Genomic DNA, 72,089 nt, shown 5'->3' with positions numbered 1-72,089 from the left:
CCGCCACTTCTTCGGAGCCTTGTAGAATTAGGGATTTTGTGGAAATGAAGATCTAAGACACAGACTAAGACACTAGGGTTGTGGAGGGCTGTGTCTTAGGTGGGGACCACCACCTTAGACACCACCTAAGACACAAGCATTGGAGATGCTCTATGTACGTCTTGCTATTGTTTATTAATGAAGACATAGAAAGTCTTCAATTTTCAAGTTAATACAATGGCAATGTTTAATGAAGAGTAATGGGACATTGCAAATATGTTATTTTGAGAACAAGTAAACTACGACATTATAATGAAGAACAAGGTAGAAAATAGTAATAACATTTAGTATAGTTAGATAACTTGTTCCAGTAAAAAATGCCATCACCATTAACACAATACAACTATTAACTTGGCATAAGTCAGTTTCCAAAAGGATCAAAGGAAGTCACCAAATCTACTATCCAGAATTTGCGTTTCAAAATATAATGCTAGTTTTAGTGTAGCTTCGCATACTATAAACAAATTTCAAAGATCTTGGGTAGGCCCTCCATCATGCCTGCTCTCCTGTGTTGTCGGTACATCATTCTGAGTATTCTTAGAAGATGATTCACTTATACCAACTGTTCTCGGCTTCTTGAACTTGCGCAATTGGGCTATTTTTTTGCTGGAACTAGAACCCCGCATCCAAGGTTCAATTTTCTTGTCAAACATAAGTGGAAACATGTAAAAGAATGTATGTGGTACCTCGATTGTAGGAACTTATGTGATAGAAGGAGTTTCTAGCCTCTCGTTCACGTACACACCAATCCCCTTAAGGGCAGTGCCTCTTCCCTTGAATTAGCTCGACTTCGCTTTGTTCTTAGCATTTGATTTCTTAGAAGATCTCCTTCCTTCGATCACAGGTCCCTTGTCCTTCTTTTGTGTTGCACTTTCTTTTGAAGGTCTTCCTCTCCTCTTCTGACCAATACGTACAACAAGGAAATGATTAAAATTGAGTCACCTAATAGGGTAAACAACCAATTACTTACTTTCTTAGGCTGTGGAAGTTTAGCAGGCTCATTGGTGCATCGCCGTTTGTTATGTTCTTGTTGCTTGCACTTGCTGCAACTCATGATCAATCCATGCTTTGTCATTCTGCCATCCTTTCCATGTGGAGCTCTCACTCTTTTTAGTCTGTCGAGCATTTTGGTTTTCGGAGGTGGTTTCACCACATCACCTTCAACTTGCGGCCACGTCTTGTTGCCATGAATTGGTTTGATACCATGCTCATAATCAGAAAGGTAAGTATTAACAGTAAAGCAATCTGACACATAATCCATAGGGTCACGGCCCATATACTTGATAGCATACACTGCATGCTTGCAAGGGATTCCTGTTAAATCCCACTCTCTACAAGAGCACTTGTTCTTTCCATTGCTTCCAGTTTTCACATGAACCACAAATATGTCACCCTCATAATGGACTTGAAATGTGTCATACATGGCTAGGAGTGCAATGCAATAAGCACTTTCCCTGACATTTTTCTCCAACAATTTGGTAATGTTGGGAGTGAACTTACCATTGACACCAGACATGGTTTTGAATTTTGTTAACCATCAAAGAAGACCTGATTTCTTGTAACATGTACCCTACCATTAACTATGTACCCATTAAAGCATTCACTGATATTGTTATCTACACTATCACTTTTTGGGTAAGTGGAGATGAAGGCCTTACAAAATTTGGTAGTATCCCTTGCCATGAAATCCTTATAGGCTGATGTACATTCCTGTTTCATTTCTTGAACAAAAATCTTGAAGTCAGGGTTGCATAAATAGCTCGAAAGAAAAGTTTCTTAAGGGTTTGGCCCTTATGAACCTCCTTCTAGTTCATGTAAATATGGCGCGCACAGCTCCTGTGCTCAGCTTGTGGAGCCAAACTTGTCACAACATTTTGCAGGCCCTACAAAACAATAAGTGGCAATTAATTAACAAGTATGAATGTGAACTTTGAGATGTTAAAATAAAAATGGAGACTAAATACCTTCTGTTGGTCACTGATAAAGGTCCAACCATTGCCATCTTGGATTTCTAAATCATCAAACAAAATCTGAAGGAACCAGTTCCAGCATGATTCATTTTCTACCTCTACAACAGCCCAAGCTACTGGGAAAATACCATTATTCCCATCTTTCCCTGTTGCACAGAGAAGATGCCCTCCCAAGTATATTTTTAGAAAATAACCATCAATGCCAATCATGGGCCTACAGCTTGCCTTGAAACCCTTTCTTAAAGCACTCAAGCCAATGTAAAGTGCTTTGAAAGTAGTATCAGCTTGTAATACAAGCTCAAACTTTCCATCAGGATCAACTCTCTTCAACTCTACAACATAACTTTTTTATCATTCCATAGTGTTCATCAATCAAACCTCTAACCATCTCTTGAGCCATTCTCCTAGCTTTGTACAGTCTATCCTTAGGTACCCTCACTTTAAACCTTTCTAAAATGTCAGCACTCAAATCCTTAACACCTAAATTGTATCTAACCCTGTACACGTTCATGTATCTTTTAGCAATCCACTGTGAACTTAACAGTTTGTTACTCATTGCCTTAGCATAAGTATGATCCCCAGTATAAGATTTTATCATAAAAGTTCCATTACTCTTAATAGTACTGGAAAACACCTTCCAAGGGCAAGGTGGTGTACATTTTGCCAACAATTTATGTTTAGACACTGCCCTAAATCATACATATCTACCATTTTCAATTGCCCAAGATGTCAAAGCCGCCCTACATTGATAACCATCCTGAAAATACATGCCTATCACAATCTGCATTTTGCTATGGTCACAAGTAGGATCATAAACAATTATCTTTTTTCTCAACTTATGTTCAAAATCAAAATCTGTCTCTTCAGACACATATTCTTTATCATCATTTTCGTAGTCAGAGTGGTATGTGTGTTCCACATCGGCTTCGAAGCCATCCCATTCATTCATCAATTTAAATACATTATCCATATTTTTTAGTTTTTTATGCATTTCAATGTTCTCTTCATCATAAATATAGTTTAAGTCCCCTAGACTAACATCTAACAAATCACTATCACTAGGTACGTAATCTTCCTCACTACTGTCACCAAAACAATCCATGCTTATAACATCATCAATCTCAGAAAAGGTAGCATTTTCTGGAGGACCCAATCACCCTCATCATATGAATTATTAGCAGGATCTACCACTGTCTCATGTGGTTAACATCACCCTTCGCATGTAAACCCTCAGCATTACCCTCTCCTTCACCCTCAAACAAACCCTCATCATCACCCTCAAACATAAACTCATCATCGCCCTGAGAACCACTCTCACCATCCCCTTTAGTGAAATAATCACCACTGTCATGAGTCTGTACGTCAGGCTCTCTCTCCTCACAAACTTTGGCCCCCTCATCAATATTTGTACCAATTTTACGCCCCTCCCCCACACAAACAGTCACTATTAGGTGCCTACCCATACATTTGAACATCTCCACAACATTATTATCATTTATTATTAGCTTATGTGTATGAGTCGTTGAGATTCTGTAATACAACTCATCCCATGATACATACCCTAAGTCTTTCACATAGTCAATGTTGGATTTGTATACTGTAAAGCAAGAACGTTTTATGCTTGTATACAATGTTTCCTGTTACCACTTTTAATCTCCTATCTGATTGTGTTCATGATTGCACATGTATGTCCCTTATCTCTTTATAAGTAGATTATATGGTGTGTTGTAGATCACAGAAGATCATATAATTGGAAGAACCTTAAGAGATATAAAAATGATCACAGTCGAGATGACTTCAGGACGAGTCATTGGTTTAGGCTGCGATATAGATGGAAGTAGTTTGTCTTGACTGCTTGTCTGTATTGGTACGTCATAACGTATTGATAAGACCACAGTGAGATGTATTCTTCTATCTGACTTAAGTGAAGAATCAAAGATCTCGGTGACTTAATATAATATTAATACTAATAAGATTTCAAATATATATGTTGGTTCGTATATCACTTTGACTTACTATGGGTGAGAGTTATATAGTAACTTGAGTACTCTGTATCTTGGGTGATAGCGGTCAATATATGATATTTGGTTATCTGTATTAGTACCCGTATCCGGTATAGGATAATGACATCCCCTTAAGGAACTCAATAAGGTTTATTGCGTCAAACCCTGCAGGTTGATTAAGTTCAGGCGCAATAATAAGGTTTGAGTGGTACTACTTAAGGATTACAAAGAGATTAATTAATTTAAGCTGTCAGAGCTGTAATTAATTAATAGATGTCGGATATTTTAAATACGAAGATTTAATAAGTCTAAATACAAGCCCCGACTCATCACCGGCAATAAAGGGGTAAGTCAGTATTGGTTCTCTAGTGGAATGAACTAATATTTATAAATTAATTATGGTTTGGGCTGACCATGGAGAATTAATTTATTTGAGGCCCATCTTTATTCCTTGTATCTGGTCCCTGGATTGGCCCAAAGTCTCCTAGCCCTTAAAGAGGAGATGACGCCTATCACTGAGAATCTGGCGCCCCATACGTATTTTATTTTATTTAAATACAGCTGTCTGCTCTCAGGAAAAATACACACTAATTAATTAGGGTTTTTCAGAGAGTAGAGAGGCGCCAGAAACGTGTAGGCAGTTTCTCCCTTGGGACTTTCATAGAACGTTGTCCATCCAACGGTGAAAGCTGAGCGGGATACAGTTCAGAAGGTCAGAACTGGAGTCGTTCGATTCAATCATCGACAGCCTCTGCATACGCTTTTCAAGTAAGTATTTATGTCTCCAACGTGCAGCAATTAAATTCATAGGAGCATGTTAGGATTAATCGTTGTATGATAAATTAATAATAATCCAAGAAACGATCTTCGGGCAATTAGAGTATTAATTCAGTTTAATATTCCTTCAATTGGTATCAGAGCCCAGGATTAATTTCTTGGCTCTATCATTAATTTATGTACGATTAATAATATGCGTTATTTTATCTACTGTTTTTCTTCGTGATCTGTTGATTCGTGGGGTACGTCGTTTTGACGTTGTAATCATTTTTCACCACGAGAAAAATCTGTGGTTAGATTAGGATTTCAAATTGTATTTGTTTTTCCGTTGTAATCTGTAAAAATTGAAAATCGAGACGAAGACGACGATGAATCAACATCGAATGAACAGAGGTTGGAGAGAGCCGGGAGGAGGCGGGCGCCGACGGCACGAAGGGCTGCGCACTGCGCGAGCCCCGTGCGCCACGGTGCGCGCACACACCGCCGGGTTGCTGCTGCTGCGCGCCGGGCTGCTGCTGCTGCGCGTCGGGTTGCTGCTGCTGCGCGCCAGGCTGCTGTTGCTGCGCGTTGGGCTGCTGCTGTTGCATGCCGGGGCTGCGCGCCTAGCTGCTGCTGTTCCGCGCCAGGCTGCTGCTGCGGCGCGCCGGGCTGCTGCTGTTGTGCGCCGGGGCTGCGCGCCAGGCTGCTGCTGCTGCTGCGCGCTAGGCTGCTGCTGCCGCGCTGACCCGGCTGCTATCGAGGCAAGGTGGCGGCGACACCTAGGGCTTCAAACCCTAGGTGGCGCGATTCTCAAACCCTAGGGGGCCCAAACCCTAATTCCCTTTACGGGCCTGATGGAGCTGTTCGGGCTGAGTTTTACATTTGTTAACAAAATGTAATAGTTTAGTATTGGGATTCCACGAATGGGTCACGAAGAAATTTATTGTTTTTATTTTGTTCTTTGCATGTCGTGGTGTTAATCCTTTATGCTCTTTACCTGTTGTTCTTGTCTTTGCTTGTTAATATGTGTTTATTAACTGCGCTTAGACAAGCATGCTAGGTTTATCGTTTTCTTGAGCATGTTTTAGAATTCTGCGAGCATATTTTACATGTTGCGTTCTAGAAGAGCATGTTTAGGATTATGTGTTGAGAATGATCAAACCTTTTGAAAGAAAAAGACTAAGCTGTATTAATAATTTTATCGATAATTAAAAATTATTTAAATTACCACAAACGGTCTCAAGACAAAGTGATTGAGAATGTGAGTAAACGTCCACACGATCGTGGCTTACTTCATGTTCGATTTCACAAGTTTGTTGAGTTGAGATTTCTATTAAAAATATTTAAATTCATTTAAGTAGTGAGAGTTATGCGGTAAACGTCCACACGATCATGGCTTACTCGTATAATTTTTCGCGACTACTTTAGAGGATGGAATTAAATAAAGATAACTAAGAAATTAAATTGAATATGACATGGCCCTAGCGTGTATGTCAAATTCGAGAATTTAATTTCAAAGTTAGATTGTGGTTATTGTTTAATAATTTTTATTCTTAAAATTATATAGACCTCCACATGCGGTCTCAAGACAAAGTGATTGAGAATGTGAGTAAACGTCCACACGATCGTGGCTTACTTCATGTTCGATTTCACAAGTTTGTTGAGTTGAGATTTCTATTAAAAATATTTAAATCCATTCAAGTAGTGGGAGTTATGCGGTAAACGTCCACACGATCGTGGCTTACTCGTATGATTTTCATAAGTACTTTAGAGGATGGATTTTAATAAGATAACCAAGAGGTTAAATTGAAAGCGGTATGGTCCTCGTGAGTATGCTAATTTCGAGAATTTAACTATCGAGGTTAAATTGTGGTCGCTGCTTAGATATCATTTCAAGTACAATGTACAACTCCCCATCGGAGTCCCTTCTTGAATATGATATGGTCTAGTTAAGGTCCAACTATTAATTTCCTTTGTCAAAAGGTTAAGTTGACATGGATGGAAATTAAACGACTAGGTAAATAGTCTGGTTGAGGGGTTCATGTGTAAACGTCCACACGATCGTGGCTTACTCGTGAGATTCCTTGGGCAGTTGGAGGTTTCATTAATATTGTTTTATCAAAAGGTTACAATATTATTGTTACGAATTATGTGCTTCATGTTCTTACATGTTTATTTGTTTACATTCAGATATGTCTATGTCTCCAATATTCTCTATTCTTGCCAACAATCCTCTTACCGGTCCAAATTATGCCGAATGGAAATGCCATATTATGTATATTCTTGACGCTGAGGAGCACAATTTTGTGCTTACTACTCCACGACCCGCGAACCTTACTGACGAGTCAACTGATGTGGAACGAGAGGTGCATAAAAGGTGGCACAAGTGCAAATAATATGGCCAAGTGCTATATTATGATGACTATGTCACAAACTTTGCAACTCCAGCATCAGGTCATGGTTGACGCAACCGAAATCATGTTGAACCTCTCTGAGGTTTATGGGGAATCCGAGAGATCTGCTCGCTTTAACATAATGAGAGAAATCTTGGCATGTAAGATGAGCGAGGGCTGTTCTGTACATGAGCATGTCATGCACATGATAAATCTGTTTGATAGGCTCGAGTTGCTCAGAGGGGGTATTGAAGGGGATGTCAAGGTTGATATCATCCTAAATACTATCCCCAAGACCTTTGAGAACTTCCGTCTCAATGCCATTATGAGCAAGGCCAACTATACTCTTAACGAGTTGTTGAATGCTCTAGTTATGGCAGAGGGAGTCATGGGCAACAGGAAAGAAGTCCTTGTAGCTGCCAAGGGATCTGCTTCTTCGTCGAAAAACGGGAAGAAGAAGCAGAAAGGTCCAAAGGGCAAAGGCAACAAGGAAGCAAGTGGGAGTGGTAAAGTGAGCGGCCCTACCGGTGGCGTGAAGAAGCCAAAAGGAAAGGGAAAGTGCTTCAAGTGCGGAAAGATTGGGCACTGAAAGGTGAATTGTCCGGTGCTCAAGGCAAAGGGACAAGGTACGTCACAAGTTCTAGTAACTGAGACATGTTTAGCTTCATTTTCTACTCATTCATGGGTAGTGGATACGGGGGCAACTGGTCATGTTTGTTACACCTTGCAGGGCTTCAAGCCGACAAGGGAGCTGGGAAGTGATGAGATCACCATCTCCATGGGAAATGCGTCGAAGGTCGCAGCTGTTGCTATTGGAGAGTTATCTTTATGTTTTGGTGATGACATTTTAGTATTGAGAGATGTTTTATATGTGCCGGAGTTTCGGCGGAACATTATTTCTGTTTCAAAATTGTTTATGGATGGATTTTCTGTTACTTTTGATAGAGGTGTCTCTATCATGAAAAATAACAAGATTATTTGTTCTGGAATTTTGAACAATTCTCTCTATACTATTACATGTCCGATTAATAACTCTGTCCATGTTGCATCTACATCACAAATTTGTCCAAATCCAAATAAAAGGAAATACTTTTCTCATGAATAATATACGCATGCGTGGCACCTAAGGTTAGGCCACATCAACCTAAATAGGATCCAAAGGCTCGTGTCGAATGGAATCTTGAAAGACTTTCAAACTGTTCCATTTAGAACCTGTGAATCCTGTATAGAAGGAAAGGTGACGGCAAGGCCTTTTAAGGCAAAGGGGAATAGGGCCTCGCATGTGTTAGAATTTATTCATTCTGACTTGTGTGGACCGATGTCCACAAAAGCTCGTGGAGGGTATGAGTATTTCGTCACTTTCATTGACGATTACTCAAGATATGGGTATATTTACTTACTTCAACACAAGTCTGAATGCTTTGAGAAATTCAAAGAATTCAAGGCGGTAGTGGAGAAGAGATTGGGTAAATCTATCAAGTCATTGCGGTCTGATCGCGGTGGCGAATACCTTGGAAATGAGTTTAAGCAATACTTGTCAGATTCCGGGATTACATCCCAGTTGACTGCACCAGGTACTCTCCAACAGAATGGTGTAGCGGAGAGAAGAAATAGAATTCTTTTGGAAATGGTACGATCAATGATGAGTTATGCATCGTTGCCTATTTCTTTATGGGGATATGCCTTAGAGACAGCAGTTTACTTGCTGAATCTAGTGCCCTCCAAATCTGTGCCTATGACTCCTACCGAATTATGGACAGGGCGAAAGCCCAGCTTGCATCATATAAAGGTATGTGGTTGTCCCGCATTTGTGCTTGATAAAGAAGCAAAGAAATTGGAGCCTAGATGCGAGGTAATGATGTTTGTAGGTTATCCAAGGGAAACGAAAGGTAGTTATTTTTATAATCCTAAGGATCAGAAAGTGGTTGTTAGCACCAACACACGTTTCTTGGAGCAGGATTATATAGATAAACACAAGTCAAAGTCCGAGATTGTCCTTTAAGAAATCGAAGGCAATGGACAGGCGATTCCATCACCCCAGCCAAGTGTGCAAGTGAATGCACCACAGGACACTGCACAAACCATTATCACAGCTGTACCACCACCGCTTCGTCGTAATGGGAGGGTTATTGTCGAACCCGATCGATTTATGTTCTTGGGAGAATCTTCGGATCTTCTTCCTGTTGATGAACAAAAGGATATCGACCCTGATAACTTTAGACAAGCGATGGAAGATCGAGATGCAAATTCTTGGTACGACGCCATGGTTTCTGAAATAGAATCCTTGACTGCTATGGATGTATACAAGAAAACTGAACTACCAGATGGCCTTTTAGCTATAGGTAGTAGGTGGGTATACAAGAGAAAAAGAGATTCGGATGGCGAAGTCGCAGCTTTTAAAGCTAGACTGGTGGCGAAAGGCTATACCCAGGAACAGGGTATAGATCATGATGTAACTTTTTCGCCGGTTGCCATGCTTAAGTCTATCCGAATACTCCTTGCCATAGCAGCCCACATGAACCTTGAGGTTTGGCAAATGGATGTCAAAACCGCTTTCTTAAACGGTTTCCATAAAGAATGAAGGGACATCTATATGCAGCAACCTGAAGGGTTTGTGAAGAAGGGCGAAGAGCATCTTGTATGGAAGCTGAAGAAGTCAGTTTATGGACTTAAGCAAGCTTCGAGGTCATGGAAAAAATGTTTTGACGAGGTCATTAAATCCTATAGATTTACTTGTTGTGAAAATGAAAGTTGCGTGTACCGTTTAGATGCCAATGGTGACGTGGTTTTCCTTGCACTTTATGTAGATGATATCCTCCTCATTGGCAACAATGTGGAGCTATTATCGGACATAAAGAAGTGGTTATCCAAACAGTTTCAAATGAAGGACTTAGGAGATGCAGCGTACATCCTGGGGATCAAGGTTGTTCGTGATCGCCAGAAAAAGATGTTGAGCTTATCTCAAGCGTCCTACATTGATACTGTGATTGCTCGTTTTAGCATGCAAACTGTCAAGAAAAGGTTGCTACCTTTCAGACATGGCATTCCTCCGTCTAAGGACATGTGTCCTAAGACGCCTAGTGAGGTTGAGGAAATGAGGAAGGTACCATATTCTTCCGCTGTAGGTAGCCTCATGTATGCAATGCTTTGCACGAGACCTGATATTTGCTATGTCGTTGGCATGGTTGCAAGATATCAGTCGAACCCTGGACCAGGACACTGGACTGCGGTAAAGCATATTCTCAAGTACCTAAAAAAGGACTCGAGATTATAGGCTAGTTTACCAGTCAGACAGTCTAACTCCTTTGGGTTACACCGATTCGGATTTCCAGGCTGATCGGGATGAGAAGAGATCTACCTCTGGCTATGTGTTTACCTTAGGAGGTGGAGCCGTATCATGGCGGAGTGCAAAGCAAAAATGTATTGTAGACTCCACCATGGAAGCCGAGTATGTAGCTGCTTCCGAAGCTGCTAAAGAGGTTGTATGGTTTCGGAACTACCTCTTGAATCTAGGAGTGGTACCTAATTTGTCTAAGAGTATCATAATTTATTGTGATAACTCGGGTGCAGTGGCAAATTCTAAGGAACCCAGGAGCCACAAGGCGACCAAACACATAGAGAGAAAGTACCACATCATACGAGAAATCGTAAGCAGAGGAGATGTGCTGGTTGAGAAGATCAATACTTTGGAGAACTTAGCTGACCCTTTCACGAAAAGTCTGCCGCAAAAGGCCTACGAGAAGAATGCTCGAGGGATGGGATTGTGGTTGATGCCACCCACTTAAGGAAACTTTCAGTATAAGTGGGAGAAAAAGTGATAATGTTGTAATAGCTAGTATTTAGACACATTGTATACTAAAAGTTTGCTTTAGTATAAGTGGGAGATTGTTGGATTTGTATACTGTAAAGCAAGAACGTTTTATGCTTGTATATAATGTTTCCTATTACCACTTTTAATCACCTATCTGATTGTGTTCATGATTGCACATGTATGTCCCTTATCTCTTTATAAGTAGATTATATGGTGTGTTGTAGATCACAGAAGATCATATAATTGGAATAACCTTAAGAGATATAAAAATGATCACAGCCGAGATGACTTCAGGACGAGTCATTGGTTTAGGCTGCGGTATAGATGGAAGTAGTTTGTCTTGACTGCTTGTCTGTACTGGTACGTCATAACGTATTGATAGGACCACACTGAGATGTATTCTTCTATCTGACTTAAGTGAAGAATCAAAGATCTCGATGACTTAATACAATCTTAATACTAATAAGATTTCAAATATATATGTTGGTTCATATATCACTCTGACTTACTCTGGGTGAGAGTTATATAGTAACTTGAGTACTCTGTATCTTGGGTGATAGCGGTCAATATATGATATTTGGTTATCTGTATTAGTACCCGTATCCGGTATAGGATAATGACATCCCCTTAAGGAACTCAATAAGGTTTATTGCGTCAAACCCTGCAGGTTGATTAAGTTCAGGCGCAATAATAAGGTTTGAGTGGTACTACTTAAGGATTACAAAGAGATTAATTAATTTAAGCTGTCAGAGCTGTAATTAATTAATGGATGTCGGATATTTTAAATACGAAGATTTAATAAGTCTAAATACAAGCCCCGACTCATCACCGGCAATAAAGGGGTAAGTCAGTATTGGTTCTCTAGTGGAATGAACTAATATTTATAAATTAATTATGGTCTGGGCTGACCATGGAGAATTAATTTATTTGAGGCCCATCTTTATTCCTTGTATCTGGTCCCTGGATTGGCCCGAAGTTTCCTAGCCCTAGAAAGAGGAGAGGACGCCTATCACTGAGAATCTGGCGCCCCATACGTATTTTATTTTATTTAAATACAGTTGTCTGCTCTCAGGAAAAATACACACTAATTAATTAGGGTTTTTGATAGAGTAGAGATGTGCCAGAAACGTGTAGGCAGTTTCTCCCTTGGGACTTTCATAGAACGTTATCCATCCAACGGTGAAAGTTAAGCGGGATACAGTTCAGATGGTCAGAACTGGAGTCGTTTGATTCAATCATCGACAGTCTCTGCATACGCTTTTCAAGTAAGTATTTCTGTCTCCAACGTGCAGCAATTAAATTCATCGGAGCATGTTAGGATTAATCGTTGTATGATAAATTAATAATAATCCAAGAAACGATCTTCGGGCAATTAGAGTATTAATTCAGTTTTATATTCCTTCAATCAACAAGATCAAAGTACCCAAACCTATCACGATCTAACCCTACCTTTGTGTGAAACCCCCCACCCATATAATGTTGTTTAGCTTCATAGTTTATGAACCTACCACCATGGCAAATATGCAAACCAAACTCATCGTCACTGCATACATAGAATGCAACAAAAAAAAAACATAATTACACACAACTCGATAATTAATGAAAGCAGTCATCAGTCATACATGCTCTATAATTCAACATATTAAACCCTAAAACCATTATATTGCCAACATAGATACAAAAATGACAGATAGGAACTATTTTTCACCAAAAAAGGCAAGCAATTAATAATTTTTAAACCCTAAAACTACAAAATGCTTTCAAAACTGAATTTGTCAGTTATTAAACAAGGAATTCAATAAACCCTCAAGATTCGACAGATACCTCAAAAACATTAAAGAATGTTAGATGAAAACAATAATAAATGGGTTACTTAGTTACCTTTTTGGTATTTTTTACTGCTTGGTACCACAATCCACTGCAAACCCAAGTTCTTGATTACACATACAAGGAAGAAACAATAAACAACAACAAATGCACCGGAACATATTAGATACTCCAGTACCCGACAAATTTTGAGAAGAAAGATTCTAAGAAAAAAAATTTAGAGAAGACACTTCACTTTCAATAATCAGAAGTCAACAGAGAATGAAAAGGCGATTGTGTAGAGTGAGAAAACAAAAAGCTTTGCAAAGGAGAGGAAATTGGCGCGTCTTTTCAGTTGTAAACCTTTCTGAACACAAAAATGCGACATTTCGAAGAGATTCGATCCACTCAGTTGACACGCGGGCACCAACATGGTTCCAGCGCATCATTAAATAGCCATGTGTGCGGAATACCAAAAATACCCTAGCTGGAAAATAGCTGGAGTACCTAAATCAGATGCAATGATACACATTGAATTGCGGTATCTAGACCAGAATTCGGTCATACTTTGGTAATTTACATGCCATTAACCCTTCATTTTATCCTAAAAACCCTGAACTTTTTATTTTTTCCATAAAATATCCCGCTATACAAAATGCGATGACGGAAAGATGATAAAAAATCTTGAACTTATAGGGTTTTCCAACAATGGTGGTTCCCAATATGATTTTCCAACAATGACGGTCCCCAAAATATTTTTTTCGGCGAGATAATTCATCTTTTTGTCACCGAATTTTGTATAGTGGGATATTTTATGGAAAAAATTGAAAGTTCAAGAGTTTTTAGGAGAAAATGAAAGTTCGGGACATTTTGTGGAAAACGCTGAAAGTTCGGGATATAAAACACTATTAACCCTAATTTTTTTTAGAGGGAAATCTTATTATAGCCCTCTTTCATAAAAACATAAGTTTTATAGCCCTAGTTTATAATAGATAAGTTATATAGCCATTTTAAGTTTAAAAGACTATAACACCCTTTGACTTTTTTGTACTCGATGACACCATCGAGTACTCGATGGCGCCATCGTGTACACCATCGAGTACTTCGATTACTCGATTGTGTTGTAAAAAATCTTCATATTTTTCATTACTCGATGGTGTACACGATGGTGCCATCGAGTACACCATCGAGTACTCGAAGTTTCAAAAAAGTCAAAGGGTGTTATAGTCTTTTAAGCCTAAAATGGCTATATAACTTATCTATTATAAACAAGGGTTATAAAACTTATGTTTTTAACAAAAATGGCTATATGTGATAATTCCCACTTTTTTTTATCTACATGGTAAAATGATAAGTGTGATTAATTTTTAAGTTTTTTTTATCTTATTAAATAAATTTTATTTTTGCTATTTTAATTTGGACATTTTTAAAGTCTAATCAAAGTTCATTGTGATATAGTACCTCCGTCCATCGTAAAACTTCATACTTTTTCTTTTTAGAATGACCATAAAAAAACTTTATATTCTATTTTGGTACTATACCCCACCACTTTTACTATCTTCGTCCGCCAAAAGTATATCACAATTGCCATTTTGAGCGTCTGTAAAGAGTATGTCATTTTTCTTTTTGGGCTATAGTCCCACCATCCACTCTTATATTCTATCGCTACTATTAATCTTATTTATAAAATAACCAAATGTGGCCCATACATTTTCGGTAGCCCATTAACTTAATTGCTTTCAACTAATTTTAATTTCACTTAAGTAATCAATTTTCCCCTATTTAATCTTAAGCTCTTGATTTTTGCTCGAACCTTACTCATCTCTTTTTTTGCACCATCATGGATAAACACTGCAAACCTTAGTCATCTCTCGATTTTTCTTGTGTCGTGCTGTATAAGAGTGAAACCATCTCTCTTTCTCACCCTAGATCTTATGATGCCAGTTCTTGCCCTAATTTGGCTGTTTAGAAATGGCTGAATCTCCCACTTCATTCCACTCTTGGTTTTTTAAACATATGGAATCTATACAAATTGCAACTCACACCGAATCCATCCCTTATTCTTCATGGATATCGAACCCACTGGCCACTAGTTACTCTGATTCGAACCTATTGCCCATTGGTTACTTCGATGTTCCTTCTATCTGCTCCATTGAGGCCGTCACTCTCGAAAACTTTGCCTACAATGCAACTCCGATGACTTTAGTTGAGAGCACTTATGGCAAGGTTCATATACCTTTTGTAACTTCAACTTCCTCGCATGAGGTTGTCCTTCTCGAAAACACAGTCAGCGCAACTCCGATGAGCTCCGTTGAGGGTTGATGGCGATGCTACTGAAACTGATGGAACTTTGTCTTGTTCGGTTGTGGGCAACCACTTGAAATTGGATAAACCGATCTGCTTGGTTTATGCCGAGCGAAGGCAAGTTTACCTTCAAACCCTAAGGATTTTGTTCCATACTATTTTGACCATTATCAGATCAGGTGCATATGTTCTCTAGTTTGTCTATCCCCTTTTATGTTGATGTGTTGAATGTATGAGCTTGTTGTGTTGGTTGCCTTCCTGCTAGTATTCATTTTGGGTGATGGTACAAAATTAGATTTGTCCATTTCTGCTTTTCTGTTGACATGATTTGTGTTGCAAAAATGATCAATGTATATAGGTATGAGTGGTAGCGGTGTAAATTTGGGTAGAGGGTATCGGGTACACCCTCACCCGTCCCGATACCGTCACAATTTAGAATGAGGGTCTGGTGCGGGTATAGAGTTCCAAAAAATTGCGGGTATCGGGTACCCACGTCGGGTAATGCGGGTACCCGAATACCCTCAATTAAATTTAATTAATTTTTCATTATATTAATTATTTATTAAATATTTGAATTTCTAATTCTTCACTTCAGCTTTTATGGTTTACACTTTAACTTTACACTTACTATTTGAATGGGATGGCTAAATCTCACTTCTTCCATTGGCCGTTTTCATTTTATGTTGGATGGGATAAGTAATTCACGTAAAACCATCAGCCTGAAAGTTTTAAGTATTTGTCCAAAATTGCTTTTTTTCTCAATAGAGGGACAACATACCCGCAGGTACCCGCAAGCTGTGGGACAAAATACCCTCCAATGGGACAAAATACCCTCAAAATTACAAGCCTTAAAAATTTTGCGAAAAATGTAGGTACTCGAATACCCGCAACGGATACTCGCTGCGGGTATTCGGGTACCCACACATGGTACGCAGGACGGGTGAGAATATGCATTTTAGGTGATTATGAGGGTCGGGTACTCACAATTTACGGATAGAGTACCCGACCCGACCCGAATTTACGCCCCTAATGAGTGATATGTTGGTCTCATTTCTACTATTATGATTTTGGGCGATGGTCCGAAATTGATTCGTGTTGGAACTTAATGAAATATCCTAGCCCTAGTTTTAATGATACCAAAATCCTTAAGTTTTCTTTGTAATAGACTAGAACCTTTCAAACTCAAGTGTTGGAGTTCATCTTCTAGTTGTTTAGTGTTCTGAAGACTAAAGACTGAAGACCGGAGGAATGAAGAATGAAGAACGAAGGACTGAAGACTGAAGACTGAAGACTGAAGAACTCGACTGATGTTCGTGATTAAAGGCAGAGTCAAATACTGATATTTGACTAGAACGAGTTTCTCAACTAAAGAATCAGTTATGACTGATTCATCTAATGCTGGCTACGTGGAATCAGCGGACTGATATTAAAGTCAAGTATCAGTTGACATTCTTCCTCGTACTGAAACTTCAACGTTAAAAGGAAGCCACACAATCAAAGTACAACCGCATTAAATGCAGAGATACATAGGATCGTCATTTCTCTGCAGAACATTCTTTTTTGGTGATTACCTTTTCAGAGGTGCCTTACCTCCTGTACTTGAGTAGCCGTTGACACCAAACAAGGAACCTCGAAGATTGAAGCCTAAGCAAAATTCGAATTACTCTCCAACGGATGAATTCTTGAAGACCATCTCCGCCAACGATCTATTCAAGATCTCTCCTATAAATAGAGCTCGAGGATCACTTCAATCTTCACCGATTCAAATACACAAGCTGAAACGCTGGCAAAATTGCAACTCAGCCAATCAAAGCCTTCCAAAGTTTGAATCGAAGAAGAGAATCGTAAAGCCAAAATTAGTCCATTGCTGATTACATATATTCTCTTTGAACCTTAGGCAAATATTGTTTATCCAAAGTCTAAGTTACTGATTACAGAGAGCCTGTTCTCTGTGATCTAGTTGGTAGTTTTCGAACCTCATTTCAAATGAACGAAAAGAGTGTTTGAGTTGTGTGGAGTTCAGACCAGTGTTTTGTCTCCAAATAGATCTTAGTACCCAGTGCGTGCTAAGTGATTGAGAAATCCAATCTAGTGTGTTGATAACACTCATGTTTCCATGGTTTTTAATGTTCATATGATGATAATTTTATAGGAAATTGAGTGTTGGATGATTGTTTTGTGCTTAATTTGCTTTATCTTGTGAAACATGATTCTTACTCAAACTTTGAAGGAAATTTCAGGTTTATTGAGTTCGAATTTGGAAACTTTGTCTGAAACAGAAGTTGTAGATCATCTCGATACGAGTTCTTGAGCGCAAACGGATCATAAATCGGAGTTCGGACGAGAAAGTTATGACCAAAACAAGAAAATCGCGCGCAGCAGCGAAACAACGGCGATCTCGTGGCGACCGGGCGGCGACCGCCGCCTGAAGAAGGAAATTTGTGAAGGATCCGGCGATCGGGCGGCGACCGCCGGGCAGCCTGCTGAGTTTTCAGCACCAGCGGCGTCCGCGCGGTGAGCGCCGTCCGATCACCGCCACACCGCCGCGCCTCCGTATTTTTACGTTTTTCAAGTCCTTTTCGAGCTCAAACTCTGTATTTTACCCTGGTACTATAAATAGGTCTTCTTTTGACCTATTTTGGGTTCCTTTTTCAGTTCCAAACTTTTATTTTTCAATTTCATAGCTTTAGAATTTTATTGCTTTCTAGTTTTCAAGGCTTGGATCAAGATTGAAGATTTAAGCGGCTACATTCGTTCTTATTCAGTTTTTATATAATTCAGTTTTTTTTAATTGCTTTCTTCTTAATTATGTTTATGCTTTCTTTTATTATGTCTGGCTAGTTTCTTTAGCTGATTATAGGGTTTGTAACTAGTTGATTGAATTTATGTGATTTATTTGTTAATGCCTATTTACCTTCAAGTTTATGATTCATAATTCCTGGTGCTTAATTTCTTGTTGATTATCTGGCCAATAATTTGCATGTGTAGCTATTCGGTTTGAGACCTAGCGGAGATAACTGTTTAGCGGATTCAGGAATGTATGATATGATCTTGACCTTGAGACCTAGCGGAGATAGGTGAATTATAGGGAGCTATTCTTATGAGCTATTGGGAGTTAGTAGATTTTCTTGAGACCTAGCGGAGATAGAGAATTTACTAATCTACGATCGTTGCTGCTCTAGCGAGAGTGATTGATTAATTAAGTGATCTCTCATCATAACTGAATTAAAATTGGTTAATAGGATTAATAGATTTATTATGTGGATTTAGTTAATGAAGGTACTACTCTAGGATCAGCTGTCTTTATTATTTGATTTTTCTACGTGATTTTATTTGTTGCTTTTTAAGTTTAGTTTTAATTAAACCTTCTTCATAATCGTTTGCCTGTCTACTCTTATAGTCTGTTTAGGGGATAGCTAAAGTTATTTTGTTGTGTCAGTCCCTGTGGATACGATACTCGGTTACTGATTATTTGCTACAATTGCACTGTGTTAGTTGCGGTATTTGTTGCTAAGAAATTAGTGATCATGTGTTGGTACTGAAAAGTGTATTTTCAGTTCAAGGTTTGTTGTGCACCCGTAAGCATAAGCCCAGAGTGTGATCAACTAACCGTGGACGTAGGAATTGGATTCTGAACCACGTAAAAATCCTTTTATCGTTTATCGCTTTCAGTTTTACTTTCTTATCTGTGCACAAATATTCTTAACTGAAACTGACTAATCGCAAAGTGAATCTTTAACCTGACAACGTGTTTTTAAAAAGCTTTTTCAAAAGACAAAGTTTTCTGCTGCGTGTGTTATTAGTCTAACTGATAATTCTTCGGATAGTCAGTAAGATTCATAACACTTCTCTGTTGAATCCAAGACTGAAGCTCTACGAGTGTATCAGTTAAAGTCTTGACTTTAACTGTTATCTTTACTGAAGTATTTTTCAGTATCAGTCTTCAACCTTTCGTTAACTGGTTCATGAGTTATACTTTTCAGTATCAGTTAACTATTAAAGGTTGTATTGTGTTTGATTTAAAAAAATTGCCTTTAGGTGTATTCCTCCCCCCCATACATCTATTCTAGACCTTCCGGGACCCAACAATTGGTATCAGAGCAGGTTGTTCGCAAGAACGATTTGCTTTGATCCGGTTCTACTGGACTAGATCATTTGTCAAAAAGAAGATCTTAAAATCTTTTTCGTTTTAAAAGTGTTTCTTGCGTTCTTTTTCTGTATATCTTTCTTTTCTTGAACTATGGAAACTAACCACAACAGAGCTTCATCACTCCCAATGTACAGTATTGAAAAATACGATATTTGGAGATTCCGGCTAGAGAGCTATCTCAATGCTCAACACTGCCGAATGTGGGAAGTCATCACCAGAGGGGCAATCATCATTACAGAAACAGTCAAGAGGACTCCCCTTGACCCCACAAAGAATCTCTTCGATGAAGTTCAGATCAAAGACAAGGCCGACTTCACCACTGAAGAGAGAAAACAAGATGAGTTGGACAATTTCGCCAAGAGCATCATCTCCGGAACAGTCCTAGACAAATATATCACCAAGATCATCAAATTCACAACCGCTAAAGAGATGTGGGACATTCTCGAAGGAATGTGCGTCGGATCAGATGAGATAAAAGAAAATAAGTTATCCATAGCTTGTCAAAAGTTCAACTCCTTCCTGATGCTCAAGAACAAATCTGGTGAAGAGATGGAGCACAGATTCAATCAAATCTTGAATGAGGTTCAATCCATCTCAAAGGACAAGTATACCCAACGAAAAATTAACCTAAAAATTCTACGAGCCCTCCCGCGAGGCAAATGGCAAATTTATGCGGTCGCTCATCAGAACAAACCTGGATTCAACATGCTAACAACCAACAAGCTCTTCTCTGATCTAGTAGCAAATGAATTTGATATTCAAAAAAATCGAGAAACCAAGAAAGCCGGAGGATCAGTTGAAGATGCTCCATCGACATCAAAAGGAGCTGCACTGAAAGCTTCAGCAAAGGAGAGCAAGAAGCAGTCGAAGGAACCAACTGAACTAAACCCAGAGGACTTCTTCAGTCAATATGCTCTATTAACTGAAAGGTTCAACAAGATGGAATCCAAATTCCGCAAGTACAGAAAGTTTCACAAGAAACACTTCAAGGGAAGAGAAAGAGAACACAAGCCCATATACTCCACAGAAAGAAACGAAGAAAAGAAATCCTTCGCAACAGATCTCAAGGATGTGGAATGCTTTGGATGCAGAAAGAAAGGGCACTACAAATCAGAATGCCCTGAATTAACACAAGAAGAGCGTAAAGAGCTAAGAGCTAATAGCTAAGAAGGATCGATGGCATGCAAAGCAGAAAGCAATGGTAGCTGAAGATGCTGGATCTTCTGAATATGCATCTGGATCATCCGCCTTCAACTCCACCAGCTCAGATGACAAGAGCCAAGCCTTCATGGCCAAGGATGCTGAATGCATGGCTGACAACTCAGGCAACAGCTATGACAACGGAATGGATGGGCCTGAGGTAAACTCTTACTCTAGAACTTTTTACACTGATAACTCCTTGATGTGTACAGAAGATATCTCAGATTTTGGAGACAGCTCAGCAAATGAAATTGATGAGTATGATCAGCTCATGATTGATCATCGACAGTTAAGAGCGATGTTCGAGAACATCATGCAACAGAATCAAAAAATGAAAGAAGAGATCAGTCGAGACCAGTTCAAGAAAGAAATAGTCATCCACTATCTAGATGAAAACTGTCTCGATGAACTGATCTTGGAGAATCACCAACTGAAAGTCCAACTTAAGAAATCAACAGAAGAATGTGAGATGGCCTCTCATGAAATTAAGAGTCTCAATTACAAATTGGAGCAAACAGTCAAGGACTGTATGAAGGACTATCCTCTAATGGACAACTTTCCATCAAGATCACTTGTGGAAAGTATAGAAGGCAAGGTGATTAGAGCTGATAAAGAAAAGAAGGTCATAATCCAGGATGCAGCTGAAGCATCTGATGACAATTCTACAAAAGAACCAAGGGATTATGACAAAGAAGAAATCATAAAGAGAAATATGATGGTGAATCAGAATGTTCGTCCTCCACGGAACATCAAACGAGCAAAGGAGGCACCAAATCAGTTTTCCTTCCTGAAAAGACTGGAGAGCAGATTCCAGTTAAAGTATGTCGAAGGAACATCAAGACTGAAGCAACAGCAAGCCCATGGAGCAAAGAAATGGAGTCCTCCTTATCAGTTAAGGGGGAAGACCAACAAGAGCTATCAGCAACTGAAACCAGTTCAGTTCAGGAAAGAGCGGCAGCCATGGAGACAAGACAATGACAAGTCCAGGCGAGCTCAATTTCACTCACAACATCATGTGACTGGACAACATCAGTTCTATGCTCCTGAGTATCAGTCAAGACACCATCAGTCAAAAATGACTTATGTATCTCAAGGAAGATACACAATGAAGCAAAGGAGACCTTGTTGGATTTGTATACTGAAAGCAAGAACTTTTATGCTTGTATACAATGATTCCTGAGTTCACTACCTAATCTCCTATCTGAATTGTTCATAATTGCATATGTATGTCCAAATATCTCTATATAAGTAGATTATATGGTGTGTTGTAGATCACAGAAGACCATATAATATTGAAATAATCTTATGAGATATAAAATTTATCACAGCCGAGACGACTCTAGGACGAGTTGTTGGTTTAGGTTGCAGTATAGATGGAAGTAGTTTGTCTTGGCTACTTGTCTATACTGGTCCGTGTAAACGTATTGATAGGATCACAGTGAGATGTATTCTTCTGTCTGACCTAAATGGTGAATCAAGATCTCGGTGACTTAATGAGACCTAAATCCTAATAAGATTTCAGGTGTTTATATAAATTTGTGTATCACTTTGACTTACTATGGGTGAGAGTTACATATTAACTTGAGTACTCTGTATCTTGGGTGATAGCAATTTATATATGACATTTGATAGTTTGTATTAGGTGACCGTATCTGGTATAGGATGATAACATCCCCTTAAGGAGCTCAAAAGGTTTATTGCACTAAACCCTGCAGGTTGATTAAGTTCAAGTGCAATAATAAGGTTGAGTGGTACTACTTAAGGATTAATAAGAAATTAATTAATATAAGCTGTCAGAAGCTTTAATTAATTAATGGATGTTAGATATCTTAAATACGGGGGTTCGATAAGTCTAAATACAAGCGTCGACTCATCATCGGCAATAAAGGGGTAAGTCAATATTGATTCTCTAGTGGAATGAATTAATATTTATGAATTAATTATGATCTGGGCTGATCATAAGAATTAGTAATTCATTTGAGGCCCATCTTTATTCCTTGTATCTGATCTCTGGACTGGCCCAAAGTCTCCTGAGCCCAGTAGGAGTCGCCTACTATAGTTATTAAGGCCCTAGGTCTGTGTTTTGTCTTTAAATACAGATATCTGCTCTCAGAATAAGACACACAAAAATTAGGGTTTTAGAGAGCAGAGCAATAAGGAGGCGCCAACTATACGGGTCAAATTCTCCGGGAGTTCTCATAGTTCGTTGTCCATCCAACGTTGGGAACTGAGCGGGATATAGTTCAAAAGATCTGAGTTGGAGTCAGTTTTTCGTAGGAAACCAAGTTCTGGCAGTCTCCGAAAAACAGCCATAACTTCCTCTACAGAACTCCGATTGAGGTGAAACAGGCAGCCACAGAAAACTCTTTTGAAGACGAAGAAGTCGTATTTCTGCCAAAAATACAATTGGAGGTCCTTTAAGGGTCAAACAGAGCATTGAAGTTGGATGACCTGTTCAGTGACGAATTGGGTCAGAACTGGAGTCTTTGATTCAATTCTCAATAACCTCTGCGTTCAATTCACAAGTAATTGATTTTAACTCCAAGGTGCAGCACTTAAATTAATAGGAGCATGCTAGGTTTAATCGATGTATGGTGAATTTAGATAATCCAAGAGACGATCATCGGGCAAATCGAGTATTAATTAAATTTAATATTCCTTCAGACCTCCAGTTCACAACAGACAAAACTACTACAAGAACGAGGCTCCAAAGAAAAAAGCTCAACCAACGAAGGCGCATGTGCCAACTAAAGTATCAACAGCTTCAATCAGACGACCAGTCAACCACAGAGGACCAGCGTGACGACCAGTTCTGAAGCAGATTTGAGTTCCAAAAGGAACAATGACTAATGTTGAAGGAGCCAAACATTGATTGAGTACCTAAAATAACTATTCCTTGCAGGACAAAACCAGGAAACACAAGAAGAAAGAAGAAGTTAAAGCTTCAATCAAAACATGGTACCTGGACAACGGCTGCTCGAAGCACATGACGGGCTATAAAGAATATCTCACACAATACGTTGAGAAAGCTGGATCAAAAGTTACATTCGGTGATAACTCACTAGGCGAAATAAAAGGCTATGGTGTACTCAACATGGGTAACGCCCGTATCAGTAATGTTAGGAATGTTTCTGGTCTTAAACATAACTTGTTGTCTGTGAGTCAATTTTGTGACAGTGAATTCGCAGTGAAGATCATGAAGGATGAGCTCACTGTAAGAAACAACCAGAAGAATGTGCTGCTGAGATGAATCAGGTAAGGAAATCTCTACTTTGTATCATGGGAAGATAGCCCACCTGAAACGTGCCTCATCAGCAAGAGCAGCTCAGAGCTCAACTGGCTATGGCATAGAAGGCTCAACCACCTCAACTTCAAAACGATCAACAAACTTACTAAACATCAACTGGTAGAAGGTTTGCTTTCTATTGTGTTTCAGAAACAGCAAGAATGTGAAGCATGTCCAAGAGGAAAGCAAATCAGGACTTCGTTCAAGTCAAAAATAGGATACTCCTCTAAAAGAATTCTTCAACTGCTTCACATGGATCTTTTTGGTCCAGTGTCTCCCAGAAGTTATAACGGTAGAAAATACACCTTAGTAGTTGTAGATGATTATTCTCGATACACTTGGATTATTTTTCTCTACAGGAAAAGTGAGACACTGAAGGAACTACCAAAACTGATTCAGCAGTTTTGGATAGAAATATAAATAAAACTGATTCAGCAGTTTTGTAAAAGTGAGACACTGAAGGAACTACCAATATAAATAAAAAAACAGTAGAAATGAACGGAATCAGTTTCATATAAACTTAGACAATCCAATCTTCAGGAAATTGTTAATGATCACTAAACAAATAACAATAGAAATAGACAAAAGTGCTTCAATTGTTCATAACAATTTAGGATAAACAAATTCTTGCAGCAACGAGCTATTCCAATTTCCAAGCAACAAGAACAGCAGCAAAATCTGAACAGGAACAGCAACAAAAACAACATCAAAATCTGAACAGCAGCAAAATCTGAACAGCAGCAACACTTAAAAAACTGAACAACAGCAACAAGAACAACAACAACACTTAAAAAAACCTACAACTTGGCATCAACTTACTATGGAATTGACAGCAACTTCAATTCAACTTGGACATAAAAATGATTCAGTCCGTTGAAATTTCTTTTGCTAAAGTTCGTAAACCTACAAAATAAAATACAAGTTACAAAAGTTCCAAACAAATTCAAATTTTTAAAAATAAGAAACTAATGCACATAAAATATGTTAATACCTTCTTCAAATCTATCAACATCTTCAAGAAGTTCTTCAACATTAATTGGAGTCTTGGATTTTCGAAGCCAATCTTGACCACAAATGAGATATTCGACAACTCTAGAACTGGATACCTAGATGCATACAATCTCCACCAGCCTAAAATATCAAAGGCAGTCACATCTTCCTCAATATCTTCTTTAAGATACTTATCCAAATCATTACCACCCTTCTTATGGAAGCTTTTGCATTGAGCATCTATCCTACTCAACACTTGCGCAGTTCGATCTTGATTGTCCAGATCAGTTGACATCAACACATCTTGATCTTGTTGGCCACTATTTTTCTCCTAGACATTTGGTGGCTTGTAGACATTACACATGGCAACTATTTCATTTTCCAACTCTTTTGCCAAGGATATACCCAAATCATCACCATACATAACACATAAAGCATATTGGACCCATGCTAATTTGTACCGATGATCAAGAATAACAGCAATGAATATCACTTTATTCATCTTCCTTGGATCTCCCCAGTATTTATCAAATTTAGATTTCATATTAAGTGACATCTTGCTCAATTCTAGATCTATATCTTTTGTCCAAGCATCCAACAAACAATGCATCTTATAAATCTCATGAAGAAAGATATTCGATGTCACATATAAAGATCCAGAAATTTTACAAGTTATCTCATAAAACACTTTCAAAAAGCTCAACATTCTATTTGCTTTCTGCCAGTCCGTCTTACCAGGAACCCCTTCATCACTCTCCAGATCAATTCTATACATTCGATCTTGTAAATCAAACTTAGAAAATGTTTTCTCAGATTTAAGGGCAGCATCCAACATTAAATATGTCGAGTTCCATCTAGTAGAAACATCCAAGCACAACAAACGTTTGGTTGAGATTTTTTCATGCTCACAACATTCCATAAACTTCTTCAACCTAGCAGGTGATTGTCTAACAAAACGCACAGCACTTCTAATCTTATCAACAGATTTACCAATCTCTTTCAGCCCATCTCGCACCACCAAATTTATTACATGAGGAATGCATCTCATATGAATATGCTCACAATTTCTAATGTTAGTCCCCCATTGACACATTTGATCTTTCAAATAAGAAATTGCAGTATCATTAGAAGAAGCATTATCTGCAGTGATAGTGAACACTCTCTCAATCCCCCATTCATGCAAGCATTTCTCAATTTTCCAACCAATGTCTTTGCCTTTATGACTAGAAATTGTACAAAATTGATTATCTTTTTATGCAAAATCCAGTCATTGTCAATATAATGGACAGTGAGACACATGTAATTCATTCTTTGCAAAGAATACCATGTATCTGTGATAAGACAGACTCTTTGTTTGGTGGATTTTAATAATGCCTTTAGCAAACTTTTTTCATCCATATACAGCTGAAAACAATCACGTGAAACAGTCCACCTTGATGGAATCCTAAACCTAGGGCAAGCTACTGAAAGAAAGTGCTGAAACCCTTCATTTTCAACAAATTTAAAAGGCAACTCATCGACAATAACCATATGAGCTAAATCCTTTCTAATAGCTTCCTGATCAAACTTCCAAGTACCAAGTGTTATGCTTGAATCTGACAGATCGGACTGAAAATTCAATAGCTTCTGTTTAAGATCATTACTTGCAAGCATTTTTTTGCAATTTTTCATGTGATTGTTAAGTGAAGCAGTACCATTCTTACTCGAATCACTACAAAAAACCCTAGTACAATGTATGCACCTAGCTTTCGTACTATTATCATCTGGATCAACAAAAGGTTGAAAATGTTCCCAACATTCTGACCTTTTTGCCATAGTTCTTCATTTCTTAGTTTTACCGACTGGAAGAGGATTTTCAACTGGAGGTGCAGCTTGAGTAATATCATCTCCTGATTTTCCATTTGCTTGAGACATCTGCAAAAATTAAACATCTCCTGAATTGTATCATCTACAATTAAACAATTAAACATTTACACATAACAATCTAAGAACTTACATTGCAACTAGCTATTGAAGAATCTATGATGAAAGAGAAGAAGAGATAGTGCGGGGCCTGTGGGCTGTTGTCGAACCAATTAATGAGAGAGAAATAAGATAAGGCTCAGTACCTTGTCGATTTGTGGTCGAAGCAGTTAACGAAAGAGAGAGAAGTGATAAGGCCGACGACGGATGCAGAATTGGAAAGTGGAGAGAGCCGTCAGCCATGTGGGGTTGTGGTGGAGAAGATCGACGATGGTCGGCAACTTGGCGGCACCACGGCTGCTGAGACTAGGGTTAAAATTGAATTGGAGGAATGGAGAAGCAGAAAGGTTGGCTGCTGTTGGATTTGTATACTGTAAAGCAAGAACGTTTTATGCTTGTATACAATGTTTCCTGTTACCACTATCTAATCTCTTATCTGATTGTGTTCATGATTGCACATGTATGTCCCTTATCTCTTTATAAGTAGATTATATGGTGTGTTGTAGATCACAGAAGACCATATAATTGGAATAACCTTAAGAGATACAAAATGATCACAGCCGAGATGACTTCAGGACGAGTCATCGGTTTAGGCTGCGGTATAGATGGAAGTAGTTTGTCTTGACTACTTGTCTATACTGGTACGTCATAACGTATTGATAGGACCACAGTGACATGTATTCTTCTATCTGACTTAAGTGAAGAATCAAAGATCTCGGTGACTTAATAGAATCTTAATACTAATAAGATTTCAAATATATATGTTGATTCGTATATCACTTTGACTTACTATGGGTGAGAGTTATATAGTAACTTGAGTACTCTGTATCTTGGGTGATAGCGGTCAATATATGATATTTGGTTATCTGTATTAGTACCCGTATTTGGTATAGGCTAATGACATCCCCTTAAGGAACTCAATAAGGTTTATTGCGTCAAACCCTGCAGGTTGATTAAGTTCAGGCGCAATAATAAGGTTTGAGTGGTACTACTTAAGGATTACAAAGAGATTAATTAATTTAAGCTGTCAGAGCTGTAATTAATTAATGGATGTCGAATATTTTAAATACGGAGATTTAATAAGTCTAAATACAAGCCCCGACTCATCACCGGCAATAAAGGGGTAAGTCAGTATTGGTTCTCTAGTGGAATGAACTAATATTTATAAATTAATTATGGTCTGGACTGACCATGGAGAATTAATTTATTTGAGGCCCATCTTTATTCCTTGTATCTGGTCCCTGGACTGGCCCAAAGTCCCCTTGCCCTAGCAGAGGGAGAAAACGCCTAACACTAAGAAACTGACGCCCACACGTATTTATTTATTTAAATACAGCTGTCTGCTCTCAGGAAAAATACACACACAACAAAATATTAGGGTTATGAGAGCACAGAGCGACGCTAGCGTGAAAGGCAGAATTCTCTCTTGGGACTTTCACAACTCGTTGTCCATCCAACGGTGAAAGCTGAGCGGGATACAGTTCAGAAGATCTGAGCTGGAGTTAGATTTTCGCAGGAAATCAAGTTCTGGCAGTTTCGGGAGAACGGCCATAACTTCCTCCACAGAACTCCGATTCAGGCAAAACAGGCGGCCGCGGAAATACCTCTCGAAGACGAAGAAGTCGTATTTCTGGCAAAATACGATTTGAGAACGTTTGAGGCTTCAAACGAAGGCTTGAAGCTGACTAGTCTGTTCAGCTGCGAATTTGACGAATTCTTCTGAATTCTTCAGGTATTTCTGAACTCCAACGTGCAGCACTTAAATTCATAGGGGCATGTTAGGGATTAATCGTTGTATGATAAATTAATAATAATCCAAGAAACGATCTTCGGGCAAATCGAGTATTAATTCCGTTTAATATTCCTTCAGCTGCGGCGCTGGGTTAGGGCACGAATGGAATGGGTTTTGAAATTTTGATTATGGAATGTTCCCATTAAATGAATAAGTGTGGTGTTAAAATATAAATAATATATAATACATAAATATATAAATATATATATTTCGGTTTTTTCGGTCGGTTCGGTTTAAAAAAAACCAAACCGACTGAAAACCGAATTTTCAAAATTTGTTCCCAGAAAACTGAATAGTCCAAAAAAACAGAATTATCCGAACCATTTTAACCAAAATATTTTCGGTTCGGTTCGGTCTTCGATTTTTTTGAAAATCTGCTCACCCCTAACCGAACCTACTGAAGTGTTGGTGTGGGGACCAGGAAGAGATGAAGATACTGAAAAACTCCAGTATCAGAAGATCAGTAAAAGGACTGAAGGTCCAACTGGAGTTGCTACTGAAGGCATCAGTCAAAGGGGAACACCGGCGACTGGAGAAACCGGAAATGCTACAACTAAAGAGCATTTAGAACCTACTACACCACCAGTCCAACACTCCCCCGCTTAAGAAACAACTGAAGGCAACACACAACAACAGTCAAATGAAGGACCGCGATCTATCCTGACTGAAGAACCTCCACATTCACCAGAAGAAGTAAAGAAGTATAGAAGATGGTTTGAACTGCATTCTAAAGACAACATTATTGGAGAACCATCAGCCGGAGTGAAGACTCGAAGATCACTGTGCAACCTCGTCTCCGACATCAACCAGAACTGCATCAATGAAGATGAAAATTTCAGTTATTTCTTGTTAGAAGCAGAACCTAAAGATGTTGAAGAAGCTCTGACAAGAAGAACTAAATGAATTCAACAGGAATTCAATTTGGGAACTTGTGGATCGCCCAGATCATGCAAAAGTTGTTGGATTGAAATGGATTTTCAAAAATAGAAAGGATGGAAGAGGAAATGTGGTGAGAAACAAAGCTAGGCTTGTGGCCAAAGGATACAGTCAAGAAGAAATAATTGACTATGATGAAACCTTTCCCCCTATTGCAAGAATAGAAGCAGTCAGACTTTTCTTAGCCTACGCCGCTCATAAGAGATTCAAAGTACACCAAATGGATGTGAAGTGTGCATTTCTCAACGGAGTGCTCACTGATGAAGTTTAAGTGGAACAGCCTCCAGGATTTGAAGTTGTTGGACCAGATAAGGTGTACAAGCTGAAGAAAGTGCTCTATGGTTTGAAGCAAGCACTAAGAGCATGGTATGATACTCTCTCTGAGTATCTGATTGAACAAGGATTCAAGAAGGGGTCAGTGGACAGAACTCTTTTCACACTGAAAGAAGGAGAGGAACTCATACTTGTTCAAATTTACGTTGATGACATCATCTTCGGATCCAAATCCGATCAAATGTGCAAAAAGTTTGCTGACATTATGATAAACAAATTCCAGATGTCAATGATGGAATAAATGAATTTCTTTCTGTGATTACAAGTAAAGCAGACCAAAGAAGAGATACTGATCAATCAGTCAAAGTATGCCAAGGAACTGATCAACAAGTTTGGGATTCAACACATGAAGTTAGTGAAGATTCCAATGAACACCAACTGGAAAGTGGATCCAGAAAATGAAGGAAAATTTGTATCTTCAACTAATACAGAGAAATCATTGGTTCACTACTTTATTTGACTGCTAGCAGACCAGACATAGCATTTGCAGTCGGAGTTTGTGCGAGATATCAATCAGATCCAAAGGAAGCTCATATAGATGCTGCAAAGTGCATTTCTAAGATATCTCAAAAGCACACCCAATATAGGTCTTTGGTATCCAGCTAACGACAACTTCAAGCTTTCGAGATACTCAGACTCAGATTTTGCAGGATGCAAAATTGATAGGAAATCAACTTCCGGCACCTGTCAATTCTTAGGCAACAAGCTTATCTCTTGGTTTTCAAAAAAGCAGACTTCAGTCGCCACCTCTACAACTAAAGATGAATATGTTGCTGCGGGAAGTTGTTGTTCACAAATTCTTTGGTTAGTCCAACAACTAAAAGACTACAGGGTCGAAGAAAGGGAAGTCTCCATCTATTGCGACAGCTCTAATGCTATTGCAATCACGGAGAATCCTGTACATCACTCCAGATGTAAACACATCTCAATACGTCATCACTTCATCCGTGATCATGTGAAAAAGAAGGATGTTTCAGTTGTGAATATTCATACAAGCATTCAAAGAGCCGACTTGCTGACCAAGGCTATTCCGGAAGATAGATTCAATGATCTATGTGGAAGGATCGGATTACTAAATCCAGAGGATTGAGCAACCCAAGAAGATGTGTCTTCTTAGGGGGGAACTGATCTCAACAGTTCATCTGTTGACGTGGTATTGACTGACTACAATGATCAATCGAGCAGTAAGTATTTCAAATTATGCAGTATATCGGTTATTTCAGTTATGAACTTTCACCTTTGTTTAATCAACTTTCCAACAGATAAATAATTTTTTTTATCTTTCAACTGGTTGTTGGAAACTTTAACTGAATTATCCTTGCTGGACAAAATCTCTTATGTTAGCTTTAAAATATCTCGATTTGTTCTGCCTTTTCACCTGCCTCTGCTACAAAATCTTGCAAATTTCACTGATTTGACAAGAATCATTAATTTAATTTTCTCTACTTTTGAGGTACACGTCTCCTGCAGAGACGGCGGGCGTGAAGTTTTCTATTAAAATTGGTTTAAGGCAGCAAAATCGAAAATTCTTCACAATTCTAGCATTTTAAATACCTTATGCCTTCAAACTTTTCCTCATCACAACTTACCATCTTCCACAGACTTTTCTGTGAGAACATTCTTTTTACAGAAAACTCTTGTTCCAAACTAGGATAGACCAATGATGAAGAAGTCATGGAGTGGGAAAATGACGCTCGCCTACCTAGTCTATATAGAACTATACCACTGGAATGTTGCAATTCTTTGACGCCAAGTTCCTATCTTCTCTCACTTGTATCCGGAGATTCGAGTGTCTTCCATCATAACGCCGGACGCCAAGAAGCTTCTAAGCTTCAGGGGGATACAAGTTGAAGTAACAATCTCCAAAAGTTACTTCAACTGGTTATCAAGCTCATCTCACGTATCTTGTATTCCTCCATGGCATGCAACAACAACGAGCCCTCACTCGTTGTCTGCCGGCATCTTCTGCACACATTATCTTCTCAACATAGACCTTGTGTCGGCAAATCGACAGTGCTAGTCCTCACGACTGTCACTGATTCGATTTTCACCTCTCACACCCATCCCACCTTGTCTCTCTCCCTCTCCATCTCAAACCTTATTTCCACCCTTTAAGGTCCGTATGCATAGCCGCTCTTCTTTGTCTTTTCACAAGAGCTATGCATACCCACCTATATCTCTCACTTTCTTCTCCACATCCACGCTCTTCTTCTTTATCCCTCATCATTTCCCTCACCTACTGGCATCTTTCTCTTCTGAGTCACCTCAGCTCAAACTCCTCTCGAATCTTCTCACGGGGTTCTGAGAAACGGCGTTGGGTATCGTCCGATCATAGCTTTCATCATCAGTCATCCTTCCCTTTTGATGTTGCCAAAAAGGAGGAAAAGAATGCAAAGAAAAACCATCTGAGACTGAAGCTGGTAAAGCAAAAGGATCACCAGAAGCTCAAAAGGGAGACGAACCAGAAAGACCTCGAGTCAATGAAAAATAAGTGTTGAAGAAGAAACAAATAATGGAACAACAACAAGAAGAAAAAGATGAAGATCAAGCTGGAGTCCAACACTTTTCAGTGTTGTGTTTTCTCTATATTTTCTTTTCTTATGTTCTGCTCTGTACCTCAACTGATTTCTCATCAGTTATTTTGAAATGAAAATACAACTCCTTTTGATCTCAACCTGAAGACAATATCTTTTTGTCCAGGCTCTGATTACTTATTTCAGTTATGTTTTCGTTCTGTTCTTTAACTGTTCAGTTTTTCCTCTGTGTACAAGTTTATAGGTTATCTTGTTAAGGGGGAATAGTATTCACCCTGTTTAGTAACTTGCTTTTTGCTTTCAGTCGCCTTTTGTCTTAGAACTGATTGTATGGTTTTGGCATCATCAAAAAGGGGAAAATTGTTGGGAATTTAATGAAATATCCTAGCCCTAGTTTTGATGATACCAAAATCCTTAAGTTTTATTTGTAATAGACTAGAACCTTTCGAACTCAAGTGTTGGAGTTCATCTTCTAGTTGTTTAGTGTTCTGAAGACTGAAGACTAAAGACCGGAGGAATGAAGAATGAAAAACGAAGGACTGAAGAACACGACTGATGTTCGCGATTAAAGGCAGAGTCAAATACTGATATTTGACTAGAACGAGTTTCTCAACTGAAGAATCAGTTATGACTGATTCATCTAATGCTGGCTACGTGGAATCAGCGGACTGATACTAAAGTCAAGTATCAGTTGACATTCTTCCTCGGACTGAAACTCCAATGTTAAAAGGAAGCCACACAATCAAAGTACAGCCGCATTAAATGCAGAGATACAGAGGATCGTCCTTTCTCTGCAGAGCATTCCTTTTTGGTGATTACCTTTTCAGAGGCGCTTTACCTCCTGTACCTGAGTAGCCGTTTCTCACCAAAATAAGGAACCTCGAAGATTGAAGCCTCACCAAAATTCGAATTACTCTCCAACGGATGAATTCTTAAAGACCATCTCCGCCAACGGATCTATTCAAGACCTCTCCAATAAATAGAGCTCGATGATCACTTCAATATTCATCGATTCAAATACATAAGCTGTAACGCTGGAGAAATTGCAACTCAGCCAATAAAAGCCTTCCAAAGTTTGAATAGAAGAAGAGAATCGCAAAGCCAAAACCAGTTCATTGTTGATTACATATATTCTCTTAGAACCTTAGGCAAATATTGTTTATCCAAAGCCTAAGTTACTGATTACAGAGAGCCTGTTCTCTATGATCTAGTTGGTAGTTTTCGAACCTCCTTTCAACTGAGCGAAAATAGTGTTTGAGTTGTGTGGAGTTCAGACCAGTGTTCTGACTCCAAAGAGATCTTAGTACCCAGTGCGTGCTAAGTGATTGAGAAATCCAACCTAGTGTGTTGGTACTGAAAAGTGTATCTTCAGTTCAAGGTTTGTTGTGCACCCGTAAGCATAAGCCCCGAGTGTTTGTCAGTGTGATCAAATGACCGTAGACGTAGGAATTGGATTCCGAACCACGTAAAAATCCCTTTGTCATTTATCGCTCAGATTTACTTTCTTATCAGTGCACAAATGTTCTTAACTGAAACTGACTAATCGCAAAGTGAAACTTTAACCTGACAACGTGTTTCTAAAAGGTTTTTTCAAAAGACAAAGTTTTCTGCTACGTGTGTTATTAGTCTAACTGATAATTCTTCGAATAGTCAATAAAATTCATAACACTTCTCTGTTCAATCCAAGACTAAAGCTCTATAAGTGTTAACTGATATCTTTACTGAAGTGTTTTTCAGTATCAGTCTTCAACCTTTCGTTAGCTGGTTCATGAGTCATACTTTTCAGTATCAGTTAACTAGTTAAAGGTTGTATTGTGTTTGATTTTGAAAAACTGCCTTTAGGTGTATTCCCTCCCCATACACCTATTCTAGACCTTCCGGGACCCAACAGATCGATCTGCCCATTTTTGCTTTTTGTTGCCTATTTGTTGTGAGGTTGAACTACCACTAGGATATTTTATTTTATTTTTGAAAAATTACATAAGTAAATAAAGATATTTAAATACCGTACCACAGTGGATTCGAACCCATGACCTCAACTTTTGGGCATTAACCACTTATCTCTAGACCAATATTTAGTCCTATTTTGTGATGATTCTATGGGTGTTTAGGTGTGCTATGAGTTTATATTTTTGATCTCGTTCACTCAGTAATTGATTGATTTGAGCTTATGTGCTTATTTTGTTGTCTCAGGATTTGATGCTCTAATTGATTAATTAGTGGACAAATATGGAGTTTGAATTCGGTTGATTGGTCTTAAGAAGAATTATAGATCGTCTGGATAGGAGTTCGTAGGCGAAAACGGATCCAAGCATTTCCCAGCGCCCGAGGGCATTTCCCAGCGCCTGAGTGCCTCTTCTCCACGCCCGCGCATTCGCCTAGCGCTCAGCGGGCGCTGCCTCTTCCCCCACGCCCGCGCACAATTTGCCCTCCGGCCGCGCATTTTTGCCAGCGTCCTCACCTTTGACGCGTTCAATTTTAAGAGAAAATAAAAGAAACGTATTTTACATTTTTCAGAATATAAAAGGAAGGACTTCTCATTTCCTAGGGTACACTTACACTTTTCCAGACGCCAGTCCAGATCTTAGACAGAAAGCTCTAGACACCATTTTCTTAGTTAGGGTTTATTCGTTTTCATATTTCATTCTTACACCTAGAATAATTCGTAGTAAGAGATTTTATTTATTGCCTAGATAAATTCTGGATTTATGATTTTACAGTATTTCTTATTTATCGTTTATGCTCTTGTTAGATTTATTCTGGTTAATAATTTCGTCTGCTGTCGAGATAATTGTTATTTTTGCTGCGCGATTATTTTAATGAATTACTACTTTTTCTCAAGAACCTTAGCGTAGATTTACATGTTATTTCTTTATTGCTTATTTATATTTGATTTTTGCCTAGATAATTTTACATGCTTTATTTCAATTATGCGCATAAGGAGAGAGAGTGTCAGACCCAAAATATTTATTAGAGTGTTTAGGTTTATTTTCTGTTATCTGTGTGCAACACGAGAGAACACCCTGCTTAACCTTCCCTGAGAGACGACTTGGGTTAGCTTATCCACTACAATTGACCTCGTACGATTGCGAGTCAATTCAATAGTGTTTTGAGTTGAGTCAACCAACACACACACACAACCACTATGATATCTTATCCTACTTACGGAGGTATAACCAATGAATATGCATCTATTAGACTACCCACAGTCATGACACTCATCTAACTCAATCTTACTCCACTTTTTAATAAAATATTTATTTCTCTCTCATCCATCTACACAACCCACAACCTAATATAATTTTTACTTCCAATGGTGACACCAACCCAATCTACATATTTTTTCTTTTCACTTTATTTTTAAATTATCTAATATCTAAAATAAAATATAAATTAAAATTAAATATTTATTTATTATATTTAATAAAATAAACTTGTAAAATTAAAAATTGTAAATCATATTATAATTAAACATTGTCATATATTATATTAAAATTTATAGAATGATATTAAAATTTAGCATTGTCATGTATTATAATTGATACATCACTCAATCATAAATGAAGATTAGAAGAATTAAACACATAACTGAAATTAAATAAATCAAAGTACAATATGTGAAATTTTAAAATACAATTGAAGAATGCTTATATATTGAATTATGTGTGAAAATACAGCAAAATTATGTTCTATTTATAGAGCTAAAAATAATAAAAAATTTAATATATTTTTTTATCAAAAATAAATTAATATTAAATGTTATTTAAAAAAAAACTTGGCGGACCACTTAAAATTGGACACATGGCATAACAAGAATTAAAGTTGGGCATGACTTGCAATGCGGCAGACGTGCTTGGTCACCATATTTGCATGATTTTCTATTTATTTTAATTAAAGAAAATGTTTTGTCTTTTGTGGTGACCCCGCCTCACGGTCACCACTAGGAGTAGTCTTAGGCCATCCACTATGGGAGGGTCTTATATCTATGTGGCAAAATAAGAAGCAGGTTCCACCATAGTGGAACACAATTCAAGGGAACAAAATAAGAAATGGGTGCTCCTGCAAGAACTCGGTAGTTGAGAGAAAAAGTGGGCCCAAATAGTTTCTCTCTCATCCACTTTTTCATTTTTCGTGCTTTTTCTTTACTCTTGTTTTCATTTTCAATGTATTTTTCATCTTTTTCGATTTTTTTCTTCTTTTTAATAATTGATCAATATTGGAGGTTTCAAATAATAATAAAAAAAAATTGATACATAGTGAACTTTTTATCAGCTAATTTTTTTGAAGAGCTTTTTGAAAAATCTGCTACTTGAATTTGAAAAAAGTATAACGGGCAAATTTTCCAATAATCAAATTTAAATAAATTAATTTATTCATATAATTATATTAATTTTATTAAAATAAAATATAATACAAAATTAAAAACATATATATGTATAGATATATAGTGGTAAAATAATAATGATAGTGGGGTCCATGAATAGTTAAAAGTGAGGTAGTGCTATAGTGGAGAGAATATAGGGTAGTTGAAAAAGGAGGTAGTAGATGAGATGACACACACGTGGCATCCACTATGGGTAGCACCATAGTGGATGCTCTTATGTGATTGTTGATTTAGAAGATTGTCAATGATGCAAACTGAAAAAAAAAAAAATTAAAACAAAAACATATCTACAAAATCAGTTTATATCGATCAGTTTACATGCTAAACAACAACGGAAAATTTCTTTTTTTATTGCTTGTAATGTAAATCAAACAAAATCTACACTAATAATCTATCATTAATATCCAAAAACATTCTTAAAAGCTCCTATATCATAACTTGAGCTTTCATCAAATTCTTTTTGTATCAAGTATCCAAGCAATCTTTCACAATGGTCCCTATTACTATTGCATCCATGTAATAAAATTATGGCGTCTGCATATGATAAAATATTGCGGAAATTTTAATTATGCTGAATTCCAAAAACTTCAAAGTTTATTTATAAATTAATTGAAAATGAAGTTGGTTAAAAACTAGAATTTAGGTATATTTCGTGTATTTACATGCAATCAAATCCTAGATTTAATATTATATTCATTGAGTTTATAATTTTATGTTAACAAAAAAATTATTTTTATTATTAACTAATTTAACTCGTAAATAACATTTTGATAATTTTATGTAATTTATTTATTTTTTAAATTATACATAAGTCGTGCATCCTAGATAAAAGCATAGTCGCACTTAAACATATTACGTGTTATTGCGTAGCTAAGCCACTCATACTTTTCCATGTTTCACAAGTCACGACGCACTACTCCCCCCCGTTCCTTCTCCTAGTCCTAGGGTTCTAGTTTTTCCCCCAAATTCAAATACTGTGATTCGGATAATTATCAATTCTTCCTTGTTTGAAATTGCGGTTTAGTGATTCGGGCTGAAACAGATCGGCTCTCGGTGTATGGGACGATATTCGCGATGAGCGCCAGCAGCAACGGCGGTCCCGGGTCGCCTTCAAGCCGGGAGAACGACACCGTAAGAGAAGAAGACCAGACAGCCCCTTCAACCAGCGGCGGCGATTCTGCCGAACGTTCGGGATCCAATACAGCGGGTTCTATCGCAGAATCAGCTGGAGTTTCACCTGCCGATGAAGATAAACCAGTTGAAGAGAGGTTTTCTGATGATTTTAATGAGTATACGGCTTTGAAGCCAGAAGATGCGGATATTGGAATTAGTGATGCAAGCGGAGGAGGAGATGCGAGGAATCAACCTAGTTCTTCTGTTTCAAAGAAGACTAAGAAGAGGAAAGCAAAAGGCTCTGTGCATGATTATGATTCGATGTTATCGGAATTTGATCAGTTCGCATCGAAAGGAGCAAATGAAGCTGTTGGATATGGTTATGAAATTGGAGATATGGTGTGGGGAAAGGTGAAATCACACCCGTGGTGGCCGGGGCACATTTACAATGAGGCACTCGCTTCTCCATCTGTTCATAGAAGCAAGCGGGAGGGCCATGTCTTGGTAGCATTTTTTGGGGACAGTAGCTATGGCTGGTATGATCCGGCAGAATTAATCCCCTTTGAAGAGAACTTCTTGGAGAAGTCGCAGCAGACTTCTTCGCGGCCTTTTTTGAAGGCAGTGACAGAAGCTGTAGACGAGCTGTCCCGAAGACGAGCCTTGGGTTTGGCATGCCGGTGCGGGAATGAGTTCAATTTCTGGCCCTCCAGTGTGGAGGACTACTTTGTTGTTGATGTGGGGGACTATGAGCCAGTTGTTTATTCTTTGAGGCAGATAAATAAGGCAAGGAATAGTTTTCATCCAAATGAGATGCTTTCGTTGGTCAAACAATTGGCATTGACACCTTTGGCACCCCGGGATCAGACCATTGAGTTTATTAAGAACAAGGCCACGGCCTTGGCATGCAGGAGGGCATTGTTCGAGGAGTTTGATGAGACATATGCACAAGCCTTTGGAACAACACCAGTGCGGCCTTCCCGGCCAACTGCCCCAATGGCTGTGAACCCGTCTAGAGGTATTCCTGCATGATATTTTGGAATATTTTGTGTTTCATGATCTTGTATAAGATTGCACACCTGTTGCGTTTTTCTTCCCAGCTAAAGCTTGGCCGAACAAATATATTAAGTTGTTTTTGGTAACACAAAAAGATCATAAAACATGAAACTTAGTTGATGCATGATAAGGATAAGGTAGGATATGAAGGATCTTGAAGTACCTTTTCATTATAATTTTGAGGATGCGTGCTGTATTGTCAGATGTAGTTAAGATATGAAGATTGATGGGATTGAAATATTGTATCTTCATTCACTTGTAAAGCGTGCACTTTATAATTATTTGCTATATGAAAATTGAGAAAACTATATACTCCTATGAGCTGTTTTCTCCAATGTCTTTTAGGAGGTGCATCCTCCAGTTCTTAAATTCATCTTATTTGCTGATTCCTAATTGCTATTTTTTTCATGCAGTAATTTATGCCATTATTGATCTCTTCCATTTTGTATTTTTTTCCTAATTTCATGCAGTATCCATTTGTTTTTCCTGTTTATCTCGAAGCATACAAGTAAATAATTGCTAAGTTACTTATACTTGTTCTCATGATTTCTATTAATCCTTCCTAGGTATTCCTCTAGTTCTAGGAATGGTCCTAGGTCAATTTTCACACTGGTTATTGTATGTCACTATTTACCCTTTATATAGAATTAGTATTATTGCCTTTTGCTTCGGCTCATAAGTTAACTCGCATGGTTGCTCTTAAGCTATGGGATGTTACTATTCATGTACCCCTTTCTTGGAAGCACAGTCTGAAAGTTCACTCAGTTTATTTATTATATGCTTATTTTTGGCTAAACAATGCTTGGATGGTTGGATTAGCCTTCTATCAAAAAGGAGAATCTAACTCTTTCATCTACATGCCCATCAAGCAACTTCTTAAGGAGATTGCTTTTGATATAGGGTAAAAGGTGTACAGTGTTGACTGGGATTTTAATTTGTTTACTTGAATCCCCATTAGCAATTTTTGTTGAGTAGGTTTTGCGTTCAGAGATTTTAAAAAACTAAAAATGATTTGTATCTTAAATGATTGGCCATGAAATGGGACCTTGGCCATTAGAAATGCGGCTTTATTGAGATTTACCTTTTCCGTGGGCTTTGGATTGTGGATCATCTAATCATGCAGAGGACACTGTAACTTGTAGCAAACTACTGGAGCTTCACTTAGATGATTCTGAAGAGATAGTATTGAGAGTGTTGTAGCTTTAAACTCAGTAGAATTGAAATTGTGTATTTGCTCTCCAGCTTCACTCATGAAAAAGTTACTGTCATGTTTCAGCTCGCTCTTGTTATTACAGAAGTTAGAAAGAAGATAAAAAAAAGTACAGTTCTGTTGCTTTAGTAATGAATGGTTCACTTTTCTGGGTGTGTTTTTATTTGTTCTTTTATTAGCTTGATGCAATTTTTTTGTTGCTCTGTCAAATTAATTTGTTCTATGAGCATCTGAACTTATATACTCCCTCTGTCCCATTAATAATGTCCCAATTACTATATTGGGACATCCCACACCCTTTTTAGTAAAAAATTAACCATTTGAAATGTTATTAACAGTGGGCCCAACTCACTTTATGCACCAACTCACTTAAAAATAATCCTTAAATATCTTCCCAATGTTGTGAAAAGCTTAAGGCGGGATTGAGGCGTTTTGCCTCGTTGAGGCAAGGCGGTAAGCCTTGAGGCAGGTTGAGGTGTAAGCCTCACACCTAGAAAAAAAAATCATAATAAAATTCATGAGTTTATAAGTTTTAAAATAATCAAAATAAAAGCTGAAAAGAGTTCATAAGTTTATAAGTCTTAAATTTTGGAACTGAACCAAGAGAGGCTGAGAAAGCTGCTATGAAAATGAGGAGATGGGCGTTGGCTGCTGCTCATTTCTCTTGACTTGTCATGCAAAGTTATTATTTACTGATACTTGAATGTATAATTAAGGTTATATTATAATGGGTTTGAGTGGGCCCTTTTTCATAGTAAAATTGCGGCTGACAATAAATTGCAATCTAAAAAAGGATAGTTTGATAAAGATATCATCACCGCCTCATACTAGCCTCTCCGCCTTACTGCCTCAGAGCCTTGAGGCGGTGCCTCAATAAGAAAAGGCGCTCAGTATTGAAAAATCAATAAAAGCGTAATTTTGAAGCGGATTGTGTGACGCCTCGCCTCAAGCGATTTTCACAACATTGTATCTTCCACCAACTCACTTTATACACTAACTACACTCGTCTTAATCTCCGTGCCCAACATTAACCTTCTTTAAAATGATTATTCTTGAATTCTTTTTCATTTTGTATGCTAACCCTGTTACAAACATTGGTGTGAATGTTCTGTTGGTCAAGATTGATTATTTAACATACTAATTTACATTTAGTCAAAGGCTAGTTTGATAGCTTATTGTCACGTGTAGAATAAATTGCCAATCATTGGCTGTTTGCAGGAACAATCTTCCTCGAGTTGCTCTTTCATTATACGCTGCGATGGCGTTCTCTTTTGAACAATTTTTATCTGTTTATGTTTATGATTCATATCTAAATAAGTAAAGATTACATGCTTTCCTGCTTCCTGTACTGTCCTGTATGACTGATTATGTTGATTGAGGACCAATGGCCCAATTTTTCTGGATCTTGAAGATCTCGTTTGATCAATTTTTATTATTGATTTTTTCTTGATTATTCCACCTATTTGTGGTTGCTGCCAGTTTCTATCAGATGATCTTGATTGTTAGTTAATTTATGCTTGATCACAGCTGAGATAAGTATGCCCACAAGTCTCTGATTTTCGATTTGGCACGATTTGGAGTTTTGTTAAATTTGTGCTCTTTACTGTTTTGGTATTGAAATGCAGTTTTTCTCTCTTGTCAAGTTGTCAACTGCAATAGTGTTTATGTTTTAAATAATTTGAGCTTTCCTGTTCACTGTTTCGGCTTTCTTCTCATCTTTTTTAGTCTTTATGTTGCTCAGCTCCTTTGAGTGGCCGACTGGTGACTTCCGATTCCCTTGGTAAGAAGAAAAACCCTATAAAGCCTACCAAAACGAAGGATCAAGTGGAAAAGGACAAATATATATTTAAACGAAGAGACGAAGCCATCCACGTTAGGACCAAGAAAACAAGTTCGGGCCAAGTAGGCCCTGCTTATCCAGTTTTGTTAGATGGATCAGGGTTATCTGAGACACGTGTATCTGACATCAAAGAGGGCACAGACCAGGCATCCATGGTGGGTGATGTAAAACCTTTGGACATCAAAGAGGGCGCAGACCAGGCATCCATGGTGGGTGATGTAAAACCTTTGGATGGCTCCAAGAAAGTTCTTGAAGGTAAGTCGAAAAAGCCAAAGTTACTGAAGCGGCATGCTGGGGAATTGAGCAATGAAAATGCAACCCTGGTTATAAAGAAAAAGAAGAGGAAGAAAGAAATAATGACTGAGCAACCATCGGGGGAATTGAGTTCTGAGAATGTAACTGTGAATAAGAAGAAGAAGAAGATAAAGAAAGAAATAATAAATCAAGCCACTTTGGATGCAGCAAAGTTGCCCCCTGCCAACATTAACAGTGGAGAAGCAGTGGAAAAAGTCTCTGGAGTGCCACTTGATATTCCACTTAGTGCCACTGATAACCAGCTGGACAATCAGAAGAATGATGGTTTTGTAGCCCTCGCCTCATCATCGGAAGCAAAGATGTCCATTGACCTTGGAGAAAAAGAGCTTCCAGCGGTACTGGAAGACCTGCGTGCTCTTGCCATCAATCCCTTTCATGGAGTGGAGAGGAGCTGCCAAGCAACTGTCTTCCCATTGTTCTTGAAGTATCGCTCTGCTGTCTATCAGAAGAGCTTGGTTTTATTGCCACCAGATGAGACAGAGAAGGGTGCCACTAATTCCAGTAAAGCACCTTCTACTGCTTTGCACGTTCCTCCTGAGAAAACTCGCGATAAGCCAACCATGAAGCTCAAGAGAACTCTCATCAGGCCTGATGATCCAACCAAAGGTGGTAGGAAACATGGTCCACCGATTCGTCCAGATGCAGTTAAGAAAAAGAGGAAGCTTGGTGACCCAGAGGATACTAACACGAGGAAGAAACTTATTGATTCAGAAGACATTACAGACATTAAGAAGAAGAAGAAAAAGAAGATAATAGATGACCCAAAATTAGTCTCCGTGGACAAGAAGACTCTGCAGAGGTCCAACGAACCCCAGCGAGGGGAAGATGTGAAGGAAATGCGTGCTAAGAATGCTTTGCCGGCATCATCAAAGGCACCCAAACTAGAATCCAGCCAGAGGATGCAGAAGCCAGTAAGATCGGCTGATCCAACTATGCTAGTCATGAAGTTTCCTGCTGGTGCAGCGCTTCCATCTAGTGCTCATCTGAGAGCAAAGTTTGCTCGTTTTGGTCCTCTGGACCATTCAGCCACCCGAGTGTTTTGGGAGACATACACATGTCGCCTGGTCTATCAGCATAAGGTCGACGCAGAAGCGGCTCTGGAACATGCTCTCGGAAGCGACAATCTGTTTGGGAGCAGGAACGTGAGGGCCTACATCAGGGAAGTGAGAGACAAAGCAGTGGAAGCAGAACCAGTCAAGCTTCAGAAGGAAGGCATCTCAAAGCCTAGAGAGGCCCCCCCGGCGGCTGCTGCTGCTGCTGCTGAACAGAGGACAGCCAGTAGAATTCCTGTGCAGTCGCAGCAGCTGAAGTCGTGCCTGAAGAAACCATGTAGCGAAGATGTTGGTAATGGCAATGGTAGAGGTACTCGTGTAAAGTTTATTTTGGGAGGGGAGGGAGGTAGCAAGACTGAACAAGTTTCTTCTAGTTATCCTGAGGGTGCACCGTCATCATCATATACTACTACACATTCTACAGATGTTACTAGTAAGAATTTGCCTAAATTTGGTCCAGAGTGTATCGTTACGCCTTTGCCTATGCCTTCACCTTCGCCTTCGCCTAGTCATCAGTTGCAGAAACATCCGGTTGATGTGGGTGGCGTTGAGCTATTACCTAAAAATGACATTTCGCAACAGCTTCTGAATCTACTAAGTAGGTGCAGGGATGTGGTAAATAACCTGACTGGGGCGTTAGGCTATGTGCCGTACCATTCTCTTTAAGAAATCAACGTAACTACTGGTGGTTTAGATGCGTGGCAAAATCAAGGCTGAAAGCTGGGATGATGAAGAGATCAAATTTTGCATGTATTTTATTTATCTATCACGCCACTTTTTACTTGTATGTGTTGCTTTCATGAAGATAATAATTATTTAAATATACTAGGGGGAAAAGATGTTTGCTCATCCTCTCTTCTGTTTGATGTTAGACGATTATCTCTGCATAGCCAAGGCCATTACGACGCAATTTAGCATGTCCGCAATATGGCCTTTTTCTTCGATTTTTTTATTTTATTCTATTTTTTTGCATGTATCTTGGGTTTTAAATTCTGATTTGCAATTTGCCTAACAAACAAATGACAACGTGTTTCTTATGTTTTTCCATTAGAAATCAGTTACTAATAGTGACTTCATTGAGCGGTAGGAAACGTTCTCTCCACTTTTGGATCCAAGCCCACCAGCATCATATGGTTTCATTTATATCAATGATTTGATAAAGGATTATAAACTAATATCGAAATACTTTTACAAAAATCTCCTATGAGATTTCTAGGAGAATGTGTGCGGCGGGTTATTTTTGGTAGGGGTGTACATTCGCTTTTTGCTAAAACCTAATTAAATCAAACTAAATTTATATCTATTTTTTTAAATCGAACCGAATCAAATTAATTGAATAAATTGAACTTAAAAATTGAAATTTTTAGAATAAAAATCGAACCAAACCAAAAAATCGAAGAAAGAAAATAAAAAATAAGAAAAAAATAAAGTTAAATTGTATTTAATCAAATTTAAATTTTATGAAGGGTTAAGTACCAAATTCCCCCGGACGTTGGTGTCCCTATCGCCTATATGATCCTATAGTCAGGGTCAGAGTTGTTTACTACCTCAACGTGACAAAATCGCGCCAAATACCCCCCTCTACTTAACGGAGCTTAACACCGTTAGAAATGAAATTCTCTCTCTAAACATATCCTTCATTCGAAAGGAGCCTTTCCCGCGAGGACAATTTGCTAAGCTCAAGCCTAGAGCTGATGGACCATTCAAAGTTCTCAAACGCATTGGTGAAAATGCCTACAATACAAGATTGAACTACCAGCATCGTATGAGGACACTTTCAATCTTTCTCCTTATTATGGTGAAGAAAGCACTCACAGAAGGTAGCGCATCCACAGTAGAGAGAGATACCCTTCAACAACGACTCGAGGGCGAGTCTTCAAAAACTTGACGGGGAAAACTATAAAGAAAGGAAGTCGTTTTGGAGCTGAATCCGGACCTGTCAAAGCAAGCTTCAAAAGTCATGAAAGAAGGCTAGATAGCGGTCACAGTAGAAGGAGGAATTCTTCCGGAAGTACGAGAACTTGAAATTGACTTTCTTCTTTCTTGAGTTAGAGTCTTTCTTTTTGTTCCTTCTGGTCTTGTCGGTATTGATAGATAAGGCAAGAGATAACTTATGACCTCGCGGATGGAGAGGGATTCGAACCCCCGGTATTCCTATCAATACTTCGGTTTTCAAGACCGACTCTTTCAACCGCTCAGACATCCATCCCCTTCGCGCTTCGTACGCCCTAACTATCCGCAGCGCGCTGGCAGGATTTGACCAAGGCTCATGGCAGTTTATCAAACCAATCGTGGCAAATCAGAAGTCAAAGCTCGGATAAAGTCGTTAGTTTTAGTTGTTCTCTTCGGGATTGACTTGAAATCCCTTATCTTTCTTTCTCTCAGTTATTTGAGATCAGTAATTCTCAGTGATTGAAGTCAAGGATTCGTTAGTCTTGGACCTGAGAGTAGTTTGTTTTCGTTCTTTTCCTTACTTCCTTTTTTTCCCGCTTTCTTAGTTTGGTAAGAAGGAATAGAAGCCCAGGATCAACTGCACTATCACTCGCTCACTTGTTTTTAATGTGATGCCCATCTCTGTTTTCAAGCAGTTGGGAATTGGAGATCTCAAGCCAACCTCGATGGAGATTCAGATGGCGGGCCGATCAAGAGTAAAGCCGAGAGGAAAGCTTGAAGACATCTTTGTGAAGGTTGACAAGCTTGTCTTCCCTACGGATTTCTTGGTCCTCGATATTCCTGAAGATGCAAATTCGCAGTTGATTCTTGGTCGATCATTCTTAGCTACGGGGCGAGGTATGATAGATGTGCCGAATGGAAGTGTCATTTTTTGTGCAGCTGATGCGCATGGGTCCTCTACCTCTGTTTGTGTTGGGCGATCTGTCACGCCCGCTGCGTTTGATGTTCATTGAGGCCATGAGGTATCGTCGAGCTCTAGACGTTAAATTAAGCACCTGTTGAGAGGTAACCCAACTGTTTTCTTTGTTTTGTTTTTCTTTCTTTTAGTTTCTTTTTGTTTCTTTGTTTTCTTGTTTTCTTCGTTTCAGGGTTTAGTGCAGTTGAGCTTGGAAGATGCGGAAACTCGCGCCTCGTTCATATCACCACCATGGAGCATGTATTTCTGTTAGTAGTGACACACATATCATCATCCCTCCAAACTTATTTTCGAACTTATGTTCTGTAATAAGTTTGGGGGAGGGGTGAGAGTAGATATGTGTATCACTTTTATCTTTTTGTTGGCTTTATTGTTTTATCCTGCTTGGTTGGTAGTGTGTGATTGTTCTGTTTTTGAGTTGATTATTGCTCCATTAGATTTCTGGTGAGATGCCAATGATGATTTATGTGAGAAAAAAATTGAGTTTGATTTTCTTTCATGATTTGAGCATAATTGGAACTAATTTGCATAACTCTAGAGTGATTTTAACCTTGACTTTGGGACGTTGAATAAACCTGTGAGATTTTGAGCCATAACTGTTTATCATACACAATTTATTCTTTGTTGTGAGTTTTGTCATGCATGTGGTGATCTTCTAGAACTCGCCATGGTTTCTGTATTGAGGTTGCTGTTGTGTTCAGGATTAGGAGATGATTTTAGGCCATCTTTCGTTAGCCACAATTTTTTCCAAACACTGTCCTTAACGGAAAAATTATCCTTTGTTATCCACTTTGAGCCTATTTAGCTTTTATTCTTTAGCCGGATGATAGGGGGTGATGTAGTATATGAGGATCTCTGCGTGGTGAATGTTCATAGTGGGTCATGAAAAAGAAGGGATGATAGTATGTTACTATTTACTCTTATAAGCTCTTGAAAGTTGTGAAAAGAAAAAAAAAATGTGAAAAAAAAGAAAAAAAAAGTGCGAAAGTCGAGTGTATATTGAGAAATTTGTTAGAGAATCGACTTTGTTTGCTGGAAATAAATGAAAAGCATAAAAGAGTGTTTAGCTTTTATTTTTCATTGTTTTCCAGTTTTTAGAGCTTGGATTGGATTTCTGCAAGGATTGAAGATTCAAGATCATTCTTTCAATTTTATTTAATTCAGTTCTTTCAATTGCGTTCTTTTTATTTGTGTTTATGTTTTATTTTAATATGTCTGGCTAAGTTCTTTATCTGATTGTAGGGTTTGTAAATTGTTAATTAGGTTCATGTGATTTATTTGTTAGTACCTATTTACCTTCCAGTTTATGATTCATAATTCCTGGTGCTTGAATTCGTGTGAATTATCTGATCAATAGTTTGCATATGTAGTTATTCGGCTTGAGACCCAACGGAGATAGCTGGTTAGACCCAACGGAGATAAGTGGATCATAGGGAGCTATTCTTAGAAACTATTGGGAGTTTGTAGATTTTCTTGAGATCTAGCAGAAATAGAGAATTTACTAATCTACGATTGTTGCTGCTCTAGCAAGAGTGATTGATTAATTAAGTGATCTCTCATCATAACTGGATTAAACTGGTTAATATGATTAATAGATTTATTATGTGGATTTAGTTAATGAAATTACTACCCTAGGATCAGTTGTCTTTATAATTTAATTTTATTCGGGAATTTTATTTGTTGCTCATTGAGTTTAGTTTTAATTAAACCTTCTTCAATTTCGTTTGTTTGTCTACTGTTTTAGTTTCTTTAGGAGATAGCTAGAGTTGTTTCATTGTGTCAGTTCCTGAGGATACGATACTCGATTGCTATATTTATATATGCTACAATTACACCGTGTTAGTTGCGGTATTTTGTTATTAAGAAAATAGTGATCAACCACCCCAACCCCTTCCAAGCCCAAAACCTCGACCTTTATCATATCCACTAGTCGTCAAGCCCACATCGACACCAGTATTTTCATAGTTTTGTATCCCTTTTCCGGCGACCGAAGGTGAAAACCTCCCTTCCATGACAGCTTCAACACCTCCATAACCACCACAAGACAAGATCACAACCATAAAAAAAAAAAGCCACCAAGAAACTACGTAATTATGCGCTTCCATGATTGGCAAATTACAAGACAAGAGAATTAAGGAGATGGTGGTAGCTGGTGGCGACGCTCCGCCATTATATAGGGCAACATATTCATGGCGATGGAGTGGAAGGTGTGAAGAAGAGAAAATCAAAATTTAAAAACTAGAAACCCTAGATGTATTTTTATTTGGGGGAAAGGAAGAAGAGAAGAAGTGAGGGGGAAGGAGAGAAGTCGGCCTCGCTGCGCCGAAGGCGGCGAGAACCGGCGACGTCCGCTGGAACAGAGTCAATATGTGTGATTCTATATATTAAATATTAAATAAGAAATTTAGTTACACTCATTATTTCTATATAACTTTTTGAATAAAATAGAATTTATTTTTATAAATAAAATTGCTCAATTTTTTAAATTTAATTTTATAACATTGATTCGAAAAAAATTATAACATTGATTAATTAATAATGTTATATTATTTTAGATGGATTTCGATTTTATTAAAAGGGTAAATATCACTTTAAACCTCAAACTATTTTCGCACTATCAGTTATATCCTGAACTATCGAAAATGATTTTTTAAACCTTGAACTATCAATTTTGTATCAATTGTACCATTCGTCTAATTTTTTTGCTCCAAAAATTTGATGTGGCTCACCGGATGCCACAATGTATTTAGAATTATTCTTTTTTTTTTTTACCTACATTATGTAAAATGACGTGATTATATGCCTTATTAATTACAAATTCAAAAGGTGAAAAATAGATGAAGGGTACAATTGATACAAAATTGATATTTCAAGGTTAAAAAAAATATTTTCAATAGTTCAGGATATAATTGATAGTGCACAAATAGTTTGAGGTTTAAAGTGATATTTTATTCTTATTAAAAAGCTGATAACAATTGTGCTATCAGTGAATCGTGAGTGAATACGTGCCAAATAACTTGAATAAACATGATAACAACTATTTTCATATGTGTTTAAATTTTAATTTATACTATTTGACCGATAATTATTTTATCAATGAGACTCTTTCTCCACTATTTTCAAACACGAGCCCTCCTATCCATACCACACTTAACATGGACCAATGGAGTGTTATATATCGAATTAAATTTTTTTATCATAATTTTTAATTAGAGAAACATATTGATTATCTTATCATTAGTGAACTACACAATTTTTTTAATGAAAGGATAAAGAAAAAAAATTAGAAAAAAAGAAAATAGAAAAATAAATAAAAAAATGTTAAAAGAAAAAAAAAATCAAATTTTTAAATTTTGGTGGTAAAATAGTACTATTAAAATTGTGTGATATATAGAAGTTCGAACGCAGTGACTCTTGGATACCAGAGGACTTAAACGACTGGTGGGAAGTCCTCAAGGAGATTTACACCAAATGGGTCAAGTTTGCAAACATCAATCAAGAATCTGAAAACCAAGAGCTAGCATGGAAATACTTTCTTAACTACTGGTCAGAAAGACTACAAATCGAAAGGTTAATTTAAGCTGTAAGGAATAATGACAAACTCCCAATGATTCCTCTGCTGAAAGAGGTATCTCCTCCTCGACCTAAAGGACTAGTCAATCAAGAAATCATCAAAAAGGAGATCGATACAATCTGCAAGATCTGGAAATTCAATCCTACTGGACATCAAAAGAGCATCAACCATGTCACATTAACTGTGTTCAGGATTTACGGTCAAAAGCCCTAGCTAAATATCTTGTTGTGGTCATCCGGCACCTAGTTTCAGTCTATGTACTCTACTGATGTCTCATCAGTTCCTTAAACAATGAAATCCTCATGCCTTCTGATCCCATCCTGATGATAATCCATTGTTGTCCAGGCTCCGTATTATTGTTATGATTTATGCTTACCTATTGTCGGCTTTTCTTTTCTTTTTTTCAGTAGGTTCCTCTAATCCTACACAATGATAGGATATTTTATTTAGGGGGAATCTCAATTACCCAGTCTAGAATTCTTCTACTTTGTCGTTGCTTTGTTTAGGACTACTTGTAAGGTTTTGACATCATAAAAAAAAAGAAAATTATTGGGACACAAAAAGATATCCAACCCCATGGTTTTGATGATACCAAAACTATTAGAAAGCTTATCTTATTCGTATTTCTCTTATGGACTTAAGTGTTTTAGTCCTCACTAATTTAGACTGAAGCGGCAAAGACTAAAGACCTTTCCTGAAGACTGAAGGCAGAACAACTGAAGCATATTGAACTGCACTACAGAAGGACGCATCCTGACTAAAAAGCATCAGTCACAAGTCAGAGATACTCATGCAATTCATGTCATAGTCGAACTGAAGTCAGTATCAAGTACCAGTCGACATTCTGCATCGGACTGAAGAAAAGAGTATCAGACACGCCACATTAAATGCTCAAGTACAAGTGCCTTAAATGCCGAAGATTTGAAGATCGTCCTTGCAAGTACCAGAACTTCCCTTTTTCATGTAAAGATGCAGAAGCATCATACTCCAAGTACAAGGCAATTCAAATATTTGCTACAAGGAGTATTCGAAGATTGCCACCTCAGCCCAAGAAGTGACATTCTCTCACAACGGCAGAAATCCTGAAGACCATCTCTCCAACGGATCTATTCAAGACTTCGCCTATAAATAGAGCTTGAGAAACGCCTGCAATCTTCACCGATTCATGACATACGCTGAAGCTCTGTCAAAATAACAAGCCAGCCCTTTTATAGATATAACTTTGAATCGAAGAATAGAGTACCCAAACGTTGTAAAATTAGTCTAGCTGATTATCTAAACTCTCTTATAAATCTAGGGAACCCCGTTTTATTTTAAGCTTAGAATGGATTACTTGAGAGCCTGTTCTCAGTAGTCTTAGTTGGAAGAGATCAAACTCACTTTTCAACCGAGCGAAAAGAATGTTTGAGAATAGCAGAGTTCAGACCAGGGTTCTGACTCCAGAGATCTTAGCCAAGTGCTGATAGGGCTCGAGTGTGTCTAAGCATGCTAAGAGTGAGCGAAAAATCCAACCCAGGGTGTTGGTGGGTTTGTTGTGCACCTTTAAGCATTAGCCCAGAGTGTTTGTCGTCTGACTATGTATCTGACCGAGGATTAGGAACTTTATTTCCGAACCACGTAAAAACTCTTGTGTTCTTTATCTGCTTTTAGTTTTTCTTTATATGTGCTAAATCTGTTTTCAACTTAACTGGATTAACTGAAAAGTGAAACCAAGGATTTTATAAGTGACAAACCTTTTCAAAAGGCTATTGGCGTTAAGTTTAAATTTCCGTTGATGAGTTATTAGTCTAAGGGCTCGTTTGGTTTTCAGTAAAGGATTATGTAGGATAATTTGTAACCAGGATATTTAGCGTGGATAATGACAGATTATTAATACTGAGTTGGTGTTTGCTATCATGGCTAAATACAGAATATCCTGGTTTAAGTTAATCCTATGGGGGAGGTGGTATTATTAATCCTAAGAAATCTGGATTAATAATACTGGGTCGTGGGATTAAACCGGGTCATCCGCATTATTACTAAATAATATCAAACACTAGACTGATCTGTACTAAATTAACTAATACAGTGTATTAGCCAATATCAAACATGCCCTAACTGAACTATCATCTGATAGTCAGTAAGCTCAATAATTCTACTCTGTTTTGCAAACTCTAGAATGAAGCCTATTGGATTTGTATATTGAAAGCAAGAACTTTTATGCTTGTATACAATGATTCCTGAGTTCACTATCTAATCTCCTATCTGAATTATTCATAATTGCATATGTATGTCCTATTATCTCTATATAAGTAGATTATATGGTGTGTTGTAGATCACAGAAGACCATATAATTGGAATAACCTCATGAGATATAAAATTGATCACAGCCGAGACGACTCTAGGATGAGTTGTTGGTTTAGGCTACAATATAGATGGAAGTAGTTTATCTTGGCTACTTGTCTATACTGGTGTGTGTAAACGTATTGATAGGATCACAGTGAGATGTATTCTTCTGTCTGACCTAAGTGATAAATCAAGATCTCTGTGACTTAATGAGACCTAAATCCTAATAAGATTTCAGGTGTATATATAAATTTGTGTATCACTTTGACTTACTATGGGTGAGAGTTACATATTAACTTGAGTGTTGTGTATCTTGGGTGATAGCAATTTATATATGACATTTGATAGTATGTATTAGGTGATCGTATCCGATATAGGATGATAACAACCCCTTAAGGAGCTCAAAAGGTTTATTGCACTAAACCATGCAGGTTGATTAAGTTCAGTTGCAATAATAAGGTTGAGTGGTACTACTTAAGGATTAATAAGAAATTAATTAATATAAGCTGTCAGAAGCTTGAATTAATTAATGGATGTTGGATATCTTAAATACGGGGGTTCGATAAGTCTAAAATACAAGTCCCATCATCGGCAATAAATTGATTTTCTAGTGGAATGAATTACTTATAAGTTAATTATGATCTGGGCTGATCATAAGAATTAATTCATTTGAGGCCCATCTTTATTTCTTGTATTTGATCCCTGGGCTGGCCCAAAGACTCCTGAGCCCAGTAGGAAAAAAATAACCTAACTCATAAGTCAGGCCCATATCCTGTATTTATAATTATAAATACAGTTCAGCTCTCAGAACAGAATACACCAGACGTAAAATTAAATTACTAGAATTAGGTTTTCTGTGAGAGTTGAGCGGCGCGCCTGTTGAGTGGGTTTTTCTCCGAGGAATCTTCGAGGATCGTCGTCCATCCGACGTCGGAGATTGAGCGGGATACAGTCCAGAAGATCAGAGCTGGAGTCAGTTTTTTGCAGGAAATCAAGTTTTGGCAGTCTCCGAAGAACGGCCATAACTTCTGCTACAGAACTCTGATTCAAGCGAAACAGAAAACCACGGAAAGTTCTTTTGAAGATGAAGAAGTCGTATTTCTGAGAAAAATATGATTAGAGGTCGTTTGAGGGATCAAACGGAGCATTGAAGTTGACTGACCTGTTCAGTGGCGAATTGATGAATTCTTAGGAATTCTTTAGGTTTTTCTGAACTCCTCGGTGCAGTATTTAAATTAATAGGAGCATGCTAGGTTTAATCGATGTATGGTGAATTAAGATAATCCAAGAGACGATCCTTGGGCAAGTCGAGTGTTAATTCAGTTTAATATTCCTTCAAAGCCCTACGTGGATATCAGTTAAGCTCTGTGCTTGACTGAAGTCAAATTATTGAAGCCACTTCAGTATCAATCTTCGGCCATCTTTCTAATTGAAATTCGATCAGTTTGTTTTACGCCGCAAAAATAGCCTTCAGGTGTACTCTCCCCCCCCCCCACACACACACACACTTGTTCAGTCAACCCTCCGGGACCCAACAATTATAGATGATTGAGTATTTGTTTGGATGAAATCCAAGGCAACGTCTCGGCCATGTATCTATAATCTATACTTTATATCTATAATCTATAATATATTAAAAAGACAACTTTGAGTTTGAAATCAATTTTAAAATTAAGTGACAATTTTGTAGTTATAATAAAATTGAAGGTGTATTTGTAAATTGTATTTTTTTGAATTATTTCCTTTATCTTTATCTTTTTATTTTTCTTATTTTAATTTTTTCTAAAACTTGTGAAATTTTATTAATTATAAAATGTTTAACATACATATCAAATTAATGATCACGATAAGAGTTTTTTTAGAGGAAAAGAAAAAATCATATAAAATCACGATAAAAAATATATGTAAATCAGTTTTCTCCTTAAGACTATCTTCTCCTTAACAAGCATAAAAACGTCGTACAACTGCTCACACTAAGAGCTTTAATTTGATACTACTTTATGTAAATATTTAATTTATGTAAAAGTTATATTTATTTAAAATTAAATTTTTAAAAAATTATATCTCCTTTCTCTTGTTTTTTTGAATAAATATATTTTTTAGTTTTTTTATTTTTATTTTATTGTTTTAACTTTTTTTTTGCCTTTTTCATAATATTATTTTTTTATTGTGAATTTTTCTTTATAATGTTTTGCTTTAAATTGAAATCAATTTAAATATCACTTTAGTTTTTCGAGATGCTCGACCAATGCGAGTCAAATATGTTGAGCATTAGTTGTAAATACTCAACCATTGTGAATCAAGTAATCGATCATTCTTAAAAAATTCACTAATGCACGACATACTCGACCATTGCGAGTCAAACATCAATGATGGAGCATTATGGGCAGATATCATCAATGGTCGAGCATTAATAAACTAAGCTAATGCTGATCAATTTAAGAGTAGAATAATTTATATATTATGTAAAAGATTAATAATTTTTTATTTTATCTTTCAAATGGGAAGATACCATTTTCGCCCTTCTCCAAATCTACCCTAAGTAGCTTAACTATAAGCTTGTTCAAGAATGCAAGTTTTTTGAAGATCTGTAGAGAGATGCATGCATGTTATACACGTCAGCATTGAAGAAACAAATCGGAAGGTAAGTGGAAAAAGCGCTTGTTCCATTGAAAATTGGCGCAGGTTCGAAACTTATCAAATTAATGCATGTCAGCATTGAAGCTAGGAGGCCAAAAAAAACAAAACATGAAGAGGTGTTTGACTAAGCTTATTTTAAAAAGTTTATAATGTTTGAGCTTATAAAATGTAATTTCTTAAGGTGTTTGACTAAGCTTATTTTAAAAAGTTTATAATGTTTGAGCTTATAAAATGTAATTTCTTAAGGTGTTTGACTAAGCTTATTTTAAAAAGTTTATAATGTTTGAGCTTATAAAATGTAATTTCTTAAGATCTTATAAATTATCAAAGTGCTTGAATAATTGAGGTTATAAGTTAAAAAGAGAATTTTTTAATTAGAGAGAGAAAATTTTTGTTATAGAGAGAAAATCAAAAATAGGTGAAATATTGATACATAATGAAAATAAAAAACCCTAGTTGAGTTATTTTTATAAAATGAGTTTTGCTTATAAGAAAATGAGAAAAAAAGTTAGCGTAGATGAACTTATTTTTTTGGGATCTTTTACAGCTTATAAGCTCTTTGGTAGCTTATTTTGCTAAACACTTTAAAGGAGCTTATAAGATCCTAAACAATTTATAAGTTGTTTTAAAGAGATTATAAGCTGAGTATCAAACACCTTCTAAATCATTTACAAACCAAAAAATTAAAACTCTGATTCCGTCGACGAATCTCGTACCATTGTTGATATCAGTGGCAACTATGTAGAAGAAATAAATCGACATAGTTATGAACGTCAAAGTTTTATAATCTTTCTCAATCTCTTCCCTTTAAATGCACACGAATTTAATCTCCAACCATCACCTCCAAAACCCACACTATATTAATTAATTAATTCATCATATTATTCAATGGCTTCGATTGCTTCTACCGTAAAAGCTCCTCCGCCCGCCGCGGCCCTCAGCCACCGCTCCGTTTCCGGCGCCAAACCCATCGCCGCCGCATTCAGCGCCTCTCCAAGGGCTGCGGGGCTGAGGCTGGCGCCCAAAGCCCGTCAAATCCAGGTGGCGAAAGCCCGAAAGTCGAGGATTTCGTGCACGGCCGCGCAGCTGGAAACCGTGCAGGTGGTGCGGAGCACGATCGCGAAGCAGCTGTCGGTGGAGGAGTGCACGGTGACGCCGCAAACCAAGTTCGCCGATCTCGGCGCCGACTCCTTGGACACGGTGGAGATCATGATGGCGCTGGAGGAGAAGTTCGGGGTTTCCGTCGGAGAGGGCGGCGCCGAGAGCATCGCCACCGTGCAGGAGGCCGCCAACTTGATCGAGAAAGTCAAGGCTGCCGCAGCTTAATGCAATAACCACTGCCTTGTTTTTTTTTGTTTTTTTTTTTTTTATCTATTTGTTGTTTAAAGTTTAAATGCGATCTTTAAACTAGAACAGAAAAAGTGAATTTACATGTTAAGTGCTCGTTTGGTTCAAGTAGAAGAATGCAATTAAATAAAGAAATGAAATGGTAACAATAATCATTATTTATATTGAGTATTTAATTTAACAATAGAAATGAATCATTAATAAGATTTTCTTTTATTTCCCCTCTATTATGAGGGGTAACAAATTGGGTGATTTGGTTACCCTCAAGTTTGGGTAATGGTGAACTCATTATCTAAATCAAACAATAAGTAATGAATTCAACTAATTGAATCATTTTTCAACTCTAAAAAACTCAATCAAACATGGGCTAAATAATTAGCTCGATACTTCTGCTTCAATCTCAACTCGTTTGTTATGCATGATAAAAAAAAATATGATAGATACCTAGAGCATTCTAAAATGTCTTTTTTTGCTTCAAAAATATAATATTTTTGTGATTGATAACTAGAGCATTTTATTATTATTTTTTGCTTCAAAAATCAATATTCTTTTATAAATTAATGACTTGTTATCTATTATTTATATCTTTTTGATTCTGTATCATATTGCAGAGCTGTGAAAGCGTATCATGTTTTTAAATATCTTATCAAACATGATATAATATCTAATACTCTATGCGTCCAAATAAATAGTCCTGAAAAGAAACGGCACAAGTTGTAATAAAAAATAGTTGAGTGTATTATGATTGGGTTGTCTAGACTAGTAGCTGTGTTTTGCTGTTTTGATTGGGTGTAATCGTTTGCTTAGCTCTTTCTTAGTTTTTGTTCTCTTAATCCCGGAGACTTTGGCCCCTATTTTGGGCGCCTTAATCTCTTCGTCTGTATTGTGCTGGTACTTCTAGTACCAATGTTTTGTGGTTTATTATATTGCCCTCTTTTTCTGATTAAAAAAAAAAAGTTGAGTGTTTATGAGTGAAAAATGGATACTATTTAAAAAGTAGTATTAATAATAATAATTAATTATATTATGAATGGAGAAAATGCTTCACCATGTCAGTGTTCGAAAATAGAAAGAAACTAATTTTTATGGACGTCTCAAAATGATAAAAGAAAATGACTATTTTTAATAAACGAAAAAAAAAATATTCCAATAAAAAATATCACACATTATACCATATCGCTCAGCAAATGAGCATATATGGGCGGAGCCGCCGTAGACAGCGGAGGAGGTTTGGCGGTGCTGACTTGGCGGAGGAAGATTATATATGGTGGTTTTTCAATATTTGCGAATATTCAAGAGATTTCTTGCACTACACAATCGACAGAGTAATTGCAAGCTGTAAAATTGTTCCAAAGCTTGCAAAATCGAAATGAAGCTATCCAAGAAAAATAATGAAGATTGAAAATCAATTTTTGGCCCTTAATCTTAAAACATCAAAATATGGTCATAATTAGGTGGTATGTTTAATTTGCTCTTGTTACTTGGCCGCTGGGGTGATTGCTCGGCCGCTGGAAGCTTATGGGTGAGTTGCGCGCTCGCGGGAAAATGAGTGCCATAAGTGCCATACGCATCATTTTATTACTTGATTTTATTTTGGATTTCTGTTGGCACTTACGGCACTATTAGTGCCATAAGTGCCAAAATGATCATTTTAAACACTTCCCGCAGGGTTTAGATGTTCCATTTAGGGTTTAGATATTCGATTTAGGGTTTAGATTATCCATTTATGATTTCTTGATTCTATTATTGTTGTTTTTGTTGCACGTATGGCACTATTAGTGCCATAAATGCCAAAAGGACCATTTTACTTGGTTTTATTTTGGATTTCCGTTGGCACTGGACCATTTTACTTGGTTTTATTTTGGATTTTCGTTGGCACTTAAGTGCCAACGGAAATCCAAAATAAAACCAAAGTAAAATCTTGGCACTTATGACACTAATAGTGCCATAAGTGCTTAACCCGACCCGGCACGCGACCCGCGTGCCTGATTCTATCCGGTCCGCCTTATTAAGGGTAAAAACGTTTAAATCAATAAAAATGTCCAAATTTTATATTTTTTCAATGTGTGGCCATAAATTGTGTTTTATGCTTCATTTTGGCTACTTCAAAATTTAACTCATTATTTTATGTACGGATATTTATGTGTTAGACAATATTTTCTGAATTCTTACATAGATGTTGCTGAGTCATCATTGAATGTCATCTCCTTCGAAGTTGTCCAAATTTAAATTTGTGCCTTAATAACTGATTTCAAAGCTAATGATGTTTTTGGACAGTAAAATAGAAGTGCTTTACTACTACATTTTTATTTTTAATTTACAATATTAAATAAAAAAATTAAAAGACAGGGCCATAGGGAATTCGAACCTAAGATCTTTGGTCTTAGATTTTATTACTATGTTTCGTTTTGATTTAGATGGTTCGAGAATAAAGTCTATAACAATGTTACTCTAGGGGAGCTTTTCTTTTTATTTGACAAATCAAATCCAAAATTCGTTGAATTAAAACTTTTATAAGAATTATTCGTCATATTTCTCTTTTAGAAAAAGGAAAAATGTATATCTTATTTTTTTTGTTAACTTTAAGAAAAATGAAAGAATATGTATTTTATCCTTTTTTTTATTTAAAATAATCCTTTTTGTTTAACTTAGAAACATTTCTTGAAAAAAACAACTTTAAAAATTGTTAAGAAATGGAGCTTATTTTAAGGTCCAATTAAAGGTCAACTTTTGCACCGCCACAAAATAACCAAATCTTGTTTAAATAGTGTCATCCAAATCTTTCGAATAATATTAGTAAAATTTTGCTCATAAAAAAGATGGGAAAAATAATTTATTGACCCGATTAGGGTAATCATAAGCTGCACTACCGTCGCATTAATCTATTAGTGTGGAACTTGAAAGGGAAATTCGACGAATGGATGAAACCTAAATGCAGCGTAGCAATGTTGATTCTGTCTTCAATGAGCAGGCCATCGTAGCTGCAGTTGTGGTCCCATTCGTCTCCATCAAAGGAAGGTGGGAGTGGCGTCTGCTAAGGGAACTACCATTAATTCTTGATCATCGGACCCAAAAATTTACATTAGGGGGGACTGGATTTGTACGGGGATTCAGGGACCCGCTTCGAGAATTTTTTTTGGACATTTCGTATATTTAATTTTTTTAAAAAAGAAGTACAATAATAACAAATAATATTTTTATAGATTATAGAGTTTCAATACATTACAAAGAACTTAAGAATAAATTGGTAAGCTAGTTGTTTTATGCATTAACGTGTTTTTCTAATGTGCGCTTGTTCCAACAAAAGGAGAATACAATGACTGCAAAGTCATGGAGTGGGAGAATGACGCTCACATACTTGGTCTTCACCGGAGCCTTCCACTGGATCTCAACGTCTCTTCGACGTCAAAGTTTGCCCTATTCTCACTTGTATCCAGCGACGAGAGCGTCTTCCATCCTCATGCCTGGCGCCAAGAAGCCTCAAAGCTTCTGGAGGATATCAACTTTATTTCAGATGTCTTGTAATCCTCCCTGGCATGCAACAACAATGAGTCGTCTCTCGTTGCCGGCCGGCATCTCCAGCCGCACAAGGTCTATTATTCAAAGACCTCGTGCTGGGAAATCGACAGTATTGGTCATCACGGCTATCACTGATTCGATTTTCCCCTATCATACCCTTCTTCATTTCTCTCACTCTTTCTCCATTCAAGGCAGCCTTCTCCCTCTCTAAGGCAGCCTTCTTCATTCTTCCATCTCCCTCGTCTCTTCTTCTAAGCCTTCATATTCTCCACCTCCTTCATACCCTCAGCATCTTTCCCTGGACCTTTCTGCAATTCTGTTTCCGCGCAAGGTCTTAGCTTCATCCTTCAGTCAATTCTATCTTTTTGATGTTGCCAAAAAGGGGGAAATGTCAAAAGACTGAAGCTGATTAAGCAATATGATCATCAAGATGATCATGAGGAAGATTAGCCAGGAAGACCTCAAGTCAAAGGAAAACAAGTGTGAATGGAGCAAGCTTAGGAACATGAAGACTGAAGATGAAGATCAAGAAGTTCAAAGGCGCAGCCAAGCAGACTGCTGGAGTCCATGGGTTTCCCATGTATTTTTGTTTTTTAATTTTTACTCCTTTGTAAGTCTTGCTCTGTACCTCGACTGATGTCTCATCAGTCTTGTTGTTAATGAAAAGAACTTCTTTTGATCTCAACCTGAAGACAATGACTCTTTGTCCAGGCTCTGATTAATGTTTTTCTGTTTTCTCCTCGTTCTGTGTTTGAACTGTTGTGTTCTTGCTCTTAGTACAAGTTTTTAGGTTCTATTGTTAAGGGGGAATAATATTCACCCTGGTTTAGAACTTGTGCTCTGAGTTCAGTCTTTTGTATGTCTAGAACTGTTGTGTGGTTTTGGCATCATCAAAAAGGGGGAAATTGTTGGGAAATTATTGAAATATCCTAATCCTTGTTTTGATGATACCAAAATCCATAGGCCTTAATTGTAGTTAGAGTTCTTTTCTAGTTTAGTCTGCTGTTCTGAAGACTGAAGACTAAAGGACGAAGGACTGAAGACTGAAGACTGGAGTTACCAACTGAAGTTTCAGTTGAAGAGTCAGTCCGGAACTGATTACTTAATGTGTGCCACGTGGATTCAGCGGACTGATACTAAATTCAAGTATTAGTTAAACATTATTCCTCAAACTGAACCTCCAACGTTCAAAGGAAGCCACGTACTCCAAAAGTACAGCCACATTAAATGCAGAGATCTCAGGATCATCCCTCTCTGTAGAGGTCATTCCTATTTGGTGGCTACTTTATCAGAGATGTCAAATCTCCTGCTCCTCAACATAGCCGTTCTCACCAAACAAGGAACCTCGAAGATTGAAGCCTCAGCCCAAATTCAAAAAGCTCTCCAACGGAAGAAATCTTGAAGACGTTCTCCGCCAACGGATCTATTCAAGACCTCTCCTATAAATAGCGCTCGAGGATCACTTCAATTTTCACCGATTCAACTACACAAGCTGAAGCTCTGCCAAAATTGCGACTCAGCCCAAAGCTTAACTTCTCCAAAGCTTGAATCGAATAAGAGAATATCAAAGCCAAAAATCAGTCACTGCTGATTATATACATTCTCTTAGACCTTAGGCAAACCTCTGTCACCTAGAGCCTACGTCAAAACTAACTCCAAAGAACTTGTTCTTTGAAGTTTAGTTGGCAAAATTTCAAACCTCCCTTCGAGTTACTGAATCGAGTGTTTGAGCCGAATAGGAGTTCAGGAAGGTACTCTGACTCCGTGAGATCCTAGTGCAGGTTCGTGCTAGGAGTGGAAAATCCAACGCGAGTGTAGTGTTGGTACTGAAGACTGGATCTTCAGTTGTTTCGGTTGTGTGCACCCGACTAAGCACACGGATAGGTTTGCAGTGCACCAGTAAAAGCATTTGCGAAGTAAAGTTGTTGGTCTGATCAACCGACCGTGGATGTAGGAAGTGTTTTCCGAACCACGTAAAAGTCTCTGTGTTATTTACAGCTTTCAGTTTTATATTCTTACTTATGCTCTTTCAATTGATAAACTGAATACTGATTACATGCAAAGAGAAACCTAAGACTAACAATGTGCTCGACAAAGGCTATTACGAACAAAGTTATTTCCACTGCGTATGTTATCAGTCTGACTGATCTATCCTTTGATAGTCAGGAAAACTTGTAACATCTCTGTTTTAGCAAACTCGACTGAAGCCTTAACTTGCATCAGTTAAGTTTCAGTGACTTAACTGATAACTCTTTATTGAAGAGTATTTCAGTATCAGTCGTCAACCCTGTTTGGTCAAAACTCTTTTTAGTTAACAGGCGTCTAAGTTTGCGTGTAAAGTTTCGTTTTGATCTAAATCTTGAGATCCCTCTGGTTTTTCAGAGAAAAATAGCTTATAGGTGTATTCTCCCCCCTCCCCATACACCTATTCGAGACCCTCCGGACCTAACAGCCTCCCTACATTGAATACCATCCTGAAAATGCATACCAATCACAATTCGCATTTTGCTATGGTTGCAGTTAGGATCATACACTATTCTTTTTTTCCTCATTTTCTGTTCAAAATGAGAATCAGTTTCTTCAAAAACATATTCTTGTTGGTCATTTTCATAGTCAGAAACATAGGTATGTTCTAAATCAGCTTCAAAAGCATCTTTCTCATTCATCAACTTGAATACATTATCCACATTTTTAAGTTTTTTTTTCTTCTCATTTCAATGTTTTCTTCATCAGAAATAGTCTAAAACAGCTAGACTGGCCTCTGAGGAATCATTATCACTACGTACATAGTCTTCCTCACTACTCTCACCCTAACACTCCATTTTAATAACATCATCTATCTCAAAATAAGTGGCATTTTCTAGAGGACCCTAGTCATCTCCAAAATAAGGAATGTCACCATCCTCCAGCCCCTCCTCTTGCCTATCTTCATTCCCTTCTACACTTCCCTCATTTTGCACCACTTCCATATCATATAACTAATCAGACATCCTATCACCTTCACCCTCAGACACACCTTCACCATCACCCTTAGACATCTCCTCACCACTGGCCTCACTATCAGCCTCACCACTGGCCTCACTATACCTGTTGGAAACTTAATGAAATATCCTAATCCTAGTTTTGATGATACCAAAATCAATAGGTTTCACTTGTAATAGACTAGAACCGTTCGAACTCAAGTGTTAGAGTTCTTTTTCTAGTTTAGTTGATGTTCTGAAGACTGAAGAACGAAGGACTGAAGACTGAAGATGCCGACTGATGTAACGATTAAGGCAAAGTCAAATACTGATATTTGACTTATCAGTCGAAGGATCAGTTTCGACTGATTACTTAATGCGCGCCACATGGATTCAGCAGACTGATACTAAAGTCAAGTATCAGTTAAACATTCCTCCTCGGACTGAACCTCTAAAGTTTAAAGGAAGCCACGCACTCCCGAAGTACAGCCGCATTAAATGCAGAGATCTCAGAATCGTCCTTTCTCTGCAGAGGTCATTCCTCTTTGGTGATTACCTTTTCAGAGATGTCGCATCTCATGCTCTTCAACATAGCCGTTCTCACCTAACAAGGAACCTCGAAGATTGGAGCATCAGCCCAAGTTCAAATTACTCTCTAACGGAAGAAATCTTGAAGACCTTCTCCGCCAACGGATCTATTCAAGATGTCTCCTATAAATTGCGCTCGAGGATCACTTCAATCTTCACCGATTCAACAACATAAGCTGAAACGCTGTCGAATTCGTTACTCAGCAAAACTAAGCCTCTCCAAAATTTGAATCGAAGAAGAGAATCACAAAGCCAAAATCAGTCACTGCTGATTACATATATTCTCTTAGAACTTAGGCAAATATTGTATATCCAAAGCTCAAGTAAAACTGACTGCAGAGAACTTGTTCTTTGTGGTTTAGTTGGCAAGTTTTCAAACCTCTTTTCAACGAACCGAATTGAGAGTTTGTGTCGAAAAGGAGTTCAGGCCAGTGCCCTATCTCCGTGAGATCTTAGTGCCCAATGTGCGCTAGGACTGAGAAATCCAACCCAGTGTGTTGGTACTGAAGATAGGCTCTTCAGCTATTTCGGTTTGTTGTGCACCTGTAAGCACACGTTCAGGTTTGCTGTGCACCCGTAAGCACACGCATCGATTTGCTGTGCACCCGTAAGCACATGCCCAGTGAAGTTGTTGGTTTGATCAACCGACCGTGGATGTAGGAAGTGTTTTCCGAACCACGTAAAAATCTTTGTGTTATTTACAGCTTTCAGTGTTTACCTTCTTACTTGTGCTCTTACTTTCTTAAACTAAAAACTGATTAATTGCAAAGAGAAACTTAACTGTTGACAACGTGATTAATCTCACAGGCTATTTCAAAATAAAAGTTTTCCGCTGCGTGTGTTATTAGTCTAACTGATCTATCTTCAAATAGTCAGTTAGATTCATAACATCTCTCTGTTTAACAAACTCGACTGAAGCCTTACGTGTATCAGTTAAAGTCCTTGACTTAACTGATAATTCTTTACTAAAGAGTATTCAGTATCAGTCGTCAACCTTGTTTTGGCAAAACTCTTTTCACTAAAAGGTTGAGTCTGTTTGTTTTCAAAGTTTTATTTTCAAAAATAGCCTATAGGTGTATTCTCTCCCCCATACACCTATTCAAGACCTTCCGGACCTAACAATTGGTATCAGAGTGGTTGTTCACAAGAACAATTTTGCTTTGATCAAGTTCTACTGAACTAGCTCCTTTTCTTTAAAGGTCTCGAAATCTTTTCTTTTTCAAAAAGTCCTTACTGTTTTTCCTATCTGTTGTTTTCTGCTTTCTTCTTCTATGGAAACTAACCACAGCAGAATATCCTCACTACCTATGTTTAGTATTGAAAAATACGACATATGGAAGTTTCGACTTGAGAGCTTCCTCACCGTCCAACATTGCCGAATGTGGGAAGTCATTACCAAAGGACCCATCATCATCACGGAGGTGATCAAATGGGTTCCTCTGGATCCAACCAAAGATCCTTTTGATGTAGTCCAGATCAAATCAAAGGCTGACTTCACCACAGAAGAAAGGAAGCAAGATGAGCTTGACAACCTCGCCAAAAGCATCATCTCCGGCACAGTTCCAGACAAGCACGTCACCAAGATCATCAAGTGCAGGACTGCAAAGGAGACGTGGGACATTCTAGAAGGAATGTGCATCGGATTTGAGGAAATAAAGAAGAACAAGTTATCAATAGCTTGTTAAAAATTCGACTCCTTCCTCATGCTCAAAAATGAATCAGTCAACGAGATGGAACTCAGATTCAATCAGATCCTGAACGAAGTCCAATCCATCTCGAAGGACAAATACATTCAACGAGAGATCAATCTAAAGATTCTACGAGCACTTCCGCGAGGAGATTGACAGATCTATGTAGTTGCTCATCAGAACAAGCCAGGATTCAACCAGCTCCCAACGAATAAGCTTTTCTCGGATCTCGTGGCAAATGAGTTTGACATCCAGAGAAATCTTGAAACAAAGAAAGCTGGAGGATCAAACAAAGATGCTCCATTAGCTTCAAAATGAGCGGCGCTGAAAGTTTCAGCAAAGGAAAGCAAGAAGCAGTCAAAGGAACCAACGAAACTCAAACCAGAAGACTTCTTCAGTCAATATGCTCTATTAACTGAAAGATTCAACAAGATGAAATCTGACTCAACCTAAAACACCTCTAGATTGACTTGCAATAGGACAAGGGCACTCTAGCAATGGTAAGTTGACCCAATGTCGTCTCTCAAGGAAGATCTTAAAGGGCTTCTAATTGTATCATAAGAAAACGGTAAAGATTGGATTGAAAACAGTAAAATTAAACTAAAGCTTTGGAATTAAAACTTAACTAGAAATTAAACTTAAGAATTAACTAGGCAGAAAAGAATCATTAACTAATGCTTGTAAATTAAACTCAACTTAAAACTTAATCTTAGAATTAACTAGGCGAAAAAGAATCATTAACTAGGCAGAAAAGAACAAAACGTAAATACTCATGCAGAAATAAATTACTAACCCTAGGCATAATTAAACGATTAAAGTAAAAGCAACTAAGAATTAAAAGTTACTACGCTAAGAATTTAAATATTTGTAAATTAAAGGTTCTAATCTAATTGACATAAAAGAAATTGCATAATTGAAAGCAAAACATAATTAATAACGAGGCAAAGAAATTAATGTAAATATGAAATACCATATAACTTCGCGATGATGAAATCACTGTCACTTGATTACACCTTCGAAATGGAGAACTAACTAAAACTGAATTGAAAGCTAACTAGAACGAAAACTATGAAAACTAAAGAACTATGAAAAACGAGAATTAAACTAAGATTGTTTTGATTGCCTAAGGTCGAAGCTATTCTTGGAACGAAAGATAAAGGATTATTTTTCATGAAGAACATTAAGCCCTATATATAGACTATCGATCAACCCTAAAAACCCTCAAAATGGCCCAGCCAAACTGGGCCTAAAAGATAAACATCAAGGCAGCGTGCGTGCACAAGGGATTGCACTGGATAACTTGCTCGGCAAGTCTTGGCAGCTCTGGCAAGTCATGGCAGAGCTGGAAGTCAGCTCTGTAGAAGTAGTCAGCTCTGTAGGAGTAGTCAGCTCTGGAGCGTTTGGTCAGCTCTGGATTAGTCGGCTTTAGAAATGTAAGTTCAGCTCTAGCATATGAAATTCATCTCTGTCGAGCTTGGTCAGTTCTGGCGCTCAGCTCTGGAACTTTAGCTCTGTCGATTTTGGAATTCAGCTCTGCCGACTCTGGAATTGTTAGCTCTAGCTCTGGCACGGGAAATCCACTCTAACGAATGAACTTCAACTTTGTCAGCTCTGGCGAGGCAGCAAAGTATGCGCCGTCAGCTTTGGCACCACTTTAAGCCCAAAATAAGCAAATTTTGATCCAAAAACTCCAACTTAGCATTCTTCCTCCTGTTTTATCAAAAGCTCCTACAAAGCATCAACAAACCCATAAACGCACCAATTTCCAGAATATTTAGCTCAAATATACCACAATCAAACCCCCAAAATACGAACAATTAGGCATAAATCAGAATCCAAATTCCACAAGTACAGGAAGTTCCACAAACAGCACTACAGAGAAAAAGAGAGAAAAAGCAAGTCCAGATATTCCACTAATAAAAGCGGAGAAAGGAAATCAACCGCTACTAATCTAAAAGATGTGGAATGCTATGGATGTAAGAAGAAATGGCACTATCGATTTGAATGCCCTAAATTGTCACAGTCTGAGCGCAAAGAGATGAAAGCTAGAAGACATCGCAAATATGCGAAAAAGAAAGCGATGGTTGCTGACGATGCAGGATCTTCCGAATATGCATTAGAATCATCTGCCTTCAACTCCACCAGCTCAAATGATGAGAGTCAAGCCCTCATGGCCAACGACACCGAAAGTGTGGCCGACAACAGCTACGACAACGGAATGAATGGGCCAGAGGTAAACTCTTACTCAAAAACCCTTTATACTGATAACTCTTTATTGTTTACAAGAGACTACTCAGAATTTGGAGATAGCTCTGTCAGCGAAACTGATCATGATCAGCTCATGACTGATCACTGTCAGTTAAGGAAAATGTTCGAAGATCTTCTAATGCAGAATCAGAAAATGGAAAAGGAGATCAATGAAGAGCGAATCAAGAATCAGACGATCATCTATTTTCCAGATGAAACCTGTCTTGATGGACTGATGATGGAGAACACTCGACTGGAAGAAAGCTCAGAATTTCTACATCAGAATGTAATAGAGCATCTCATGAAATCAAGAGGCTCAATCATATGATGACCAACTTTCCTTCAAAAGCTCTTCTGGAAAACATCAGAGGAAAAGTGGTTCCTTCCGATAAAGGAAAGAATATCATGATCCAGGAAGTGACTGACACATATGAAGACATCACTTCGGAAGAGTCTAGGGATCATGATATGGAGGAAATTCATAAGAGAAAACTGATGGCAAGAAGAAATGTCCCTCCCCCTTAAAGCTACAGACCAGCCAAGGAGGTCCCCAACCAGTTCGCCCTACTAAGAAGACTGGAGAGCAAATTTCAGTCAAAATATGGGGAAGGAACATCGGGACTGAAACGACAACATGTCAACGGAGCAAAGAAACAGAGTCTTCCTCACCGATCCAGGGGGAAGAACAACAGAAACAATCAGAAACTGAAACCAGTTCAGTTCCGAAGAGAGCAACAACCATGGAGACAAAACAGTGACAAGTCCAGAAACTTGTTCGCTATTTTATTTAACACGCCGCAAGTGTACGGGTGCAATTGTGTATAGCGGTAAACAAGGTCGAATCCACAGAGACTGATTTAACCAATTCCTATCCTAAATTATAATCCTCTATCTGGATAACCGGAATTGAGAGTTTTGTTTTTAAAACTAAATAAATAAATAACAGGAAAGAAAATAAAGCAAGCTGCGAAACAGAGAAACAGATAAGAGAAGATTTCCCCAAGGCAAAGGTTTCAACAGATTCTCCTAACTAACATGTTCAATTCAATTAATAAGATGATTCCTAAGGCAATCTCTAAGCTAGTTCATACCCACTCCCGTGGCATACAAACCGTTGATTACATGCAAGGCTACCGTCCCCGGATCGCACTTCTAACATGCAACTCCTAAAAGCTCACAGGATTAACGCCCTCACAAATATCAATTCCCTTTAGAATTAAATATATGTGTTCTATGTTCTTAGTTCAGGTAATAATTATCATCTTCCGATCTCAAATTAAAACCTATGATTATGCTAAATTGGTGGCCAATCAATAAAGCAAACAATTATAATAAGAACATAAAAAGGAAAAACAGTCTCAAATAATTGAATTAAACCGTTAGAAATTCAAATCATGTCTACTCCCTAAACCCTGGGAAAAAGAATTCTAGCCACACATAGACATATGAACTAGAATACAATTCTCAATAAAACAAATAAACATCCAACAAGAAAAACCGTAGTAAAATCGAGAATCTTCAGTCTTGCTCTTGCTCTGTTCTTCGTCTCTCTCAGCTCTCAGGAAAAGTAAAATATGATATAAGGTGATAAAAGCTTGCAGAGAATAAGTTCTTGGGGAGTATTTATATGCCCTAGGTCTTGTAGCTCTCAAAAATACCCAAAATCGCTAAAAAAAAGGAATTTTGGGCGGAAATACGCTGACTCGCGCGGCCACGTCGCGCGGCCGCATGGCTGGCCCGCGTGACGAAACAGAACTCCTGATAGCTTTGCGCACCAATTTTATTTTGGCTCGTTCTCCCTTGTCCAAACTCCGATTTATGATCCGTTTGCGCTCACGAACTCCTATCGAGACGAACTACAACTTGTATTTAAGCCAATTCTTCCAAATTCTGCTTCATTATTTCTGAAAATTTGTTCAAACAAAAGCAAGTAACAAGTTCTTGACCATAAACGAATATAAGCTCAAATAGACCATCAAACACACAAAATCCTCACAACTAAGCATAAAAAATGACACACCAAGAGGTAAAAATGCATGTTTATCAACCCCCAAACTTGAACTATTGTCCGTCCTCGGACAAAACAAAGATGAACCAAGAATGAATCAACAAGAGCGCAGAGAAAAGTAGATAACATTGTGGCTTCAGATTTGTCAACAAAAATAACAACATGTATTTGTATCTTCTATCATCAAGATATCACACTCATGACAAACTTCAAATTATGGTCTCAATGACTTGCAATCGTCACCAAAAAGATAAAGAATTTAAGATCTCTCAACTCTCAAGTGTGTCAATCAACATGGACGTGTATACGCTCAGTTCAAGCAAAACAAGTACACAACCATAAGCTTGTCAATCGTCTCACTCTCCACCACTCAATGTGTGCTCCTATAACCAAGATCAAAAAGGTCTTTATTGAGGGTTGTAATGTAGGCTCTTTGGTAAGGTAGGATACGTTTGGCTAAGTGACTAAAAGATACGAATCAAATTAACACCATCACCTTACTCAATTCTATCCTCCACCTTCCACAAAACCAAAATTTTCAATATATAATCCACCACAACACATCAATTATTTCTCATGACATTATGACTTTCTAATGCATCCTATGTACCTCTTTTTTTCTTTTTCTTTTCTTTTTTTTTTCTTTTTTTTTTCTTTTTTTTTCAAACAAGTCAGGGTACTAGCATTTTTTTTTCAATCAAGATCAAAGTTCATAAATCATAATCACGCATCTCCACAAACCAACAACCCCATAACAACAATCTCCAAGCTCCCACCCACGGCTAAACCAAATAAAATGGAAAATAAAAGGCTCAAAGGGGCGAACTAGGATCATATATAGTAATAGGACAAAGATGGGATATATAGGCTAGCAAAGACGGCCTTTTATCATCTCAAAGTTATTAAGCACACTATGTGACCTCGAGGGAGAAACCAAGACAAGTTCTAGTGAGACACAAGCATGCTCGAACAATCACTCAAGAATAAGAAATAAGACTGTAAAATGGTGACAGTCAAGGCTCAAATCTCACAGCTTATTTCATTGATTGCAAACACATAGAGATCATGCTTATCATTCATCAATCATACTCAATCTCAACAATATCAACACAAACACATGCAACATCACAATTTTAAAGCAGAAATCATCATAAGCCAATTATCCAACTAATCTCTACACTACTCACATCATCATCAAGGTAACATCACAAAGAAACCACCAAAAGCAAGACTGACATCTCAACTCCAAAACAGAGACAAGAACAACCAAAAAGAAACAATGCACCCACAAAGACACACCCCCCCAAACTTATTCACCACCAAGGAGAATAAGTTTGAAAAGGAATTATGGGGCACGAAAACAAACAAACAAAAGAAAAGAAACAAACTCACCAAAATTGGGTTGCCTCCCAACAAGCGCTATTTTTAACGTCGTTAGCTCGACGATCCAGCAGGTGTAGGTGGTGGCCACTTTTCATCAAATTTGAGTACATCATCTGTTTTGAACCAATGATAAGGTGGTTTTCCAACTTTCAAAATTTCTTGAAAACTATGGCCATCCTGTGAACAATCAAAAGTACTACCACACTCCAAAAAGTGTTCATCAGATGAATCAGAATTAAAATCAAAAGATGGAGTTAGATAAAAGCTAAAGAGACAAGCCTTCAATGATTTTGATGTGTGTGAATTAGTTGTCTAGATTTATGTTTATTGTCGTGTGTTTTTATTTGATTTTTCCCAAGTTCGTTGGCATTTTGCGTAGGAATTGCATGGATGGAGAATGAAGATGGCAGATGTCGGGAGATGATGAAAGTCGAGAATTTTGGATCAAGTTGAATGCTTTTGGAAGAGATTTAGAGATTGGGCTTTGAAATAATTGTTATATTTTTATGAAGCTCAAAACTCTTGTTTTAATTAATTTTGGACTTGATTAGAAGAGAGGGCCGAAGCCCATGTTTGGTTTATGCGGCCTTGAAGGAATTAATTTCCTTAAGTTTGTTAAGGGCCGCATGGATAGTTAATTAGCTAGGTTTGAATTTCTTTTGGTTACACTTTTCATAACAGCCGCAACATTGGAATCAATTTAGCTTGGTTGACTTTTACTTTTTTTTCATGTAATTCAATCTTCATGCAATTTTCGATTCCTACAGTTTAGCATTTGAATTCCTTTGTTGCTTTTACACTTAATTCCTGCTTGGAGATTGAGAAGATTGCGGCTGGATTGAATCATTGAGGCAGACGAGTTTCGTGGGTTAATCCAAGCGGTTACTTTAATTTCTTGCAATTTATTTTGTTAGCTTTCGTTCTGTTATTTATTATGCACACTTTAATCTATTTGATTGTTCTAGTTTTAATTATGAGTAGCTAAATCTTTAATTCGGCGAGAATAATGAAGTATTGATTTAACAACCTGTGAGACCTAATTGTTCATATAATTGATTCCTATTGATTTCAATTTATTCCTAGTGTTTACAGATAATTCTGATTTTATTTAAGTCTGGCCAACTTAGGTTTAATTGGATTACAGTCAATTAGCACCTCCAATCCGTAATTGTTGGAATAGGGCTGATTAATGATAAAGCTACCATGTTCGTAGTAGGAATAAATTGGTGGATTAATTATTACTAGCGTATCTAGGATAATTGGTCTAAACTGGGTTCCTTCATCTTAATGCTATTAGAATATTAAATCTAAGACTGGCGTATCCAGATAGGTTATATTTTTATAAGGAACATAGGCAGGACTAGCGTATCTAGCCGTCTATCGACACAGTAAGTAGGAATTGGGGTATGTCAGTGCGTATCACGGTATCCTATAACTGGTTGGTTGATAGGGATTAATTAATCTTTGCGTCGATGAACAGAGTATTAAATTGATATGGATTTATTTGAGCCGAGTTACCTTTTTATTGATTTGTTTCAAGAGTTATTTTATTTGATTTTATTTATTTTCTTAGTTGATTAATATTTTCTCCAAATTAAGGCGTGGTGGCATCACCAAAATCTAGGTCTTTAGGGATTTAAATTTGTTACCCGTTCTCTGTGGGATCGACCCTGCTTATTGCTATACTAGTTCTTGCAGGAATTATTTTG

At 37.7% G+C, this 72,089-nt stretch overlaps 2 protein-coding genes and 1 non-coding gene across 4 annotated transcripts; 2 read left to right on the top strand and 1 right to left on the bottom strand.

Annotated features, from left to right (window-relative positions):
* Positions 1-37,505: 37,505 nt before the first annotated feature.
* On the top strand, positions 37,506-44,103 carry LOC130996917 (PWWP domain-containing protein 1-like). Of its 2 annotated transcripts, XM_057922190.1 has the most exons (3): positions 37,516-38,777; positions 41,767-42,036; positions 42,091-44,103. In XM_057922190.1, the coding sequence occupies exons 1-3, from the start codon at positions 37,724-37,726 to the stop codon at positions 43,896-43,898; spliced, it is 3,132 nt and encodes a 1,043-aa protein (XP_057778173.1). In that variant the 5' UTR covers positions 37,516-37,723; the 3' UTR covers positions 43,899-44,103. The 2 variants fall into 2 exon arrangements, with proteins under 2 accessions (XP_057778172.1, XP_057778173.1); XM_057922189.1 differs by having other exon boundaries at positions 37,506-38,777; positions 41,767-44,103.
* Positions 44,104-45,354: 1,251 nt separating this feature from the next.
* TRNAS-UGA (transfer RNA serine (anticodon UGA)) lies at positions 45,355-45,441 on the bottom strand. The gene has a single exon. It is a non-coding gene; the product is annotated as a tRNA-Ser (tRNA).
* Positions 45,442-55,378: 9,937 nt separating this feature from the next.
* On the top strand, positions 55,379-56,127 carry LOC130996963 (uncharacterized). The gene has a single exon (XM_057922256.1). It carries the CDS (start codon positions 55,529-55,531, stop codon positions 55,964-55,966), a length of 438 nt encoding a protein of 145 aa, XP_057778239.1. The 5' UTR covers positions 55,379-55,528; the 3' UTR covers positions 55,967-56,127.
* Positions 56,128-72,089: the final 15,962 nt, after the last annotated feature.

This window comes from Salvia miltiorrhiza, chromosome 8 (assembly GCF_028751815.1).
Source record: "Salvia miltiorrhiza cultivar Shanhuang (shh) chromosome 8, IMPLAD_Smil_shh, whole genome shotgun sequence".
NCBI lineage: Eukaryota > Viridiplantae > Streptophyta > Magnoliopsida > Lamiales > Lamiaceae > Salvia > Salvia miltiorrhiza.
Note: the sequence above shows the minus strand (reverse complement) of the source record. Positions and strands in the feature narration are given on the sequence as shown.

Coding starts and splice junctions, on each gene's coding strand:
- LOC130996917 (XM_057922189.1), top strand. CDS start 37,724: ATGAGCGCCAGCAGCAACGGCGGTCCCGGGTCGCCTTCAAGCCGGGAG. Junction 38,778..41,766: donor GGCTGTGAACCCGTCTAGAG/GTATTCCTGCAT, acceptor TATGTTGCTCAG/CTCCTTTGAGTGGCCGACTG.
- LOC130996963 (XM_057922256.1), top strand. CDS start 55,529: ATGGCTTCGATTGCTTCTACCGTAAAAGCTCCTCCGCCCGCCGCGGCC.